The 72,089-nt window shown below is 35.9% G+C and overlaps 2 protein-coding genes across 2 annotated transcripts; one reads left to right on the top strand and one right to left on the bottom strand.

Annotated features, from left to right (window-relative positions):
• Positions 1-17,842: 17,842 nt before the first annotated feature.
• LOC131651615 (preprotein translocase subunit SECE1) lies at positions 17,843-57,389 on the top strand. The gene is made up of 2 exons (XM_058921279.1): positions 17,843-18,388; positions 18,532-57,389. Exon 1 carries the CDS (start codon positions 17,879-17,881, stop codon positions 18,365-18,367), a length of 489 nt encoding a protein of 162 aa, XP_058777262.1. The 5' UTR covers positions 17,843-17,878; the 3' UTR covers positions 18,368-18,388; positions 18,532-57,389.
• On the bottom strand, positions 19,327-21,842 carry LOC131651614 (pectate lyase-like). The gene is made up of 4 exons (XM_058921276.1): positions 21,507-21,842; positions 20,459-21,122; positions 20,086-20,328; positions 19,327-19,789 (listed from the first exon to the last, which is right to left on the bottom strand). Exons 1-4 carry the CDS (start codon positions 21,731-21,733, stop codon positions 19,565-19,567), a joined length of 1,359 nt encoding a protein of 452 aa, XP_058777259.1. The 5' UTR covers positions 21,734-21,842; the 3' UTR covers positions 19,327-19,564.
• Positions 57,390-72,089: the final 14,700 nt, after the last annotated feature.

The following is a 72,089-nucleotide window of genomic DNA, read 5'->3' as shown; positions in this document are numbered from 1 at the left end:
ATTCCCATGGTACCGCTTTCATCTTGTCCAAAGGATATGGTCCTCTGATTGGGATGATCTTGGTACGCTCTTGCGTAGGTATCATCACTGGTGGTCTAGAGCATGGGATAATCAATGGTTTCCTTGCCCCTTGTGCAGGTATCATTAAAGGTTCGTTTCTTTCCACCATTGCCACATATTCCTCCTCAGGGTGTTCCTCCAGTTGGATCAATCCTTGATCCATGAGCCTTAGCAAAGTGTCTTTGAAAGCTTCGTTATGTTCTAGGATAAACCCCTTTATAAGAAGATACCTCTTAAGTGCATCTATGGGGGAGTTCCGTTGTTGAACCAACTCTTGCTCATTGACAACTTCTATTGCATTGACAGCGCCTTCATGGTGTGGCATCGGGTTCGTCTTCACATTGGGTTTGTCAAAGGCGATTGCCCCTGATTCAATTAAATTCTAAACGATGTGGCTGAAGGCCCAACATTTCTCCAGGGTGTGTCCGGGAGAATTGGCGTGAAATTCACACCTTTCATTCGGTTTGTAATTGGGCATGAGCTTGCCTGGAGGAGGAGGAGGCAGTGGTCTAACTTCTACCAAGGATTCATTTACTAAATATTTCAGAATCTCTTTCTTGGAAGTAGGTAGTGGATCGAATCTCCTTGGTCCTCCCTGAAACCGGTTTTGTCGTGGTGGGTATGTCATAGGAGGTCTAGTTTCCTGATGGCCTACAGCATTAGTTTCTCCTTCCTTCTTTTTTGTGAAGTTGGGGGTAGGCCTCTTCGCCTGATAGGACCCAGATGGTGCCCCTTGTATCTTTCCATTCTTGATCCCATTCTCAATCCTTTCACCGATGACTACCAAGTCCGAAAATCCTGATGACATGCTTCCAACCATCTTATCATAATATGGCCCTTGTAGTGTAGCCATAAACATATCCACCAGTTCTTTTTCCAACAAGGGAGGTTGGACTCGGGAAGCTATCTCTCTCCACCTCTGAGCATACTCTTTAAATGATTCTTCCTTCTTTTGCGACAGATTTTGGAGTTGCATCCGATTGGGTGCCATGTCCAAATTGTACTTGTATTGCTTAAGGAATGTATTGGCAAGGTCAGTCCAGCTTCGGATATTAGTCTTTTCCAGTTGCATGTACCAGTCCACCGATGCTCCACTTAAACTATCTTGGAAGAAGTGTATCATTAATTTCTGATCATGAGCATAAGCAGCCATCTTTCGCACATACATGCGCAAGTGGTTCCTTGGACATGTGAGTCCCTTGTATTTTTCAAAGTTCGGAACTTTGAATTTGTGTGGAATTGTTAGATCTGGGACCAAGCTCATTTCAAAAGTGTCCACGTCAAAAGCATCATACCCGTCCACAGCCTTCAGTCTCTCTTCCAATGCCTTGATTTGTCCACTGTCCTTAGAATCCTCTCCAGAATTAGCAGAGTTCAGCTTTGGTTGCGGGACTTGATCTGTGTCATTAGTCTCCCCATATTGCAGGTCCAGATAGTCCTCATTATTGATAGGAATGTGAACTGTGCGGGATGTCCCTTCTTTCTGAATAGCAGGAATAAACCCTTCTCGGGAGGCTTCTCCCTCTTCATGGGTAGTGGTAACCTTCTTAAAGGAGCGAGCATTTGCTTTGTGAGGGTCAAATCCTCTGACATATCCTAACAACGGGTTACCATCGTTAGGTATCTCCTCATACTGACCCTGAACCTCCTTGGCCTTATCTTGCCTGTCCTTAAGATCCTTCATGAAGCTCAGCATTTGGGTCATTCCTCCTTTGAGTTCCTCCACAGTGCCTTTCAACTGGGTCATTTCCTCGCGAAGGGCGGCTTGATTTTGCTCTAGTTGTTCCATTGCTTTCTTCTTTTGAGCTCTGGTCTTGATTTGTGGTTGAGTTGCAATGATGTGACTGGAGATGAAGATAGTTTTTTTTTGCTTTAATGTTTTGAAAAATAAATATGATATGCATGCTATGAATGATATGGTTATGCAATGTTTATGTCTTATCCACACTATTATAATACACATATATATTTATATATTATTTTTATTCTTCTTTTTTTTTTTATATATACATGTACATTTTTCCCTCTTTTTTTTGCACATATGTATTATGTATATATATTTTTTTTACATATATTTTTTCTTGTACATGTATATACACATATGTTTTTTTTTAGAGAGGTAAACAAGGTTGGTGAATATTTATAGAAACGATGAGTAACGAAAAAGAAACACACTTTATTGAAAGGAAATACTAAAAAACTCCATTGTTGGTTTACAAAAAGGAAAAGGAAACTGAAATTAAAATACTCAAAATAAATTAAATTAAAAGTACTTGAAATAAAAGCAACAAGGAAATAACATAAAGCTAAGAACGCCTTTGGATGTCTTCTTGGAACTTGTCCACCATATCTCTACAAAGCTTCATGAACTCTTTGACTACTTCGGGAAGGATGATAGGAGATGATTCTGCTTTTGCCAAACTCTTTGGAATATCTTGAATTAAATCATTACACAAGAAGACTAGCTTATCATAATCATCGCGACATTTCTCATAGTCTTCAAGCATCTTAGGAACCATGCTCACGTGCTCACTTGCCGTAGAAACAATTGTGTAGAGTCTTTTCCAATAGTCTCTTTCGTTCAAGGCTGCCTCGTGTATCTCTTTTTCTCTCATGAACACTTCCCGAAGTGATACCATAGCTTGAAATGCTCTTTCGTACTCACCAGTGCGCTGTAAAAGTTCTTCTTCCGTGGTTAATCTTCTTGCGTGCTCTTGTTGTCCAGCGTTGAGGGCTTCTTGAAGATCATATTTGAGGTTCCTTATTTCATCCTCTTGATCTTTAGTCCTATCAGTTAATTCAAAGATTACAGCTTCCAGATTTTTCTCAGATTCTGCTTTGTCATGGGAAGCCTTCTCATAACGCCTTCTCCACCTTGCAATTTCCGCATTAGCTTGCTCCAACCTCTCATCATGAGCCTCTAAATTAAAATTAGCACTTAAATACCCTTCAGTTACACGCTTTCTTTTACTTCTTTGCCTATCATTTTCTTCTTTCATCGCTTGGAGTTCTTGATTTTTCTCTTTAAGGTCAAAGCGTAGTTGGCTCCTTTCATTAGTAAGTTGATGCAAATCAAGTTCTAATTTCTCTTTCTCCTCTCGGGACGCCTCTAGGGCAGCCCTGATTCCTTCTATCTCTTCGATGGATAAAGGAACAGGATCAGGAGAATCAGGCTTGTAGGCGGGATCCACAACAAAAGGAAGCAACACTTTCTTAACTCTTTCTTGAACCCATGCGGTATAAGCTGCTTTTGCAATTACATTCTTTGGCCCAAAGTCTCTCCTTTGAACATTGCTCCAAGCTTGAATTACCTTTTTCCATGTTCTTGGTTCACCTTTCCCATTGTCATGCAAAATTAATTCTTTTATACGTTGCTCGGAAGGTTCTTTATCCATGGAATGACCCAATTGACGTAGTGCTAAAGCAGGATTATAATTAATACAACCAAGAGTTCCTATCAATGGCACATTGTTGAATTCTCCGCATTTGTAAATGATCTTATCTGAATTTAATTTTCTTGCATACCATAGAATAGAGTCCGCTTTAAGAGCCCTTAATTTTTGAGACCAATCGTTCCTAGTTAATTCTTTGATAAAGCAACTAGCTTTGTAGAGATGGGAAGTCAACCAAGAATAAAGCAAATGAACGCAACAAACTAGCACTCCTCTCTTTCTTTCATACCTCATATGAATAGCATAGTAAATGTTAGCGAGGATAGTCGGAGTTGGATCTTTGTCAAAAAGCCTAAAAGAAGTGAAAGCATGAATAGCGGTAGGATCAACATAGTCAATATTCTTTGGCAATAAAACAACACCAAAAACCAAAAGAGCCAACACATGTCCACAAATGTCCCATTGTTTCCTTTGAGCAAACATTAATGCTTGATTTTCTAAATAAGATCTTTTGAACCCATGCACTTCTCCCTCAGTTTTATAATGAACTTTTAGTTCTGCAGCGGACATTCCCAAAGCCTTTTCTAGATCTGAAAAGTCAACTTCCTTACCCACACCAGTATAGAATTCCTTTTTTATCTTCGAAAAACCCAACATAGCATCCATTTCTTCTATGGTAGGTGCTAACTGAAAATCCTGGAAAGTAAAACATCTCAAAGGCGGATCATAGAATTGTACCAAGGCGGTGATAGCTTCTTCTTGCACTTTTACCCTTAGCAAATCCAAGATATTACCATAGCGAATCTCAAACCTATCCAAAGCACCAGATGGCAATTTTTCTTTGATGATCTTCAATTTCTTAATGTCTGGAGTAGAAACAGTAAAGTGCACGATTGTCTTCTTCGTACTCATCCTTCCTACACATTCACCAACAAAATACATTTTACCAAATATATATACATATATATGTGTATTATTATTTTTATTTGTGGATAAGACATGATGAAAAATGCAAATGATTAGATGATGCATGCAAACACATAACAAAAAAAAAAATAATAATAATACAAACATAAAAAATAATTAAGCAAAAAAACATGGTATTTCAAAGAACCCAGGTTCATAGGTTCGACGTAGGGGGCTCTTGGGAGCCAACCTTTATACGGGGGTTCTAAAAGGTCTCATGGGGTCGTTCGTAGCCTCCGAGACTTTTTCGTCTCTTCGGATTTTGGAACAACTCATTTTATCCATGAGGTTCGAATTTTTGGGTAGGTTCCCGGAGAGATCAGCTAAGTATCCAGTCCAGCCCTCCACAAAGTCTAGCTTCGTTTCGGACCTTTCCAAACACCTAACCCACTCCGAGTGGAGTTATCAGTGAGATTCGTAAGGCGATTCATGTCCCCTTTTGGTCTCAAAGTTAACTCCCACGCTTAAGGTTTAACCGACATAAAAATAGAGCAAATATATAATAATAAAAGCAGACATTTTTAGGCAGATAAAAAACATAAAACAAATAAACAAATAAATAATTTAATGTTTATTAAAAGATGAACCTCCCCCCAAACCCTAAATGTGGCAACTTGCCAACCCTAAAGTGCGCCACAAACCCTAAACCATAAACCACGAGCCATAAACCTAAACCCACTCAAGCCTTAGGAGCATAATAATTCACTAAAAGTGTCCCCAGCAGAGTCGCCAGCTGTAGCAACCTGCCTAAAAATTTAGCTTTAGAGTCGCCACCTATTCTGAAGGGCGAATAGGAAATCCTACGTAGATAAGAGATTAGGGGTAAGTTATTATAATCAGGTCGAGGGAAGGTGTGAGGCACCCTCAGCCCTTTCCTAAAGGCCAATGTTCAAAGATTAGGGTTGCATGGCAGGGTTTGTGAAGAAATGTGGCAAACAGAATTTTAATGACATGATTGAGATTTTGAAGAGGGGGACTCGCCTTGTTGCCAAGTGCCTACGTACCTCCTTAGGGAGGATCAGAGTCTACGTAGTTCGGGAGGGGTTGTACGCCATTTAGAGTTTGAATTTGATTTGATATGGTTTTTTAGAGGCTTTTTAGTTAGCCTATCGCAGTTTGTTTTGTCTTGTAATTTGAATGGATTTTAGAATTATTAGGGTTTGGGCGTACAACCCTGATTTGGCACAATTAACCGCAATGATCAATAGGTTTGATCACCATAGTTAAAAGATTAAGGATTTGCATTGTTACCAATTCAAATCGATTAATTCGATTATCACTAATAACAACTTATTGTATTTTATTATTTTATGAATCTTGGCGTTTTATATTGTTACCTCTCATAATCGATTAACACGACTACAAATAATAACAAATTTAATTAAATAATAGGCAAGATTAATCACCACAACCAATAAGATAGTTGCAGCCATTTAATCGAATTTTTAGTTGGATTTTATTTTAATTAAAATGGTACCTTAATTATTTTTATTGTTAACCACAGCGATTAATCGATTTAATCGGCGCAAATAACAAATTAAAAATATTTAATATAAATGTCATATTTTTATTCTACTTAAAAATAATTTTAACATAATTAATATATTAAAAAAAAAAACAAATATCTTATAAAAAAAAATTATTAAAGTTTTATTAATTTTATTAAGATTTCGATTGTATGTGGTTGTTAATAGGAACCATGGTATAGGGACTAAATTCTGGGCGTGGGATCTGAGTTAGTGGAGGATTAAAGGATGAGATCTGAGGTCGTATGGTGGCAGTATGGTGATGAGGCGCATAGGACCAGAGTTTGAAAATTCAGAAAAATATATGTGAGGGTGCAGGGATCGAACCCACACCCTTAGGCTTAACCAACGTCCCCCAACCAACCCAGCTGCGCGCTTATGCTGTTTAATATACGCGTGCAATAACATAAATAAAAAACAGATGAACAACTGAAAACGTGCGCGCGAAATTTCAAACAAGCTAATAGGATGAGGACACCTCATCATCTTCCTCGAACAGACCTTGAACCCTGGTAAAATTAGCTACGATTTTGCTATGTTTTTCTACGCAGCAAACCAAACCACGAAAATAACGAATAGGCCATACACTCACATAAATATTTCGCGACACTTGCAATCGCTTCGTCTCAGCCATGCGAATTCGATCATATATTTATTTTGACCTAATTTTATCCCTATAAGAAACCCCCAAAACGAACCCTAAAAGCTTGGATCGGCCTCTAATGGCCGATCACCCTATAGCGCGCAAAACTCAACCAAACGGTCCAGAATCAATCATAGCAATCAGGAGAAACCAAACATACAATCAAAACAACATGAACATGAGTATATGATGCCAACCGATCCAAGATATGAAACGACTTACTTTGACAAATCGGAGGGTATTCTGGGGTTGTTGATGTAGTGCACCTATCCAGACACGTTCCTAATCCCTCAACGAAGTTGTTGCAACTTTCAAATTGGAATGAAACGACCTAATTCCCGGAAACCGATCTTGAGTTTCTTGGAGAATTTTTGTGTTCTTGCAAGTGCTCTCTTCTGCAGATTTTTGACCCCTAGTCCACTGACTTATGTTGTATATTTATAGGAGAATAGAATTAGGTCAAGAAAAGAATCAAAAAGCCTTTGAGTCAAATCTTTCCATGTTTGAGAAATTGATTTGATTTCTTGATTTTTAAGTTACTAAACTTGGCTTGTTTTGTATCAATTCTTTACATTTAATTTATGCACGAAAATATGATTATATTTGGTCACAAACTCTGATTGAGAATCACCCAAAATATACTTTCTATCAAATATTTGATTTTTCATTTAATTAAATCATTAAAAATAAATTTTAAATGAAATAAAATTATGTAAAATCAAATAAAATGATATAATTTATGGCATATGTTTTGGGTAGCTTGTGGACCAAGTTTGGGTCATAGAATGTAGGCCCATTTGCAAGAATCTCAATTTTGAACCCTCCTTTTTTCACATTTGGTCCCTCAAAATCACCTGACTTTGATCAAGCATATCTCCTTCAATTTTTAAGCTATGAGGGAGATCTAATACTTTTTAGAAACCTCAAGAGGTCCTCTACAAGCCATTTTGGAACATATTTTTCATTTGAAGCTTTTATCTTGACCATATTCTCTTTGGGAAAAAACTGTTTCTGAAGGATGCCTGAAAATGACCTGTAATCTTTTGCTTTGTATCTCTTAAATGAAGCATTTCTAGCCCTGGCTTGTGAGACACAAAGTTGTAGAGAATCCAATTTCCTTCAAAATAGGCTTTGAGTAGGGAATTTTTGATGTTCCATGTGAAAGTTATGCCCAGTCAAAGTTGGATTGACTTTCTCCTAAGAAACCCTAATTTGAACCTTTTCATGTTTGTTCATCTCTGAGTTTCTATTAATGGAATCATGATCAATTCTTGATCAAATGATGGTTATGCATCCCTACACTTGATGTTTGCCCAATGATTATGGTTTGGATCATGCTTTGATTGTAGTTGACCTTTAAGTTTGCATCAGTTGACTGGATCATTTGAGTGAGCAAGGCTTTGGAGTTTGTTCTTAAACCTTGTTATGAGAGAAGTGTGGAAGGTAAATTTTGGGGTATGACACATGCATATCAATTCAAGGGTGTCACATTTGTTTAAATATAAAGAACCAAAACAAAACAACATAATGCATCTGGTCATAATCATAACACACATTGAATTATCATGTTTCATATGCACATCACAGCGGAAATAATAATACAATACCAATGGTCCAAAGTAAATAGAGCAATACAATATCTCTCAAATGAAGAATAAACATGAAATCCAACGAAACCCTCAATGTGTTACATAACCTGAGCATGATTTCCATCTATACCTAAGAAAACGATGAACAGAAAATAAAGCTCCTCGGCTATATCCTTGAAAGCAGCAGGCACCTTTACTCCTCGATACCTGAGTGATGTCGTACAAAACATCATTTCAACAAAAGGGTGAGAATTCATATCATTATGGAAATATATAATAATAATAAGCAATGTATAACAGTATACCACAACGAATTCATCACACTTCCAACAAATATGTATTAAACCATTTAGATACATATCACACGCTTTACATACACAACATGACACAAAAGATTCAAGACACACAAGAAATCCAATCACAATTATCACCAAAGTATAAATCAAACGAATTGCACATAATCACATCACAACACAATTCACATCAACACATGTGACTTCAATGCGACTCAATGCAAATGCATGTGGTACCATGTTATCCTTAACGGAATTACCGCATCTCTCATCTCCAGACAGATGACCACCAAAATAAGTATATCCTCTAGACTTCAAACTCATCTCCATGGTTTGGGATAAGTCAATAGCACCCAACAGAACTACCAAATAATGCCTTTTTCTCACCTGATAAATAAATGCATGTGCAAATATCGACCACCATATGCAATTAAGACAATCTCTCAATCTTAACATACAAACATATATCTCACCAATTCATCACATACGAACTCATCATACATTTGCACAAACACACACCATTTTCATGTTATCAAATACACATGAAAACATCTCCATAACACTCACCAAATCAACACGTCACCAAATAACAAGTGGCAAAACATAGTTCAACAATGTTATTCTCAATTAATCACAATTCACAACATACATACATGGAAATTCAAGTATCATGTTATCTTAAAGAATTGATTCAAACCCACACCAAGCGATTCTAGAAAATTATGGAAATTTCACTATAATTCATGATAAATCATAAGCATCCAAGACCCAATCCCATTTCACAAAAATACAAAATTTTACAAAACAGGGCGCGCTAAGCCAGCCCCACCATGCTAAGCGTGACTGCGATTCTACAGAAAAATTCTTGCGCGAACAATATTCTGTCCAAGATAAAATCTTCACCTAAAACTCAACCAAAACAACAATTTAATCATGGAAACAAGGTATTCTAGCATATACACAACATATAAGATCATTTAGTATCATAAAAACAAGATTTAATGATATTGATTTCATTACCTCATGTTCAAACCCTAACATTCAAAATTCATGAAAAAGATGAACAAACTTAGTTTCATGTTACTACCCATGCATTAATCATTATACAAATACATAATAATGAAGAAAACTCATCCTTACCTTAAGATTTTACCTTCTAGGTTTCTCTTCCTCTTCTTTTCTTTTCCCCTTTTTCTCTTTTCTTCTCCTTTCTTACAATCTTTCTCTTTCTATCTAGTTTTGTGAAAACCCCTTACTAATTCTCATTTCATTAATGAGCTTAATACCTAACACCTCCCCTATTTCTCATTCTAACCACCATAGGTCCTAATCAATATTTCTCATTTTCACACTTCTAACTCAAAAAATAATTATCACAAATATACCATAAAACACATATTTAATTAATTATTATACCACATAATAATTAATAAAATAAATAAAAAAGTAAAATAAAAAATAAAATAAAAAATACTAAAAACGAGATGTTACACTTGAATTCGATAAAATGTTCTTTCGGGGTTCAAGCGGGAAAATTCTTGGGCTTTATGCTAACTCAGAGGGGGATAGAGGCAAACCCGGGAAAGTTCCAGACCATCATCGACATGAGGAGTCCCACCATAGTTAAGGAGGTCCAATAGCTGACAGGAAGATTAGTCGCCCTATCCCGGTTCATGTTCTATTCGGGAGATAAGTCAATCCACTTTTTCTAGGCGTCGAAGAAAAGCCTCCCAGATGGCCTTAATTTGGTTGCTATTATTTTTGGAGTAATAAAAGCCTCCCATATGGCAATAGTCTCAGCATACTGATCATTCGAAGATGCTGACAATTTATCTTGCGGCCTACATGGAGTTGGTTCGCCAAGGTTAGGAACTTCTTCGCCACTTGAAGGGATCTTGAACAAAAGATGCACTTTGACAGCCATAATGCTATGAAAGCAATATGCTATTTATCATAAACATATTCAGTCAAAGTGTTATGATGATAAAAAATATAATGGGTAGAAACTGCCCTAGAGACTTCAAAGTTGATAGTGTCTTTGTTCAGGTCGTTGAGATCAAAAGCTTCTCCAGTTGGGCGAAGTCTAGCGATGGTAGCAATGTCCAAGAGAGTTGGGGTTAACATTCCACATGGTAAATGAAAGGTCTTATGGGTGCTATCCCAAAAGTACAGCGAAGCTACTAACATATTTTGACATTATGTTGTTCCTAGTTTCAACAGTAAAATAGCATCATAGAAGCCCATTTCTTTCCAGAAAGGAGCTTTCTTCTTCCCAATTTTTGTTGGAGCTTTTCTTTCACCAAATAAGGTTCAGAAACGAACTCCTGATTTTCCACCATCATTGGCTTTGCAATATGAGCTACAGGCGCCATGGAATCTTCTTGTTGTTTTCTAACCTTAGAGATCTTTGATTTGGAAGGTGCCGTTGATGAGATGTTGGAAGATTAGAAAAGAAAGTCTGTTGGGATAAGTTTTAGGGGTAAGAAAATCGCAAGAAGATTTTGAGTATTCAAGAGTTAGGAAAAGTAATAAGAAGATGAAGAAGCTATTTATAAGCGAGGGAAATGACGTTCCCGTTTTTTCTTTTTGAAACTAAGAGGAAAATTAGTGGGGCACGTGTATGCCTCTCAGATGTGGATAAGGCGGTTTCCTATTCGGTTGCCACCATTCCACCTAGAAAATAGTGTTAATGATGAGAGCTGCAGAGTTGCACGTCTCGATGAGACGTTTTACAAAAGATAGTTATAATGATCACGACGTCACAATAGTGATGAAGCAGTCGCGTCGAAGACTATAAAAAACCACATGATCAAAAAAGCCATTTTTGGGGGGAAATTTATTAGCTCTAAATTCGACGCTCACCAGAAGGAGGATGGTTGGGAGATAAAGGGTTAAATTCTATGGAATCATGTTCATTTCAAAGGATATTGAAGGTTCGCTTCGACGGGAAAATTAATCATGCTGATGGACTAAGTATGTTATCCAGGACTTAGAAATATTTCAAGGCATTTGGACTTGGAATTCGACGAAGCGAAATCTAAATAGGTCATTGGCGGGATATTTGGCTTTATTTGTCCTTTGAAAGGATGTGTAACACCCGTAATTTAGCTAATTATTTAATTAAGTTATTTTGAAGTATTTGTCGTGAGTTGTTGTGTTTGAATTGTCGAGCCGGGTATTTAATTGAGTAGTCAGTTGATTACTAATGGTATTAATTAGTATTATTACTATTAGAAATAATAATAATATAATTATTAGTATTTTGTGAGATTACTTGTGTAAAGCTGCTAATTAGAAGATGTGTATATGACTATTTTATATGGGCTGAGCTAGTGTAGTGATATTAGCAGTACGAAGGTGTTGTAATGATAGGCCCATTTGGAATGTAAAACAAATAGAATTAGAAGTATAGAAGTTAGGTTTTAGCATAAAGAAAAAAAAGAAGCGGAACAAGGTTTTGGAGAGGGACACATAGAACTCAGGAAGAGGCATTTCGGGGAAATTCGATCAGAGAAAAGATTGTAGAGCAACCTTCAATCCAAGGTAAGGGGTGGGGTTCTAGCTCCATAACAGGGAATATGATCGATAATATGTGGGGTTTGGCTTGTTAAAATTATCAATGTGTTTTGGTGTTGTCTGTTGTGTGCTTTTGAAATTGATAAGAAATTGTTCTCTTAATAAAGGGTTGTGTTGATTCATGTTTCTGTAATAGTAAGTGTTGTTAATGTTATTGATGCTCATGTAATTATTGATTGTTATGTTACTGTTTTGTTGATGAAATTGTGTATCGATCGAATTCTGAGAATTAGTGGAAGAGAAAAGTAATGGTTGAAGGAGGAAAATAACTGTGGCGGGGCCTGTAATACCCAAATTCTACCCGATAAATTATTCGGTAATTATAACAAAAAATCATAGTTATTCAAAAACTTTATGAACAATTGAGAAGTCACATTTCGTCATTTAAATCCTATACGACATTCACGCCTTCACATAGATACATAGCACATAAACATAAACGGACAATTAAAATTAATCCTAAAAAATAATGTTATCAAAATAATTATTTTATCTCGCAGCGGAATTCACAAAACTTCACAATGATTTATTTTAATCATAGCATCTTCACAAAACACTTTGAGTCACAAACCAAAGTAAAACATCACTAAAAATCCATCAAACATAACAATTAATAAAATAATCGTTTATCCCCCTGAGTGCTACATATCAGAGCGACCACCGACTCGACTCACATCGTCTAAATCTTCATCAAAGCTATCACATGCACGTTACCAGTAAAAAGGCGAAACAAAAGAAAGAGGTGAGATATCAAACCATATAAACATGGTGATGATAAATAGTATAGTTAGGTTAAAGTCATAATAATCATCACTTTGCGGTATAATCATTACCGTCTAATTTACTTCACTGTTTTAAATTAAAACAACACACGTCACAATATCTCACATAATTCATATTCAGATTTCACACATCACAACACACAAACTCATAATCACACAAATGAAATGCGACTCTAACAAATGCACATGCATGTGGTACCTAGGGCTTTAGCCCCCATCGCCAATTACCAATAAATAGAGGCATCAAAACAGGCATAAGCCTTCGTCGCTGTTTGCCAATCCAGGCCGTCGCAAAAAAATGCAATCATGAGACTCAATGAATGCATCATCAAAACATAAATCACAACACATCGTCGTGAGGCACACACCTATATCACAAATGTTACCGATCATTAGGGTAACTCAACATCGCTTTATTTCCTACATTTCGCAGTAATCATAAAATCATAACACCACATCGTCACTGGCCATGGGCCTACAACTTAATATCACCATGTCCCAACGGCACGTCAACAACAATGCATACACAACAAGTCAACAATTATAGTCGACAATCAACAACAAATTGTCACAATTAACACAACAGCGATTCACATGAATTCAACAATTCAATACGTTATAACAATCACAAAAGAAAACATGTCGCATCACAAAACACCGATTATCGGATTATTACCAGACGCGCCTAATTTATTCTACTCGGTAAAATTAGTTCCTGTTTGCTATATGTTCATTTTTTGTCCCTGACATGCTACTAAGGTGTTACTCTAATACTTCAAGAAAATTATTCTGCTACTGCTAAGGGAATTTGTTCTGCTAAACTATTAATACTACTATGCTAAACACTACAAGTCGATTATTCACTGTCAATTAATTCTCGGCTAAATTTGCACTACTATTGGAGGTGTCTTTACTACATATTGATTTCTGAGATTAATTATAATAATCCTTCAATTACTCACTCCTAAGCCATATTAAAGTATCATGAACCTATTATATTATTATTATTATTATTATTATTATTATTATGCTAAACAATAATTAAAAAAAAAGCTACTGATCCTCATTTTTGTCCTTTTTGTCCTATGTGGGGCGTCCACCCCACATCATGGGTCCCTCACCCCAATTACAATTTCCACTGGGACGAACGTCCCTTAAATGTTCTTCTTTTTTTTTATTTTATTTTCATTAACCTAAGGGGCGTCCGCCTCATGTAAGGTGGCCCCCATCCCACAATTTTCTTCTTCATTTCAGACTAAGTTCCCTTTCGGTATCAGTATTCGATCAACACAACAATTTCCAACTCCAGAAAATTTATCATTACGTCATCATAAACTCATTCACATCACATAAAATCATTCATCGATTATAATTCACAGATAGTGCAATTCAAACATCACTGGACAACAATTTCTATAAACAATTTGCAGAGAATTCACACAGCAACATCACAGACCCAAATAATCATACCAACATATAGAGATAATATTAATCCCCTAAACCCCACATACGGTCCATCATATCCCCGTTTATAGAGCAAGAACTCCACCCTTACCTTATATTCGGAGTCCGCTCTACAATTTCCAGTCGAATTCCAAGCTTCCGGCTTCGCAAAATCCTTCCAGTTTCCTTTTCATGGCATAGCTCTCGTATCTCTTTTTCCTCTTCAATTTATCTCTTCTTTCTGCCCCTTTGTTATCTTTTTCCAAAGTTATGTTACTGAATTTTCCAAAACCTAAGTGATGATGCCTCACTAATTTCGATTGGGCCAACAAAGTATTCACGTACTGCATAACTCTCACAAGCCCATTTAATTTATTTATTAAACTCCCTGTTTACTCAATACCTCGTATTTTCCGGTCTAATTTTAATTACTCGGAAAATTTCAAAAACTTCAAATATTATTCCAATAATATTTTTAATACGGAAAATATAAAAATTTTTGATTAAATATCGATCCGCTATCCCGAACTAATACGGACTAAATCGTTCCAAAACGCGAAAATTTCAATAAATAACACAAATGACTAAATTAAGCAAATAATCATTTTTCCGGGTGTTACAGAGCCACATAGAGTGAGGGGAGGGCACCCCTAAAGATGAAGGGTGGGGGCGGGTGCCATGCTTAAGGGATGGGGGCCAGAAACTTTTCATCTTAATATTTCTTTTAGTGGGAGGTATTGTAGCATATTAGTACTTCTTTTCTTTTAATGAATGGTACTATAGAATTTAATTAGTATAATTTCCAATGAAAATTAGTATTAAATTAGTATTGGCATAATAGGTAAATTAGCATAAACATGCCACATGAAATTGACAAAGTATAAGAAGTTGGATTAACAGAGTTTTAAGTATAGCCAAGGCGTTGTATGATTGCCAATTAGGAGATTAATTTGAAGTGTCATTATAAGTGTTAATAATAGTGTAGGTGCCAAAATTAATAGAGATAAAAAATTGAATACAATAGTAAGTAGCAGAAAGTAGCTGAGAATACCAGTAGTGAGTTTGGTAGCAAAAAAGATGTTGCCAGTTAGTATAATTTTAGAAGGGACTGTTTCGGGGATATTCCATTGCGCCGCTATTTTCTTTGTGATATATCGTTGATGTTATGATGCTATTATTTTGTTAATAATGTGAAGTGCGGGAATTATTGTGACGATGAATTACCATCTATTTGTTGATAATAACTGTGATATAGGCGTATGTGATGTTGCATTCATCGAGTCACATACATTTGCATATTTTGTGAAGGTCTGGATTGACAAACTGTGATGAAGGCTTATGCCTTGTTGGAGGCCTCTATTAATTGGCAATTGACCATGGGGGTTAAAGCCCTAGGTACCACCTGCATGTGCACTGTTAGTGTCTCATTCTATATTGCATGTGTATGAATTTATGTGACGTGCTGTGACTTGAATCATGAATTGAATTGTTTGTTAAATATAATGATGTGAAGTGACTTGAGATGATAATACCGCGATGCGGTAATTTTATATGATCTAATTCCAATATATTATTTATCATAATCTCAATTATATTGTAGATATCTCACCCTTTTCTTGTTGGTCGTTGCCTTTATACTGGTAACATGCAGGTGATCCACAGTGAGCAAAGATTTCGTTGTTGTGAGTTTGAGTCGGTGTCGTCGCTCTGATACGTAGCACTCGGGGGGATGAACGCATATTTTATTGATTGTGATTTTATTCCGTTGTTGGATTTTTGAAGTTGTTTCTAATAAGTACTTTATTACTTTAAAGTTGTTTAATTTGGATTAGATGCTATACTTGTTTGAAGTTAAAAGTTATGAATTCCGCTGCGTATTAATTGGAAGTATTTTATTTGAGGACTATGATTAAAGTCTTATGGTGGTTTATCCTAAATTGTGTTATGTATCAACTTGTTTAACTTGAGCGTGTTTTGTTGTTTTCGAAGAAAATGTGACATCCAATTCTCATGTTTTAATTATTATACTCTGATTATTTGATTAATTACCGAGGGTAGAATGGGGGTGTTACAAGACGCGTGGAAGCTTGCAAAGAACGAAGCGCATGCAGACAAAAAATGTGTCATCTTCAGAGTAGAAGACCATGGTAGTGGAAATAGTATATACATGGATCTTAGTCAATAGATTTCTCGTGTGTTCAACATTGTACAAATCCTCAAAATTTACTCAAAGTATCTAGTGTATTGAGAAAAAGTCTTCTCTAAAAATTTACATTTGAAACACCACTTATTTCAATTATAAACAATTTTTCACACTCATCATCTTTTGACAGTTTTTTTCCTTTATCCTCTATGTCGAAACATTAACTTTCTTGTCCAAATTTACATTCCTTATAATGTAGTTTCCTTGTCCTTTAATTTCTCTTGTCCTTTATTTTCAAACATAAAGCTTTACAACCATTTATTTTCCTTTCTTTAAGATTAGACGCACATTTAGGCCTATAAACCCTAAATTCATAGAACTTGGCCAAAAATGTCTTTAGGATCAATCTAGTAGATCCTGCGAGTAACCGAAGTTTCTAAATTTGGAGGACTAGCGCTTGTTTACCAAAATCAAGGATAAACACGGGGGAGACATTTAATGCACCTCTTCCCAATGAAAACAACGTCTCATCAAGACTTTTCTATTTTCTTCTGCCAGAGGTCGAACCGAAGACAAACCCAAAAAAACCTTTGTTCTAAGATGTGAGAACAAGGGCTTGAGAGGCAACTATTCTGGGCCGCACACAATACCCACAAATAAAGGTCAATAACGAGTGTTGAAGAAGAAGACACGTAATAGGTAGACCTTCGCCCCTATTGATAATACATGATCACACTTTTCATCACATATCCCCCTGTTGGATCTAATCTAACAAGAACCCACACACGATGTTGAATCACACGCAAACAGTTTTAACAACCCATACTATATAAAGATCACTTAGCGGCATTTCAAGTATTCAATCCATTCTCATTCTAAATCTAGTTTTCACTCAATCACTGACTTGAACGTTGGAGTGTTAACCATGCAAGTCCACCATTTTTTCAGCGCACTGGAGGTTCAACCCACCATATTGAAAGACTGATTCTTTGCATCTGAGCTCTATTCCATCACTCCATCATTTATATCTAGTTTCACACTGGAACACACTTGAAAGTGTATTCGTAATTTAAATATATTTGAAAATATATTTGTAACTTAAATAGATTTAAATATTAATGTGACATCACATCATATGATTTTTTTTTGTTATTAATATTATTAAAAATCACAAGAATAATTTTAATGTATACTTATATTTTTAAAATAAAATAATATACATTTAATGTTACAAACTTATATAATATATACACATCACAAATAGAAAATTATTTTTTTAAAATAAAATAAATTAGAGTTTAATTTTATGCTTTACTATTTTTTTATTTTGAATTTTTTAACCCGACCAATGCTCGCATTTTGTGACAAAAAAAAAATGTTCACATTAATTAATTCAACAACTTTATAAGCGAATAAAAGAAGCGCCAGCGTTTTGTGTTATCCGAAAACTATTTGACAGTTAAAGATGGTGTTACCAGCGAAGACTAGTTTCGCACTCACATACTCCCCACATTTTCCATCATCTTCTTCTCTTCTCCCTCCACAAATCTTCAACTTCAAACTCAAACTCAAACCCTCACCTTCTCTCACTCTCACGCGCCGCCTAATACCACCCACAATCGCATGCGCCGTCGAGGAAAAAAACCAACCTAGCTCCATACCCGAACCCGATTCAGAATCCGAACCTGGATCTAATCAGTCCGAATTAGCATCGGAATTGAAGAAAGCGATGCAAGAGAGGAAGGAGAAGGAAGGTGACAATTTCTGGAACGGAGTGGTGAAAGAGATCGGTGAAATTGAGTGGCCGGAGTTTGGGAAGGTTTTGGGAACTACCGGTGTTGTTCTTAGTGTTATCTTTGGTTCTAGCGTGGTTTTGCTCACTGTTAATGCTGTTTTAGCTGAGCTTTCTGATAAGGTTTTTGCAGGCAAAGGGATTCAGGATTTCTTCAGCTGAATTGCTCCTCACTTTTTGACTGTAAATTTTTAATTTATTGAGAATTTTATGTATTTGTTGTCTTTTCTATAAATTATTGATTTTTTTTTCTTTCATTATCTCAATTGTTCTAAATTTCTTTTGGAGTTATATTATGAAAAATTTATATTGAGGTAAAGTTGCAGGCAAATGCGGCTGTAATTGAGATTGTGAAATCAGTAGAAAGGATAGAATTCAGGTTAGTTGCTACTATATTAGATATTTGGTTTTAGTTGGAAAATATAGATGTTTGAACTATCGTCAGTCCTTTCGCAATTGTTTTGCTCCGTGGTATGAATTCGGATAGACAATACCTATCTAAAAAGTATTCAGTACGTAAGAGGGTATACATAGTCGATACGATAATTAGGTTTGTGGTATGTTCAAATATATAATTAAAATAGTTTAACTATTTTGAAATTGGAAGAGTAGTTGAATTTATACACGTTAGTCCCACGTTAGAATAGAGCGAGAAATAACAGGATTGTCAAACATATGATATTTTCATGATTATTCCTGTATGTCAATTCTAAAGGTTGTAAAGCTATTTTCATAGCAGTTACTTTCAAAAGAAGCTCTTATTAGTTTCCTCATGTCAATAACATGGTCAATAATATGATTGAATAGCAGAAACAAGGCTTTTCTTTTGTGTTTAAAATGCTGTAGTTCCTATGCCTAATTGTTATCCAGTATGTAGGGGAGTGGCATAAAGTCTAGCATTCATTCTACTGTCTTAGTGACCCCCTTGCAAGCTCAAAATTATCTCTGTAAACAATTTAAAAATATCCATGCACATGGACAATGGATTACCTACATGTTAATTTTGTGAAACGTTTTCTATGCCAGATTATTTTTCATTTAATTTCCATTTAGAATACTTCTTCCTGCTTTTCGAAGAATTTCCATATATTGTTTTTTAAAGAATATATGCACTGTGGAGAGAAACAATTTTGTAATGATCTTTATTTATTTTCAAAAAATGTGTACATTCTAGAATGAGACAGTTTTGAAATGAATTGAATATATATTCCATGAATTTTTTTCCGTACATGTAAAACTGAGGAAAAACAGACAAGAAAAAGTTATTTCATGTTTCAAATGACACATCTTGCTTGTTCTCCTTTGCCAAAGCCATTTGTGCTTCAATGATGATTGATTTCAGGAAGGGGATTTTGAAGACTAACAAGGCTTCCCCACTATGCATTTTAGTCTGCCAGAATTACGAGTAAGCATTCCCACAAAAGTTCCAGGCCTAGCTTTGATCATGTCCTCTGTTGAGAATGGTCTGTTAGTTAGCTCAGGTCCAGCTTGTCTGAAAAATGCTCCGTTCATGTAGACATCGTTGATTGATCTCCACTGCCAGTTTTTCCACTCTTCTTCTGGTGAGTACTCCCTCTTTGTTATCTTTAACACCAAAGTAAAAAATAATGTCAGACTTGGTTTTCATTCTAGTTTCAAGAATTTCATTTTTATTTCGTTGTTTTGTTCAATCATGTCATTTGAAAATACAATCGAGGAGCAAAATAGTATTTTATAGGAAATTCTTTTAGATTGCTTTTAAAGTAAGGATGAAATTAGTAGCTATTACATGATATGTCAATATTAAAAGTCTAACAAATAAACGTGTTTACCAAGACATGACTATGACTTGTAAGGCATATATTTGTATGCTTAAGCATGGCTCATAAGTAGATGCATACCTCTTTAGCATGACCGTTGTTAGAGGCTATGAATCGGTTACCCTCACTTATAATGGTAGGATGTTTACTACCACCAATAGCATACATTTCCCAGTGAGTATAATCATTGTTAAGCACATGGATAAAACCATATCTACACCTTGGCATCCTTTGGATTAATCTCTTACCAAAGTGGTTGAATGCAAGTGTAATCTGCATTTTCTGATCACCGTCATATCCATCACTTGCACCAAACAACATAACCTACACCACATATACACAAATAAACAAAAAAAAAACCCATAATCAGGTAAAAATTTTCATTTCAAATCGAATAATAAAAAATCTTTATAAGAAAAAACTTATAAAAGAACACTACCAAATTACTAATTACCTCGTTGTGATCTGTGAAATGGCTATTGGAGATGGTAATAGCGGTGGATCCCATGATGACATCAATGAGTCCATCTCTACAGTTTCTCATAGAAACATGGTCAATCCAAACATTACTGGAGCCAAAAATTGAAATTCCATCACCATCACTCATAGTCCTTAGACCAAAGTGGTTCTCGGCATCTCTAACAAGTCCCCCAGTTCCAATCTGAATGTCAAAAACTTTGATCCCGTGGATGATCACATTATTGATGAATTGGATAGTAATACCAGCACCATTAGTAATGACAACATCAACTCCTCGTCCATCAATGGTCTTATCACTTGTCATTATGAGTTCCTGGCTGAGCCTAATTTTCATGCTACGGGCAAATATGATCCACAAAGGTCCATTTCTCGTAACTGCATACCTAAGGGTACCTGGATGTGGATAAACCATGTCATTATCTGAGGGGTCAGTTACCACATATATAGGGCCAGCTTTTCCACCAGTTGTCTTCCTTCCAAAACCTTGCACACAATCTGCAAGCTTCTTGCGGTTATTTGCCCAGTTAGGATCACACCTCCAACAACTGTCAATGGGGTTTGTAGCCATACATGGACCGCCATTGGCTAGTTTTTTTCCCATAAGATTCCTTCTTCCTTTATTGCCGTCATTTATCATTCTGTTGATCAAATCCATGAATATTAAAATATGACATATCACACTTATAATTAATTCATTGAGAAAAACAGAGAAACATGTAATATATAATAGTCATTGAATAGAACCATATTTAAGGGTTTGATTTGTTTGAGATAATGTTTCCTGTTTCCATTTTATTTTATTTTATTTTATATAAAATTGCAAAATTGTCTTCTTGCTTTCACTATGCTTCGTGGTTTCAAAGTTTATGCAAGTATATAAAGAAACCAAGGAGGCTATTTTGCAATTAGAACAAATTTTTTGAAATAAAAATGAAAAATAATTTCTGAAACAAAACATGGCTTAAAATTTCTTCCATGAAATAAAACATATTGGTAAATATGGTTATTGGCACAAGTCTCACTCTCTAACACTAGAAGTCATGTTTCCGGATACTGCATAAGGGTCAGGAGTATAAGCTTTGTCGTTTTTCTTTTGAGCACTTGCTGCTTTTGCCCGCCAATATGTATCATTAATCGATGGAAATACATTATCCCAATATCCGTCTTGCTCTTTGACACTAGCATGCACTAATGTCGGTATGATTACCACAAAAATAGTCAGAAGGAAGAGGTGGTATAATTTTGCCATAATGGTTCTCCGCTAAATGGGAAGAACCCTCTTCCTTCCTCAAAAAAAGGTAATCAAACCGTTTCAATTGAAGAACCCTCTTTCTTTCTTAAAAAAAAAAGGTAATCAAACAGTTTCAGTATTGACAGTTATTATTTATATACATATCATGACAGAAATAGATATATTTAGAAGCCAAATTAAGATGACTCTTTTTTTAAGAATAACAATTAATTTCTGTCGATGAGTATATTTAGTGATGAAAACTTGCAGGGTTACTAGCTTTCTATATATAGAATACACTATTAATTTCTTTGTCATAATAGCCATCTAGGAAAAAAAAAAAGGATATTGGTAATTTTCCCACCACCAAAATAGTAGTGAATCTTACTATACACATTCTACTCTCATTTTTATTGCTTGATCCTCCTTGACAAGTGGAAGACCATTCTCATATAAACCATTCAGTTTAATTTATCCCATACAGAGTAGAAACAACATGGAATTAGCAACCTAATTAGAGTTTATTTTATGAATATTTTTGCAATACCATTGCATAATAGGGTGGTGGATGATTAACCATATCATGAGAACAAACCAAATATTTTTTTTTTGGTTTTGATTTATAACCAAACCATTTATATAAAACCATATTACCATTGTCAAATGGTTTTAAAGTAGTTCATATCCTGTTTAAAACTATATTTTTTTTATAAACTAATTTTCATGCATTTATATATTTATAACTTGTATCAGTTTTAAGATGATTAGTTTAAATTTCTTGAGCAAGACACTCTTACATCTTGTCTTACATCTTCAGTTATTCAACATTATTTACCATCTAGAGTAGAATCAAGCCCAAAAAAGATGTTCTTATAGGAAGAAAAAAAGTATAAAATAGAAAAAAAATCAAAAGAATATTATATTGAATAATAAAAGTTCAATATATTTTTCAAAGGATTATTGAAAAATATGGAACCAAAAGTCATCTTACCGAATAACCAAAATCAATATTCTACGCAAAAAAAAAAAAAAAAAAACTTTGGTACTCATGAATTTTAGTTGGGTACCGGTACCTTTAGTGTAAATTGATTTAAATTTTATTTTTTAAAAAATAAAATAAAACAACAAGGTGATGTGGCATTGAATATTAATATTTGATTGGACAAAGGTATTGGTACCCAACTAAATTCAAGGATACCGGAGTGTTCATCAAAATAAAAACCAAAACAAAAGTTAAGATGATAAAAAGAGAGATATAAGGTATGCAATTCAGTTTTCTTTTTAAAAATGATTTTAGCATTATATATTTTTTGATTAAGTTTTTTTTAATAATTTATGAAAAAAAGCTTTAAATAAAAAATTGTTTTAAATTAATTTTTTTTAAGATGCTAGATATTTTAAATATTTCATCTTTTTACTATAATTTTTTTTAATATCATAATTTTAAAAAATTATTTAAATTTGAATTTATTATGAATAACTTTTTATAAAATTATTTTTGAAAAATATTTTTTTGAAAAATTATGTGATTTTTTATAATGTTTTAATTTTTAATAACATATATTTATATTACTGATGTTAAAATTAACTTTTTAATTTATAAAAATAAGTGTTTAATTCTTTATAAAAATATTTTTTTTGAAAATATAATTTTTTTTCTAAAGCAATGGTCTATAATTCAAAAGCACAGACGATAATAAAATTTTATTAAGGGGCATGAAATAGCAATATAAATATAAACTTATTAAAATATTAAATATTAAAAAGATAAGCAAAGTCAAAAATTCAAAATTAGAGAAACTCTACCCCACTCCTAAGGTCTCTTATCCACCATGCGCGTTGCTAAAAATGTCTTTCTACTTTCGTAGATGTATCTCTAGAATACTTTTTTGGGTTAAGTATATTTTTGGTCCCTATAAAATTATAAAAATTTGTTTTTAGTCCCTATTAAAAAATGACATGTTTTAGTCCCTACAAAATTATTATGCACGTAGTTTTAGTCCCTACTGTTGAACCGATATGTATTCTTGAATGATTATTTTACAGACATGTTTAGAACATTATAAAAAGTTTCTCGAAAAAAAAGAAACTCAAAATTTAATTTCTAAGTCAAGATTTGCATGAATTTTGTCATTATATTTTAAAATTAAAAAAATTCATATTTAATTATTTTTATTTTAAAAAATTCTATAATTCTGTAAAGAAACATTTTGTAGTACTTTAAACATGTCTGAAAAATATTATTGAAAAATTTAAAAATTTAAGAGTAATTAAACAATTTTCAAAATTTTAAAAAATAGCAGGGACTAAAACTGAATGCATAAAATTTTTGTAGGGACTAAAATATGTCATTTTATTTTAATAGGGACTAAAAATAAAATTTGAGATATTTACAGGGATCAAAAACATACTTAACCCTACTTTTTTTTATTCAAAGTTATATTGTTCAATAGGGTGCATCTACGGAAGCATTTTATGTTAATCTCAAGCCAGACTCTTCTCCTCCTTCATTCTGAACATTTTTAACCTTCAAACTCCAACTTCTCAACCTTAAAAATCAAATTTTCACCAAACTTAATTATTTTCTCTCGAGTTCGGCAGTAAACATCAACATCAATGATCAATCAATTCTGACTCGTTCAAAACTCAATTTAATCGGTAAGTTTTAGAGTTTTTGAGAGAATTTTTGAGTATTTTCCGTAATAGAGTTAGATTCAATTTTAGGTATAAAATCATTAGACAGTGTTAGAAACATAGTTTAGAGACAATGTATGTATTGTTTGTTGTGTCATGTAATATAGTGAACTGACTTTATTTGAAATATGCAGATAGCAAGAGTCGCCACCGACTTTTATTTTATCCAAATTAATCAGAAAGGCTAAAAGAACAGGAAAAACCTTTTTTAAAAGAAACTGAGTACGGGGGGTAATTTATGCAAAGGGAAGGTGTAAGACACCCTTTGCATTAATGGTTATCCATGGGCTCTTAATTGCTTTGCTCTTTGAAGAAAAAGTGTAGAAATAAAATAAGACTTTAGCTTGTAAATAAGCGTAGCTTTTTGAAAGTATTTTTGAGAAAAGGGTAGAAAAAGATTTTAGCCAGAGCAAGGCAATTAGGAGCAATTACCTTAATATGTGTAGAAAAGATCTTTTAGCCTTTCAGGGCTATCCCTGCCATAGGAGGGCAAGGAAGTCCTTTGATTTGGAGGTTGAAGGGTCGTCGCATTATCGTTCGCCATAAGACTGTCTCATGCCATAGAGAGGCAGGTAGTCTAAGGGAAGGATTATAATAGCCTTTCGCTTAGGCAACCAGAGGATACCTCAACCCTTCGTAGGCAACTCCCGAGGGACGAGATCATAATTAATGTATCATAGGCAGCATCATTAGGGACTTATGATCTTTGCATTAGTCGATGCAACATGGCTGAGGTATCCTCGTATTCGAGGGACAAGGCTATTCTGTAAAAAACACAAGGCAACAAGGCAACAGGCAACGAGAGAGGTTACCAAAAAAGAGTGTGTGGGTGCAACAATCATGTGATTAATTCAAAAATTTTATCTTATAATTAGTGATGCTAATTCAGTTCAAGGCTTGCACTCCCTAGGATTACTAACCACGCAATAATATGGGGAAGGGGAAAAAGAAACCAGCGGATCAATAGTGCAATAGGTTTGACATAAATAATAATCAAAACAAAAAAAAACAAAGGAGGTTAGATTTTAGGGTTACTGACTATTGAGCTTTGACGGCTAGCAAACCCTGAAAATTGGAAAAGGGAGAAATAAATAGAAAGTAGTGAGTGCATTATCAATTCAAATGACAATTAGGGCTAAACCTAATTTGATAAAAGAGGGCAAAATAAATACTTAAACATAAAATAAGACTTAGCTTTTGATTTGATCTGATATGGTTCGTAGTCGGAGGTAGCCTCGAGGTTAACCCTGAAAAATGGGCAAAAATAGGCAAAATACGTGAGTGCAAAAGAGTCCATTGACTTTCGAGGTTTTAGCCCTAATAACAATTTTATAATGCAAATAAATATTTAAATGGTAAAAATAAAAGGGATAAAGTCGGGACTTAGCTTCGTAAGAGGCGTGGCACGTTGTCGGAAGATGTTTAATAATAATCCTGAAAAGAAAAGCACAAAGAAATATTTTTTAGTGTATGGCAAATTCTTGTAAATATTAAATCGAGTGCAAATTGACTAAAAATCGAATTTAATTAATTATTGGTTTTTCAACCTAATTAATTAAATCGAAGGAAAACAAATTTCGATTAAATATAAATTACTTATGATTTTATGAAATTATATGAATTTAAGAAACCAATTAAAAAAAAATTAAATAAACAAAATAAAAGTTATATTATAAATAAAAATAAAAGTTTTATTATATATATATATATATATATATATATATATATATATATATATATATATAAATAAATAAAATCCGGTTTATATAAAATAAAAAATTTAAAAAAACTTAACTTGGGATCTGGTGTGGTAAGCTGATGAGAGACCACAATGTGCCTGCGCGTTCTGTGCTCTTTGATCCACGTTTAGGAGAGATCTCGTGGCTGGATCGTGAGGGTGTATGATGAACTCTTGTAGACCACGCACACTGGATCTACAAATAAGCCTTAATGCAGAAAATAAGCAAATTAATTGCATGGGGCCGGAATCGATCCATCCCCCCATGCTTGAGAATCTAAGACGCGCTCCACTAAGGCACTTCCCATTCGCTGTCAAACAAACAACCAACAAAGGATATGAATGATAAAATTAGCATTTAAATTGAATTTTGCGCGCCCAACATTCATCTTCTTCGCTGGGATTCTAAAAGAAAAGGCAACACTTTTGCCTACTCCTCCCTTGCGTTGCTATAGCCCTGGTCATTTAAAAATCATGAAATACGCAACATAAATTTGTTATAATACCATAAAACAACTGGAAATTACCCTACGAACACGAATGTACTCTTAATTTCGTCCAATTTTCCTTGTATTCGGAGTCCCCAATTCAAAGCTCAAGAGCCCTAAATATGGTGAAACCTTGTACCTGCACTCAAACTTCAATTAACCCATTCCTAAAGCTTCGCAACGTCATTATTAACACATACATACAATCAATTTATGCCAATTATGCAAGAATTTTTGAAATCGATGTAGAAGAAAATTCAACCAAACCGTGCATACTATATCGTGATTCTGAGCGTATTGTTTAATGACGACGATATGGTTGAAGGATAGAAAAACACTTAGAAAGGGGGGGTTTGAATAAGTGTGTCTTTAAAACTTGACAGATAAAAATAAATTGCACAGTTATTTTTATCCTGGTTCGTTGTTAACTAAACTACTCCAGTCCACCCCCGCAGAGATGATTTACCTCAACTGAGGATTTAATCCACTAATCGCACGGATTACAATGGTTTTCCACTTAGTCAGCAACTAAGTCTTCCAGAGTCTTCTGATCACACACTGATCACTCCAGGAACAACTGCTTAGACACACTCTAAGACTTTTCTAGAGTATACAGATCCACACGATCACTCTAGTTACAATCTGCTTAGATCACTTCTAAGACTTCCTAGAGTATTCTGATCCACACGATCACTCTAGTTCCTTACAACTTAATGTAATCAATTCTAAGAGTTACAAATGCTTCTTAAAAGCTATAATCACAAACTGTGATATTTCTCTTAATCGTTTAAGCTTAATCTCACTAAAATATTACAAAAGCAATGTAGTGAGCTTTGATGAAGATGAAGATTCTGAGCTTTGATTTGAACAGCGTTTCAGCAAGTTAATATGAGTTGTTTTGGAGTAGAATCGTTAACCTTGCTTCTCATCAGAACTTCATATTTATAGGCGTTGGAGAAGATGACCGTTGAACGCATTTAATGCTTTGCGTGTTCCGTACAGCATCGCATTTAATGTTTATACGCTTTTGTCAACTACCTCGAGCCTTGTTCACGCTGTGTCTACTGACGTAGCCTTTAGTAGCTTTTAACGTTCCTTTTGTCAGTCAGCGTAGCTTGCCACTTGTACTTTCTTCTGATTCTGATGTTTGTGAATACAACGTTTGAATATCATCAGAGTCAAACAGCTTGGTGCACAGCATCTTCTGATCTTCTGACCTTGAAGTGCTTCTGAGCGTGATACCATCAGAACTTCAGTGCTTCTGATCTCTTGTTCTTCTGATGCTTCCATAGACCCATGTTCTGATTCTGCTTCGACCATCTTCTGATGTCTTGCCAGACCATGTTCTGATGTTGCATGCTGAACCCTTGAGACAAAGCTTCTGAGCGCTGAATTATGCGTACTCTTTATATATTTCCTGAAAAGGAAATTGCATTGGATTAGAGTACCATATTATCTTAAGCAAAATTCATATTATTGTTATCATCAAAACTAAGATAATTGATCAGAACAAATCTTGTTCTAACAATCTCCCCCTTTTTGATGATGACAAAAACATATATAAATGATATGAATTTGCGATCAGAAAGAACAGACGGCAAAAGACAAATTACACAGCTATAGCATAAGCATATGAATAGGTCTCCCCCTGAGATTAACAATCTCCCCCTGAGATAAATAATCTCCCCCTGAAATAAATACTCGAAGAACTTTAATAAAAGACTTCCCTGATTATTTCGGTAGAGACGATCATATAAGCTTTTGTCTTCAGAGAATTCATAGCTTCTGACTTCTGCTTCCATTGGACAGCTTCAGAACTAGAATTTCTTTAGATCCCTAGAACACTCACAGCTTCTGATTCCTGCTTCCATCTAGGACAGCTTCAGAACTTGAATTTCTTTGATCTTCTGAACATTCACAGCTTCTGACTTCTGCTTCCATCTAGGACAGCTTCAGAACTTGAATTTCTTTGATCTTCTGAACATTCACAGCTTCTGATTTCTGCTTCCATTTAGGACAGCTTCAGAACTTGAGTTTTCTGGATCTTTGGAACATTCACAGCTTCTGATTTCTGCTTCCCTCGGATAGCTTCAGAGCTTTGAATTTCTACCAACATCACTTCATGCTAGATTTGTATCAGAACATTGTTGAATGTACCAGAGCATCATCAGAGCATCTCTACATCCTGAAATGTTACAGAACAAAAAACTAAACGACAAAAGTCAGCATGAACGAGTCAGAACATAAAATGTATATTAGAACACATTATATGTATCAGAGCCATATAGGCTAAAATAATGTATTAGAGCAAATAGAATTTTGTTAGATCAACTAAACAAATATGGATCAAATTCTATTATCCTTGCTTCTGATTCCTGAAGCTTGATAGCACTCAGCTTGCTTCAGTCTCCATGAGTTTATTCTTTTTACAGAATAACACTTCTTATGGTTTTGCTTCTTGTGTTTGCTTTGAAGATTCTACTTCACTTCATTATACCTGCAAAACACTTAAACAATATAGAACTAGCAAGTTCTTGTTAGTAAATGTGTGGGAGCTTTACCCAGCAACTGATAGATTAATCAAATCATTTATCATTTATCTTCTCCCCCTTTTTGTCATAACATCAAAAAGAATATATCAAAAGATTCAGATGTAAAACGACAAATAAAAACACTGGAATGTAAAAACAAAGAAACTTTTCATTGATAATGAAAGATATTACAAAAAGTTCTTATGTTTAACAAGCAGATGCAACAAGGAAAGAAAACTCCTAAGACCAAAAAACCCAAGACCCTAGCTAAGACAGAATCTGCGCCAGCATGCCATGAAGAAGTGAAGCGCATCATTGACTGCTTCTTGGGCTTCCAGGCGAGGGGTCAGGGAGACTTGGTTCTGATGCAGATCTTCCACAATCTTTATCAGAGACCACATTCTCAGCAGGTGAGGATGAGGAGACTTCTTTGGAATGGGATGAGGGAGAGGAAAGGTTAGATGAGGAGGAAGTTGAGTCTAGAAGGAAACAAGATGAGGAAGAAGATGGAGATGATGGAGGGCTTTCACCAGGAGGTTGAAACACTCGTCTAGAATAGTTTCCAGATATCATTGCTTCGAATGAATTCACCTTGAGAGGGTCATAGGTGATCTTTATCTTTTTGGGTTTGGAAGGAGATGTTTCAACAGCTTTTCTCTTTTTGTGTTGATCATTTTCATGGTTTCCTGGGTTTGATGAAGGGTTCATGATGAATTTTCAGATAATGAACAGCTAGGGTTTATGATAAATGCAAAAAGATAGAGAAGGAAAACAAGGACAGAGTGTAGAAAATATGGGATGAAAGGAGAAGCGTTTGAAGAGTATTTAAAGGAAAATAAAATGAAACAAATGATGGATAGCATTTAATGTTACGTGACGGAGGAGAGATAATAATGACAAAAGACGTGACTAGCACAATTACCTATGGTCGGCGTCCCTTCAACTGCACGCGCGCTTATCCATGAATAGTAACGACAGGTTTACCATCCCGAGACAAAACGTTACAGCTGTTTTGCTTTAAAAGAGGTTCTGAATCAACTTAGACAATGAAACGTTAGTAATAACCGAATCATAATTTCTAAAAGATTTCAATCAGAACTTCTGATTTAAAAAGAAATCCACATTCATTTCAGAAGATACTCATACATGAGAACTTCTCATCTTCTCATTCTGGGCATAAATCCATACTGATGTTCTTCAGAATGAACTTAAACCTATCTTCAGCCAGGGGTTTTGTAAAGATATCAGCCCATTGATGGTCTGTATCTACAAAGTTTAAAGATATAACACCCTTCTGAACATAGTCCCTTATGAAATGATGTTTAATCTCAATATGTTTAGCTTTTGAATGAAGAATAGGATTCTTAGATAAACATATAGCAGAAGTATTATCACAGAATATAGGAATGTTACTCTCAAATATCTGATAATCTTCTAGCTGACTCTTCATCCAGAGCATCTGTGTACTGCAACCAGCAGCAGCGACATATTCTGCTTCTGTTGTTGATAGAGCTATAGTTGCTTGCTTCTTGCTATACCAAGAGATCAAATGACTTCCAAGAAATTGGCAACTTCCTGAAGTACTCTTTCTTTCAATTCTGTCTCCAGCATAGTCAGCATCACAGAATCCTACTAAGTTGTATTCTTTAGATTTTCTGTAAACTAAGCCAACATTAGTAGTACCTTTCAGATACCTTAGAATTCTCTTAACAGCAGTTAAATGAGATTCTCTAGGATCTGATTGGAATCTAGCACACAAACAAACACTGAACAGAATGTCAGGTCTAGAAGCAGTCAAATATAGAAGAGATCCAATCATACCTCTGTATAACTTCTGATCTACCTTCTTACTTACCTCATCCTTACCTAGGATGCACGTTGGATGCATAGGAGTTTTGGCTTCTTTGCAGTCTAGAAGATTAAACTTCTTCAGAAGTTCCTTCACATACTTGGTTTGGTGAACATACGTTCCTTCTGATGTTTGATTTATTTGTATTCCAAGGAAATACTTGAGTTCTCCCATCATGCTCATTTCAAACTCAGCCTGCATAGACTCAGCAAACTCCTTTCCAAGTGTAGCATTAGATGTTCCAAAAATAATATCATCTACATATATTTGACAAATTAAAATATCCTTTTTAAAGGTTTTACAAAAGAGAGTAGTATCCACTTTTCCTCTAGTGAAACCATTATCCAGAAGGAAAGAACTTAAGCGTTCATACCAAGCTCTAGGAGCCTGTTTCAATCCATACAATGATTTCTTTAGTTTAAAAACATGATTCGGAGACATAGAGTCTTCAAAACCAGGAGGTTGATGGACATAAACTTCTTCATCTATATAACCATTTAAGAAGGCACTCTTAACATCCATCTGATAGAGAGTAATGTTATGTTGAGTGGCAAATGAAATTAATAGACGAATAGATTCTAACCTGGCCACTGGTGCAAAGGTTTCTGTATAGTCAATCCCTTCTTGCTGACTATAACCCTGAGCCACCAGTCTGGCTTTGTTTCTTACCACTTCACCCTTCTCACTGAGCTTGTTTCTGAAGACCCACTTAGTACCGATTATATTGAATCCATCTGGTCTAGGAACAAGATCCCAAACATCATTCCTTGTAAACTGATTCAGTTCTTCTTGCATAGCAATTATCCAGTCTGGATCTTCTAGAGCATGATCAACAGAAGTTGGCTCGATCAAAGATACAAGACCTAATTGACAGTCTGCATTGTTCTTAAGGAATGCTCTTGTTCTGATAGGATCATCCTTCTTTCCAAGAATGACATCTTCTGAATGATCAGAGATGAGTCTGGATGATCTTCTGACAGGTGGTTCCTCAGAAATGCTTAGATTCTCCAGAGAAGCTGATACTTGATCTTCCGATTCTTTGCTTCTGAGAAGCTCTGCTTCTGATGCGTTGCTTCTTGGCTCAACAACTTCTGATATGTCAATATCACAATCTGCAAAATTATCAACCTGCTTTGGTTTTTCAGAACCAAGCTTATCATCAAACCTGATATTGATTGATTCTTCTACAATCAATGTTTCAGTATTGTATACTCTGTAGCCTTTTGAGCGTTCAGAATATCCAAGAAGAAAACATTTTTGTGCTTTGGAATCAAACTTGCCAAGATGATCTTTAGTGTTCAGAATAAAGCATACACATCCAAAAGGATGGAAATAAGAGATGTTAGGCTTTCTATTCTTCCACAATTCATAAGGAGTCTTATTTAGAATAGGTCTGATAGAGATTCTATTCTGAATATAACATGCAGTGTTTATTGCTTCTGCCCAGAAATGCTTAGCCATATTGGTTTCATTGATCATGTTTCTGGCCATTTCTTGCAGAGTCCTATTCTTTCGTTCTACAACTCCATTTTGCTGTGGAGTTCTAGGACAAGAGAAATCATGGGCAATACCATTTTCTTTGAAGAATTCTTCAAAGAATCTGTTCTCAAATTCACCACCATGATCACTTCTCACCTTTATGATTTTACACTCTTTTTCAGATTGAATCTGAATGCAGAAATCAAAGAACACTGAATGAGACTCATCCTTGTGTTTCAAGAATTTTACCCATGTCCAGCGGCTATAATCATCTACGATGACTAATCCATATTTCTTCCCTCTGACAGATGCTGTTTTGACTGGGCCAAACAGATCAATGTGCAAGAGTTCTAATGGCCTTGAGGTAGAAACAACATTCTTGGACTTGAATGCAGGTTTGGAGAACTTGCCCTTCTGACATGCTTCACAGAGAGCATCTGATTTGAATTTCAGATTAGGGAGTCCTCTGACAAGATTCAGTTTGTTAATCTGAGAAATCTTTCTCAAACTAGCATGACCTAATCTTCTGTGCCAGACCCACTGCTCTTCAGAAACAGACATAAGACAAGTCACCTTCTGACTCATAAGATCTTGCAGATCTGTCTTATAAATGTTGTTCTTCCTCTTGCCTGTAAATAGGATTGAGCCATCCTTCTGATTTACAGCTTTGCAAGACTCTTGATTAAAGATTATATCATAACCATTGTCACTCAATTGACTGATAGATAAGAGGTTATGTGTTAATCCTTCTACAAGAAGTACATTAGAAATGGAAGGAGAGTTACCGGACTTTATAGTTCCAGAGCCAATTATCTTGCCCTTCTGATTTCCTCCAAACTTGACTTCTCCTCCAGACTTAAGCACCAGGTCTTGGAACATAGACCTTCTTCCTGTCATGTGTCGTGAGCATCCAGAGTCCAGGTACCATGACATGTTGTGCTTTGTCCTTTTTGCAGTCAAGGATATCTGCAATAGGAATAATCTTATCCTTAGGTACCCACATCTTTTTGGGTCCTTTCTTGTTAGATTTTCTCAAGTTCTGATTGAACTTGGGTTTAACATTGTAAGCAATAGGAGGAACAGCATGATAATTCTTAATGTGAGTTTCATGATATTTCCTAGGTTGTGTCACATGCTTCTTAGTGTGTGTTATGTGAAAACTTTGAGCATGTGAAGTGTGCCTAATATCATGGGAGTGGCCATACTTGAACTGATCATACAATGGCTTGTATGTGAATTTCATTTCATCAACAGGTTCAAGTTTGTATGGGGTTTCACCCTCAAAACCAATGCCAACTCTTTTGTTTCCAGACACAGCATATATCATAGAAGCTAGCTGACTTCTGCCAATACTTCTAGATAAGAACTTCCTGAAACTTAAATCATATTCTTTCAGAATATGGTTTAGACTGGGAGTGGATTTTTCTGAATCAGAAGGAGATCCAACATTATTGGATAATTTTAAAAGTTTTTCTTTTAATTCAGAATTCTCCAACTCAAGCTTCTTTGTTTCAGATTCAAATAGCTTTTTCAGCTTTTTTTATTTGAGACTGATTTGAGACTTGAGTTCCAGAAGTTCAGTTAGACCGGAAACTAACTCATCTCTAGTAAGTTCAGAAAATACCTCTTCAGAATCTGATTCTGATGTAGATTCTGATCCGTCATCTTCTGACGCCATCAGCGCACAGTTGGCCTGCTCATCTTCAGAGTCTGAATCATCTTCTGACTCATCCCAGGTTGCCATAAGACTTTTCTTCTTATGAAACTTCTTCTTGGGATTCTCCTTCTGAAGATTTGGACATTCATTCTTGAAGTGTCCAGGCTCATTGCATTCATAGCACATGACCTTCTTCTTGTCAAATCTCCTGTCATCAGAAGATTCTCCACGTTCAAATTTCTTTGAACTTCTGAAGCCTCTGAACTTCCTTTTCTTGGTCTTCCAGAGTTGATTTAGCCTTCTGGAGATCAAGGACAGTTCATCTTCTTCTTCAGATTCTGATTCTTCAGGATCTTCTTCTCTAGCCTGAAAAGCGTTAGTGCATTTCTTGATATTTGATTTTAATGCAATAGACTTACCTTTCTTTTGAGGCTCATTTGCGTCCAGCTCTATTTCATGACTTCTCAAGGCACTGATAAGCTCTTCCAGAGAAACTTCATTCAGATTCTTTGCAATCTTGAATGCAGTCACCATAGGACCCCATCTTCTGGGTAAGCTTCTGATAATCTTCTTTACGTGATCAGCCTTGGTGTATCCCTTGTCAAGAACTCTCAATCCAGCAGTAAGAGTTTGAAATCTTGAAAACATCTTTTCAATGTCTTCATCATCCTCCATCTTGAAGGCTTCATACTTCTGGATTAAAGCTAGAGCTTTAGTCTCCTTGACTTGAGCATTTCCTTCATGAGTCATTTTCAAGGACTCATATATGTCATAGGCCGTTTCCCTGTTAGATATCTTCTCATACTCAGCATGAGAGATAGCATTCAGCAAAACAGTTCTGCATTTATGATGATTCCTGAAGAGCTTCTTCTGATCATCATTCATTTCTTGCCTTGTCAGCTTTACGCCTCTGGCATTTACTGGATGTTTGTAACCATCCATCAGAAGATCCCATAGATCACCATCTAGACCAAGAAAGTAACTTTCCAGTTTATCTTTCCAGTATTCAAAGTTTTCACCATCAAATACCGGCGGTCTAGTATAACCATTGTTACCGTTGTATTGCTCAGCAGAGCCAGATGTAGATGCAGGTGTAGGTGTAGACTTTTCACTTTCATCAACCATCTTTTACTGAAGCGTTTTTCTCTTCCTGAATCTTTTCTAAACACGGTTAAGTGCTTGCACCTTAGAACCGGCGCTCTGATACCAATTGAAGGATAGAAAAACACTTAGAAAGGGGGGGTTTGAATAAGTGTGTCTTTAAAACTTGACAGATAAAAATAAATTGCACAGTTATTTTTATCCTGGTTCGTTGTTAACTAAACTACTCCAGTCCACCCCCGCAGAGATGATTTACCTCAACTGAGGATTTAATCCACTAATCGCACGGATTACAATGGTTTTCCACTTAGTCAGCAACTAAGTCTTCCAGAGTCTTCTGATCACACACTGATCACTCCAGGAACAACTGCTTAGACACACTCTAAGACTTTTCTAGAGTATACAGATCCACACGATCACTCTAGTTACAATCTGCTTAGATCACTTCTAAGACTTCCTAGAGTATTCTGATCCACACGATCACTCTAGTTCCTTACAACTTAATGTAATCAATTCTAAGAGTTACAAATGCTTCTTAAAAGCTATAATCACAAACTGTGATATTTCTCTTAATCGTTTAAGCTTAATCTCACTAAAATATTACAAAAGCAATGTAGTGAGCTTTGATGAAGATGAAGATTCTGAGCTTTGATTTGAACAGCGTTTCAGCAAGTTAATATGAGTTGTTTTGGAGTAGAATCGTTAACCTTGCTTCTCATCAGAACTTCATATTTATAGGCGTTGGAGAAGATGACCGTTGAACGCATTTAATGCTTTGCGTGTTCCGTACAGCATTGCATTTAATGTTTATACGCTTTTGTCAACTACCTCGAGCCTTGTTCACGCTGTGTCTACTGACGTAGCCTTTAGTAGCTTTTAACGTTCCTTTTGTCAGTCAGCGTAGCTTGCCACTTGTACTTTCTTCTGATTCTGATGTTTGTGAATACAACGTTTGAATATCATCAGAGTCAAACAGCTTGGTGCACAGCATCTTCTGATCTTCTGACCTTGAAGTGCTTCTGAGCGTGATACCATCAGAACTTCAGTGCTTCTGATCTCTTGTTCTTCTGATGCTTCCATAGACCCATGTTCTGATTCTGCTTCGACCATCTTCTGATGTCTTGCCAGACCATGTTCTGATGTTGCATGCTGAACCCTTGAGACAAAGCTTCTGAGCGCTGAATTATGCGTACTCTTTATATATTTCCTGAAAAGGAAATTGCATTGGATTAGAGTACCATATTATCTTAAGCAAAATTCATATTATTGTTATCATCAAAACTAAGATAATTGATCAGAACAAATCTTGTTCTAACAATGGTTAGCTTCAGGAGCGTTCCAGGAATGTGTGTGAGTCTTTAGAATGTCTTGAATCTCCCTCCAATCCTCAAACCGAGTCTCAAATTTTCTTGAGTTTCTTGAGCTTTTTCAGTGTTCTTTTGCTTCCAATCCTTATCAAAATCTCGTCCCCATGCTTTTGATCACTGGTATATATATAATAGACCAATTAGGGCACCTAAACTTGATTGAATCCATGTGAATCAAAGATTTGGATTTTGATTGAAACATGATTTTTAAACTTTCTAATTTTGCCAAATTTCAATCTTTTTTCCCCAATCACGCTTAGCACGAATTTGTTATGAAATAATGCATATCTTGGTGATTGATTATGGTTGAAAAATAAATCAAATCAAATCTTCTCTATTTTCCTTCCAAATATTTGATTAAATTGACTTTTTAATGAATAAAAATTCATATAAAATCAAATAATCAACAATAATTCGTGGCCATTAGATATGGAGTCTTAGGTGAAGGATAGAAAAACACTTAGAAAGGGGGGGTTTGAATAAGTGTGACTTTAAAAACTTGACAGATAAAAATAAATTGCACAGTTATTTTTATCCTGGTTCGTTGTTAACTAAACTACTCCAGTCCACCCCCGCAGAGATGATTTACCTCAACTGAGGATTTAATCCACTAATCGCACGGATTACAATGGTTTTCCACTTAGTCAGCAACTAAGTCTTCCAGAGTCTTCTGATCACACACTGATCACTCCAGGAACAACTGCTTAGATACCCTCTAAGACTTTTCTAGAGTATACAGATCCACACGATCACTCTAGTTACAACCTGCTTAGATAACCTCTAAGACTTCCTAGAGTATTCTGATCCACACGATCACTCTAGTTACTTACAACTTAATGTAATCAATTCTAAGAGTATTACAAATGCTTCTTAAAAAGCTATAATCACAAACTGTGATATTTCTCTTAATGTTTAAGCTTAATCTCACTAATATATTACAACAGCAATGTAGTGAGCTTTGATGAAGATGAAGATTCTGAGCTTTGAGTAGAACAGAGATTCAGCAAGTTAATAGGCGTTGTTTTTGTTCAAAATCGTTAAGAATTAGTAACCTTGCTTCTCATCAGAACTTCATATTTATAGGCGTTGGAGAAGATGACCGTTGAACGCATTTAATGCTTTGCGTGTTCCGTACAGCATCGCATTTAATGTTATACGCTTTTGTCAACTACCTCGAGCCTTGTTCACGCTGTGTCTACTGACGTAGCCTTTAGTAGCTTTTAACGTTCCTTTTGTCAGTCAGCGTAGCTTGCCACTTGTACTTCCTTCTGATCTGATGTTTGTGAATACAACGTTTGAATATCATCAGAGTCAAACAGCTTGGTGCAAAGCATCTTCTGATCTTCTGACCTTGAAGTGCTTCTGAGCGTGATACCATCAGAACTTCAGTGCTTCTGTTCTCTTGTTCTTCTGATGCTTCCATAGACCCATGTTCTGATTCTGCTTCGACCATCTTCTGATGTCTTGCCAGACCATGTTCTGATGTTGCATGCTGAACCCTTTGAGACAAAGCTTCTGAGCGCTGAATTATGCGTACTCTTTATATATTTCCTGAAAAGGAAATTGCATTGGATTAGAGTACCATATTATCTTAAGCAAAATTCATATTATTGTTATCATCAAAACTAAGATAATTGATCAGAACAAATCTTGTTCTAACAATCTCCCCTTTTTGATGATGACAAAAACATATATAAATGATATGAATTTGCGATCAGAAAGAACAGATGGCAAAAGACAAATTACACAGCTATAGCATAAGCATATGAATATGTCTCCCCCTGAGATTAACAATCTCCCCCTGAGATAAATAATCTCCCCCTGAAATAAATACTCGAAGAACTTTAATAAAAGACTTCCCTGATTATTTCGGTAGAGACGATCATATAAGCTTCTGTCTTCAGAGAATTCATAGCTTCTGACTTCTGCTTCCATTGGACAGCTTCAGAACTAGAATTTCTTTAGATCCCTAGAACACTCACAGCTTCTGATTCCTGCTTCCATCTAGGACAGCTTCAGAACTTGAATTTCTTTGATCTTCTGAACATTCACAGCTTCTGACTTCTGCTTCCATCTAGGACAGCTTCAGAACTTGAATTTCTTTGATCTTCTGAACATTCACAGCTTCTGATTTCTGCTTCCATTTAGGACAGCTTCAGAACTTGAGTTTTCTGGATCTTTGGAACATTCACAGCTTCTGATTGCTTCCCTCGGATAGCTTCAGAGCTTTGAATTTCTACCAACACCACTTCATGCTAGATTTGTATCAGAACATTGTTGAATGTACCAGAGCATCATCAGAGCATCTCTACATCCTGAAATGTTACAAAACAAAAACTAAACGACAAAAGTCAGCATGAACGAGTCAGAACATAAAATGTATATTTGAACACATTCTATGTATCAGAGCCATATAGGCTGAAATAATGTATCAGAGCAAATAGAATTTTGTCAGATCAAATAAACAAATATGGATCAAATTCTATTATCAGTGCTTCTGATTTCTGAAGCTTGATAGCACTCAGCTTGCTTCAGTTTCCATGAGTTTATTCTTTTCACAGAATAACACTTCTTCTGGTTTTGCTTCTTGTGTTTGCTTTGAAGATTCTCTTCACTTCATTATACCTGCAAAACACTTAAACCATATAGAACTTGCAGTTCTTGTTAGTAAATGTGTGGGAGCTTTACCCAGCAACTGATAGATTAATCAAATCATTTATCATTTATCTTCTCCCCCTTTTTGTCATAACATCAAAAAGAATATTTCAAAAGATTCAGATGAATAAAACGACAAATAAAATCACTGGAATGTAAAAACAAAGAAACTTTTCATTGATAATCAAAAGATATTACAAAAGGTTCTTATGTTTAACAAGATGAGAAACATTCCTAGCAAATACATAAAAAGTCATCCCAAGAGGAAATGACTACAAAAATTAAAAACAGCACCCTAGCAAGACACACTCTGTGTCAACCCATCAAGAATCCCTGTGGACTCTTGTCTTCCAGACTAGAACCTCCACTGTAGGAGAGATCCAAGTGACCAAAGAGGAAGAGAGGGACAGTTCACAGACAGAGAGCTAATGTTGCAAACGGGGCTTTCCCTTAACATAGAAGTTAAGAATATCATTCTTAACCTCTTCCCATAACTCAAGAAAGTCTTCTATCTTTGGGTGAAAGTTGATAACAACATCAAAGAAGAGGTCTGACTTGAGAGGTATTAGGAGAGCCATCCCGAGATATGCAGAGATCTGTCGCCTTTGAGTCATAGATCTTCAACAGGCTTAGGATGAACGCTAGGTTTGAGCTAGGATATTTAAAAGAAAGAAAAAACTTGTTTGAGCAAGAGACGAAAACGGAAGAGAGAGAGAAAAAAAAAACTTGATGAGGAATGCAAAGAGATAGAGAAAGAGAACACAGATAGAGTGTAAAAGAGAAAATATAGGAGGGAAAAGAAACGTTTGAAGAATATAAAAAGAAAATAAAATGAAACAAATGATGGATAGCATTTAATGTTACGTGACGTGAGGAGAGATAATAATGACAAAAGACGTGACTAGCACAGTTACCTATGGTCGGCGTCCCTTCAACTGCACGCGCGCTTATCCATGAATAGTAACGACAGGTTTACCATCCCAAGATAAAACGTTACAGCTGTTTTGCTTTAACAGTGGTTCTGAATCAACTTAGACAATGAAACGTTAGTAATAACCGAATCATAATTTCTAAACGAATTCAATCAGAACTTCTGATTTAAAAAAAAATCACATTCATTTCAGAAGATACTCATACGTAAGAACTTCTCATCTTCTCATTCTGGGCATAAATCCATACTGATGTTCTTCAGAATGAACTTAAACCTATCTTCAGCCAGGGGTTTTGTGAAGATATCAGCCCATTGATGGTCTGTATCCACAAAGTTTAAAGAAATAATACCCTTCTGAACATAGTCCCTTATGAAATGATGTTTAATCTCAATATGTTTAGCCTTTGAATGAAGAATAGGATTCTTAGATAAACATATAGCAGAAGTATTATCACAGAATATAGGAATGTTACTCTCATATATCTGATAATCTTCTAACTGACTCTTCATCCAGAGCATTTGTGTACTGCAACCAGCAGCAGCGACATATTCTGCTTCTGTTGTTGATAGAGCAATAGTTGCTTGCTTCTTGCTATACCAGGAGATCAAATGACTTCCAAGAAATTGGCAACTTCCTGAAGTACTCTTTCTTTCAATTCTGTCTCCAGCATAGTCAGCATCGCAGAATCCTACTAAGTTGTATTCTTTAGATTTTCTGTAAACTAAGCCAACATTAGTAGTACCTTTCAGATACCTTAGAATTCTCTTAACAACAGTTAAATGAGATTCTCTAGGATCTGATTGGAATCTAGCACACAAACAAACACTGAACAGAATGTCAGGTCTAGAAGCAGTCAAATATAGAAGAGATCCAATCATACCTCTGTATAACTTCTGATCTACCTTCTTACTTACCTCATCCTTACCTAGGATGCATGTTGGATGCATAGGAGTTTTGGCTTCTTTGCAGTCTAGAAGATTAAACTTCTTCAGAAGTTCCTTCACATACTTGGTTTGGTGAACATACGTTCCTTCTGATGTTTGATTTATTTGTATTCCAAGGAAATACTTGAGTTCTCCCATCATGCTCATTTCAAACTCAGCCTGCATAGACTCAGCAAACTCCTTTCCAAGTGTAGCATTAGATGTTCCAAAAATAATATCATCTACATATATTTGACAAATTAAAATATCCCTTTTAAAGGTTTTACAAAAGAGAGTAGTGTCCACTTTTCCTCTAGTGAAGCCATTATCCAGAAGAAAAGAACTTAAGCGTTCATACCAAGCTCTGGGAGCTTGTTTCAATCCATACAATGATTTCTTTAGTTTAAAAACATGATTAGGAGACATAGAGTCTTCAAAACCAGGAGGTTGATGGACATAAACTTCTTCATCTATATAACCATTTAAGAAGGCACTCTTAACATCCATCTGATAGAGAGTAATGTTATGTTGAGTGGCAAATGAAATTAATAGACGAATAGATTCTAACCTGGCCACTGGTGCAAAGGTTTCTGTATAGTCAATCCCTTCTTGCTGACTATAACCCTGAGCCACCAGTCTGGCTTTGTTTCTTACCACTTCACCTTTCTCACTTAGCTTGTTTCTGAAGACCCATTTTGTACCGATTATATTGAATCCATCTGGTCTAGGAACAAGATCCCAAACATCATTCCTTGTAAACTGATTCAGTTCTTCTTGCATAGCAATTATCCAGTCTGGATCTTCTAGAGCATGATCAACAGAAGTTGGCTCGATCAAAGATACAAGACCTAATTGACAGTCTGCATTGTTCTTAAGGAATGCTCTTGTTCTGATTGGATCATCCTTCTTTCCAAGAATGACATCTTCTGAATGATCAGAGATGAGTCTGGATGATCTTCTTACAGGTGGTTCTTCAGAAATGCTTAGATCCTCCAGGGAAGCTGATACTTGATCTTCAGATTCTTTGCTTCTGAGAAGCTCTGCTTCTGATGCGTTGCTTCTTGGCTCAACTGCTTCTGATATATCAATATCACAATCTGCAAAATTATCAAACTGCTTTGGTTTTTCAGAACCAAGCTTATCATCAAACCTGATATTGATTGATTCTTCTACAATCAATGTTTCAGTATTGTATACTCTGTAGCCTTTTGAGCGTTCAGAATATCCAAGAAGGAAACATTTTTGTGCTTTGGAATCAAACTTACCAAGATGATCTTTAGTGTTCAGAATAAAGCAAACACATCCAAAAGGATGGAAATAAGAAATGTTGGGCTTTTTATTCTTCCACAATTCATAAGGAGTCTTATTTAGAATAGGTCTGATAGAGATTCTATTCTGAATATAGCATGCAGTGTTTATTGCTTCTGCCCAGAAATGCTTAGCCATATTGGTTTCATTGATCATGGTTCTGGCCATTTCTTGCAGAGTCCTATTCTTTCGTTCTACAACTCCATTTTGCTGTGGAGTTCTAGGACAAGAGAAATCATGGGCAATACCATTTTCTTTGAAGAATTCTTCAAAGAATCTGTTCTCAAATTCACCACCATGATCACTTCTGACCTTTATGATTTTACACTCTTTTTCAGATTGAATCTGAATGCAGAAATCAAAGAACACTGAATGAGACTCATCCTTGTGTTTCAAGAATTTTACCCACGTCCAGCGGCTATAATCATCTACGATGACTAATCCATATTTCTTCCCTCTGACAGATGCTGTTTTGACTGGGCCAAACAGATCAATGTGCAAGAGTTCTAATGGCCTTGAGGTAGAAACAACATTCTTGGACTTGAATGCAGGTTTGGAGAACTTGCCCTTCTGACATGCTTCACAAAGAGAATCTGATTTAAATTTCAGATTAGGGAGTCCTCTGACAAGATCCAGTTTGTTAATCTGAGAAATTTTTCTCAAACTAGCATGACCTAATCTTCTGTGCCAGACCCACTGCTCTTCAGAAACAGACATAAGACAAGTCACCTTCTGACTCATAAGATCTTGCAGATCTGTCTTATAAATGTTGTTCTTCCTCTTGCCTGTAAATAGGATTGAGCCATCCTTCTGATTTACAGCCTTGCAAGACTCTTGATTAAAGATTATATCATAACCATTGTCACTTAATTGACTGATAGATAAGAGGTTATATGTTAATCCTTCTACAAGAAGTACATTAGAGATGGAGGGAGAGTTACCAGACTTTATAGTTCCAGAGCCAATTATCTTGCCCTTCTGATCTCCTCCAAACTTGACTTCTCCTCCAGACTTAAGCACCAGGTCTTGGAACATAGACCTTTTTCCTGTCATGTGTCGTGAGCATCCAGAGTCCAGGTACCATGACATGTTGTGCTTTGTCCTTTTTGCAGTCAAGGATATCTGCAATAGGAATAATCTTATCCTTAGGTACCCACATCTTTTTGGGTCCTTTCTTGTTAGATTTTCTCAAGTTCTGATTGAACTTGGGTTTAACATTGTAAGCAATATGAGGAACAGCATGATAATTCTTAATGTGAGTTTCATGATATTTCTTAGGTTGTGTCACATGCTTTTTGGTGTGTGTTATGTGAAAACTTTGAGCATGTGAAGTGTGCCTAATATCATGGGAGTGGCCGTACTTGAACTGATCATACAATGGCTTGTATGTGAATTTCATTTCATCAACAGGTTCAAGTTTGTATGGGGTTTCACCCTCAAAACCAATGCCTACTCTTTTGTTTCCAGACACAGCATATATCATAGAAGCTAGCTGACTTCTGCCAATACTTCTAGATAAGAACTTCCTGAAACTTAAATCATATTCTTTCAGAATATGGTTTAGACTGGGAGTGGATTTTTCTGAATCAGAAGGAGATCCAACATCATTGGATAATTTTAAAAGTTTTTCTTTTAATTCACAATTTTCCAACTCAAGCTTCTTTGTTTCAAGTTCAAATAGCTTTTTCAGCTTTTTGTATTTGAGACTAATCTGAGACTTGAGTTCCAGAAGTTCAGTTAGACCGGAAACTAACTCATCTCTAGTAAGTTCAGAAAATACCTCTTCAGAATCTGATTCTGATGTAGATTCTGATCCGTCATCTTCTGTCGCCATCAGCGCACAGTTAGCCTGCTCATCTTCAGAGTCTGAATCATCTTCTGACTCATCCCAGGTTGCCATAAGACCTTTCTTCTTATGAAACTTCTTCTTGGGATTTTCCTTCTGAAGTTTTGGACATTCATTCTTGAAGTGTCCAGGCTCATTGCATTCATAGCACATGACCTTCTTCTTGTCAAATCTTCTGTCATCAGAAGATTCTCCACGTTCAAATTTCTTTGAACTTCTGAAGCCTCTGAACTTCCTTTGCTTGGTCTTCCAGAGTTGATTTAGCCTTCTGGAGATCAAGGACAGTTCATCTTCTTCTTCAGATTCTGATTCTTCAGGATCTTCTTCTCTAGCCTGAAAAGTGTTAGTGCATTTCTTGATATTGGATTTTAATGCAATAGACTTACCTTTCTTTTGAGGCTCATTTGCGTCCATCTCTATTTCATGACTTCTCAAGGCACTGATAAGCTCTTCCAGAGAAACTTCATTCAGATTCTTTGCAATCTTGAATGCAGTCACCATAGGACCCCATCTTCTGGGTAAGCTTCTGATGATCTTCTCTTACTCTCAATCCAGCAGTAAGAGTTTGAAATCTTGAAAACATCTTTTCAATGTCTTCATCATCCTCCATCTTGAAGGCTTCATACTTCTGAATTAAAGCGAGAGCTTTAGTCTCCTTGACTTGAGCATTTCCTTCATGAGTCATTTTCAAGGACTCATATATGTCATAGGCCGTTTCCCTGTTAGATATCTTCTCATACTCAGCATGAGAGATAGCATTCAGCAAAACAGTTCTGCATTTATGATGATTCCTGAAAAGCTTTTTCTGATCATCATTCATTTCTTGCCTTGTCAGCTTTACGCCACTGGCATTTACTGGATGTTTGTAACCATCCATCAGAAGATCCCATAGATCACCATCTAGACCAAGAAAGTAACTTTCCAGTTTATCTTTCTAGTATTCAAAGTTTTCACCATCAAATACCGGCGGTCTAGTATAACCATTGTTACCGTTGTGTTGCTCAGCAGAGCCAGATGTAGATGCAGGTGTAGACTTTGGAGTTTCATCAGCCATCTTTTACTGAAGCGTTTTTCTCTTCCTGAATCTTTTCTAAACACGGTTAAGTGCTTGCACCTTAGAACCGGCGCTCTGATGCCAATTGAAGGATAGAAAAACACTTAGAAAGGGGGGGTTTGAATAAGTGTGACTTTAAAAACTTGACAGATAAAAATAAATTGCACAGTTATTTTTATCCTGGTTCGTTGTTAACTAAACTACTCCAGTCCACCCCCGCAAAGATGATTTACCTCAACTGAGGATTTAATCCACTAATCGCACGGATTACAATGGTTTTCCACTTAGTCAGCAACTAAGTCTTCCAGAGTCTTCTGATCACACACTGATCACTCCAGGAACAACTGCTTAGATACCCTCTAAGACTTTTCTAGAGTATACAGATCCACACGATCACTCTAGTTACAACCTGCTTAGATAACCTCTAAGACTTCCTAGAGTATTCTGATCCACACGATCACTCTAGTTACTTACAACTTAATGTAATCAATTCTAAGAGTATTACAAATGCTTCTTAAAAAGCTATAATCACAAACTATGATATTTCTCTTAATGTTTAAGCTTAATCTCACTAATATATTACAACAGCAATGTAGTGAGCTTTGATGAAGATGAAGATTCTGAGCTTTGAGTAGAACAGAGATTCAGCAAGTTAATAGGCGTTGTTTTTGTTCAAAATCGTTAAGAATTAGTAACCTTGCTTCTCATCAGAACTTCATATTTATAGGCGTTGGAGAAGATGACCGTTGAACGCATTTAATGCTTTGCGTGTTCCGTACAGCATCGCATTTAATGTTATACGCTTTTGTCAACTACCTCGAGCCTTGTTCACGCTGTGTCTACTGACGTAGCCTTTAGTAGCTTTTAACGTTCCTTTTGTCAGTCAGCGTAGCTTGCCACTTGTACTTCCTTCTGATCTGATGTTTGTGAATACAACGTTTGAATATCCTCAGAGTCAAACAGCTTGGTGCAAAGCATCTTCTGATCTTCTAACCTTGAAGTGCTTCTGAGCGTGATACCATCAGAACTTCAGTGCTTCTGTTCTCTTGTTCTTCTGATGCTTCCATAGACCCATGTTCTGATTCTGCTTCGACCATCTTCTGATGTCTTGCCAGACCATGTTCTGATGTTGCATGCTGAACCCTTTGAGACAAAGCTTCTGAGCGCTGAATTATGCGTACTCTTTATATATTTCCTGAAAAGGAAATTGCATTGGATTAGAGTACCATATTATCTTAAGCAAAATTCATATTATTGTTATCATCAAAACTAAGATAATTGATCAGAACAAATCTTGTTCTAACATTAGGTAGCTTGAGGATCAAGTTTGGGCCATAAGAAGTTGGGCCTCTTTGCAAAGAAATCCATTTTGAGGCCTTTTATTTCACATTTTTCCTCTTAAAATCGACCAACTTTGACAAGGCACATCTCCCTCAATTTTTAAGATATGGAGGAGTTCTAGGACTTTTTGGAAACCTCAAGATGTCCTCTACAAGCCACTTTAGAAGATTTTTTCCATTTGAAGAATATATCTTGATGACATGGCTCCTGACAAAAAACTGCCTTTGGTTGACTTTCGAAAAGGACCCATAATCTTTTGATCCATATCTCTCAAATGAAGCATTTTTAGACTTGGCTTGTGAGACACAAAATTGTAGAGAATCCAATTTCATTCAAAATGAGCTTTGGATGGAAAATTTCTGATGTTCCATGTAGGAGTTATGGCTGGTCAAAGTTCAGTTGACTTTCTCCTATGAAAACCCTAATTTAGAAACTTTTGGAATTGTTGATTTCTGATCTTTCCTTGATGAACCATGATCAATCCTTGATCAAATGGTGAATGGTACTTCAAAATGAGGATGTTGACAAAAAATCAGGAGTCTTGACTATACTTTGACCACAGTTGACTTTTAGGTCAAACTAGTCGACCGTTGACTTTCTGAGCAATTGAGTGATCAATCCTTTGAATTGAGGCCTGAATTTTGTCATGGAAGTAGTTTAGAATGTCATAGACCATATGAGATGCCTTGGAGCTTTTGATAGATTGATTTTCTTCAGAATAATGAAAACCCTAGTTTCTTGAAACTTTGTTTAGGAGGGATGTCTTTGAGTTTTGAACTTCGATAGGAGTTTGATTTAAGAGAAATAAGATGGGAAAATTTTGGGGTATGACAGCTTCCCCTGTTCAATTTTCTTAAACCTGAAGATGTAGAGTGGTTTGTGTGCCAGTCGGTATCTGAAGGTAGAAGAGGATTGAACACTAGAATACCCAAGAATTTGCCTTAGCTGAAGTAGGGACTTTTGTCAGAGATGGGCTTAAAGATGCCATCCAGACCTTGAGAGAAAGTTTATTGGAGATGGGCTTAAAGATGCCACCCAGGTGTTTGGAAAAGATGTATGATTGAGATGGGCTTAAAAATGCCATCCAGCTTGATAAACTTGAGAGTCAGAATACGTCGTACGTTAGACCGTATCTGAAGGATAGACTTCTTTAGAACGAGTCGTACGTTAGAATGGGTCTAGTTTGCATCAGCAGATGTCTGGAAAACTGTGCGTTAGGCTGAAGGATGTGTCGTACGTCAGATCAGATCCAATTTGCATCCGTAGATGTCTGGAAAATCGTGCGTTAGGTTGAAGGATGAGTCGTGCGTTAGACTAAATCCAATTTGCATCCGTAGATGTCTGGAAAACCGTGCGTTAGGTTAAAGGATGAGTCGTGCGTTAGACTAAATCCAAATTGCATCCGTAGATGTCTGGAAAACCGTGCGTTAGATTGAAGGATGAGTCGTGCGTTAGACTAAATCCATATTGCATCTGTAGATGTCTGGAAAACCGTGCGTTAGGTCAAAGGATAAGTCGTGCGTTAGACTACCCAATTTGCATCCGTAGATGTGTGGAAAACCGTGCGTTAGGTTGAAGGAGCTTAGTATGTTGAGAAGTGTTTGTTGGAGATTGATCGTGTCAGCACCGTTCGTAGTAACTAAATTAGACTTGGGAAGGATGATCGTGTCTACACCGTTCGTGATGACAGAATTAGATCTTCGAATGTTGATCGTGTCAGTACCGTTCGTAATACTTGAATTAGATATTGGAAAGATGATCGTGTCTATACCGTTCGTGATGATAGAATTAGATCCTTAAAGGTTGATCGTGTCAGTACCGTTCGTAATACCTGAATTAGATCTTGGAAAGATGATCATGTCCACACCGTTCGTGATGATAAAATTAGATCCTTAAAGGTTGATCGTGTCAGTACCGTTCGTAGCAACTGAATTAGATCCTGGAAAGATGATCGTGTCTACACCGTTCGTGATGATAGAATTAGATCTCTTGTCGTGTCAGCACCGTTCGTAGTAACTGAATTAGACTGAGGAGGTAATTGATCGTGTCCACACTGTTCGTGATGATAGAATTAGATCTCTTGTCGTGTCAGCACCGTTCGTAGTAACTGAATTAGACTGAGGAGGTAATTGATCGTGTCCACACCGTTCGCGATGATGGAATTAGATCTCTGAGAGTTGACCGTGTCAGTACCGTTCGTAGTAACTGAATTAGATCTTTGAGAATGATCGTGTCATCACCGTTCGTGGTGAATGAATTAGATCTTCGAGCGTTGACCGTGTCAGTACCGTTCGTAGTAGGTGAATTAGATCCTGGAAAATTTGGAGATTTCGTTCATTTGTCTGTACCTGTATTCTGCAATAGGTGTAGCAATTTATATAATGTCATGATGTATGTGTTATGTAATGAGTTCTTCGAAATAAATGAGAAACTTTGTATGTTATGCATGAGTTTATCATGAGACACTATGTGCGAATGTATGCGATATATGATCTTGATTCGTATCATGTGAAGTATCCTGGTCGGGACCTCGATGTCTTTATTTTGTTTTGAAGATATGCAGTTGGGGATTTATGACTTCTTCTTAGGGATGAATAGTAATCTGATGTACCCTGACCGGGGATAAAAGATATTAGTAAACCATGTTGGAGAAGAGTAAAGTGTTGGAGAACCGACAATGTTTGAAGATGTAAACTCTGTTGGGGAGATATGTCTTTGTTGGACGAGTATGTTTGAAGGTATCTTCTTAATGATTACTCTGTGGGGATATGATCCCGTGTAACCGGCTTTGTGGGAAGGCATGAATGCTTTGAGTATTGCCCCAAGTGATTTATAACTCTTGCCATTCCTGGACTTATATTGATTAGGACACCCTACTGAGTATTGGTCAAGATGTCAAACTGGACTTGCATAGATTTGCCTCTGTTAGTAGGAACTTTGAAAAGATTCACCTCGCGAGGACTTTATGAGATGTGCATTATGGGCGACATGCCCCTAGTAATCATAGGCTCAAGACAATGTCCTATGTTGGTTGAGAAGTAACTTCAAATCTGCTTGGATGCATGCCTCTGATTGTTTTGGCATCCTTGAGATATTCTTGAAATCTTGACTTGATTGCCCGAGATTGATCGGGAAATAGTTTGAAATCCACTTGGGATGTATGCCTTTGACTTTTTGGCATCTGAGAGATTCTTCGAATCTTGACTTGATTTCCCCAGATTGATTGGGCAAAGCGTGCCATGCCCCTTGTAGACGTAGGAGACATTGCTTCTTGGAGTAATCTTGTCTGTAGGGATAACTTTCAGTCATTAGTTGTACCCTGTGCAAGTTCTTTCTGATGCTAACATTTGAAATTATGTAGCAGAATATGTTTAATAATGAATTCATGAGATGCAATGCATACGTCTGTCTTGAGTCTTTTTTGGAAAAACATTAAAACAGAAGATGTAAAAGCGTGATATTTATAAAAACATGATTTTTGTAAAAACGTGATGTTTGTAAAACGAAATATCAACTCAGCATTTTTGGTAAACCTTAAGGACTCAGGATACCCTTTTGGTGACAGTATGCTCTCGAACTAACCATACTTCAGTTAGGACTTTCAAGGGTTGTAACGTGGCTTGGTTCACGGTTTAAGAAACAAAGGATAATGGCTCAAAAATTTATTTATACCCATCCCCTTCTTCGTGATGTTCTTCGATCCTATGCTCAGTTAACTTTGCGTTTCAGTTTTAGCAACGCTTGAAGTTGTAACATTGACATTTGATGATGGTCGAAGTATCAGAGATTTAATTTGGACAGGCAGTCATCCTTTGTTGTAATACCTTCTTTTCGTCGAGGATTTGTAGTGACCTCTTTTGAAATGTTTTCTTTTGTCGATGGTTTTTTAGCAACCTCCTTTTTGACTTTGTTATCCCTAACTTTTGTCTGAACTGTTTATTTTAAGATTACAGTCAGCGGGATGTTTCAATTTTCGATAAGTCTCCTTCATAGGTTTTGACTTAATAGCTTTTTTTCTTCCCTTTTTTATGGATATTGACTGCCTGTCTTAATGGTTACAAGAATCCATCACTATTTGTATAACCAACGGCTAGCATAACTGAGTTAACTAAGTAACTACCCTGCCCCAGGTTATGATCAAGGGTTTTAATTAGTACAAGAAAGAAACTTCTACTTCTTAGGCTCAAAGGGGTTGACAAGGGATTAACATCCTTATATCTCCATTGTTTAGGAATTGAAACAATGCCTGTACATCGTCAGCATAGTCCGTTCAAAAGCATACTGTATGAAGTTGCGGTATCATTTTCGTCATCCTCTCTCAAAAGGCTTACAGCTTAGCAGGAGTTGAATAAACACAAAACATATGCAAAGTAAATACACAATTTAAAATGAGTGATAGCGAAATAATTTATTCAAGACAAACATATGCAATGTACTGATGATGATTATTAAAACAGATAATGTCTATCATGAGTCAAATGTTTAAACAAACAGGAAAGAAATTGCAAATGAAAGTAAAACTAATGATCTGAAAGTTCATCCTTCTAGACATTTAATCGATCTTGTCGTGATTAGGCATAGGAGCAGTGATCACTACAGGAGTTTTTGGATGGTTGAATTCAATTTCACCAGCATCGATCATGTCTTGAATCTTGTTCTTCAATGTCCAGCAGCTATTTGTATCATGACTAGGACTATCAGAGTGATATGCACACCTCACATTAGGATTATAGCTACGGACAGAAGTACTAGGATTCTTAGGGGGATCCTTTAAAGTGATCAACTTTGACTTCAACAGTTGTTGTAATGCTTGAGCCAGTGACATATTGATCTTTGTGAACTGACGCCTAGGTGCATCTGGCTTGTGTCTTTGTTGTGGAACTGGTGTAGAGATCAGAATTTTCCCCACAGATTGGTTGTGTTTCTTGCGACCTTTCCGATTGTACACAGCATTAGCCATATGAGGTTCCTTACGTGAGTTGAAGTCAATGATCTTGTCATCAATTAAATCTTGGATCTTATGCTTCAAAGGTCCACAATCCTCTGTATTGTGACCATGACTATTCGAATGATAGGCACATCTCGCATGATACTTGTACCCAGGAGTAGGGTTTGTAGGAATTGAATATGGAGGTAATAGAGTTATCAAGTTCTGATCGAGTAGTTGTTGGAGAACTTGAGACAACGACATACGTAATGGAGTAAATGACCGCTTAGGCTTGGATCTCTGATTATTTTGACCCCTTTGATGCTTATGTTGATTCTTCTCCTTCTCGATCAGAAGTGCCTTCAATTCTTCTTGCCCCTTGGCCAGGTTAAGGATCAAAGCTTGGAATTCAGCATTCTGAGCTTGGAGATTTTTGACAGATTGTTCAAGATCCATGATGCTGAAATAAACAGCGAGGGAGGATGAGAGACCTATTGTAAGAAACCTGTTATGCGATGTTATGGATGCAAATGCAATATTTTCAAGGATCTTTAGGAATTTAGTTAGCAACATTAGAAAATGATTTGGTCGCGTCTTTGTTTGAAGAATTCTGAATTTTGTCTTTGAACGTCCTTCTTCGAGAATCAAGCTCACCATATCGAGTGGGTCATCGCCTTTGATTCGAGATACCTCTGAATTTGAAATTATATGGCTAGAGGAAAATAAATCCTCTTGCCCCTTGTTAGGTGCTAAACCTTTGAATCGGAAGGTATGTGGCTAGAGGAAAATAAATCCTCTTGCCCCTCGATTAGGAAATCAGTCCTTGATAGTAGTCCCTGAGATTGTGCGCCCTAAATCCCTAGGATCCTTGAAAGGGTTAGTTAAATCATGTTATGCTTATGATGTCATGATGTCATGATGTTATGTGAATGCAGTTCATTAGACATAGCGTGAGATAGTAAGGGCAAACAAGTCCTTTTAACAAAACCTGCGAGGAAACAAAGGTTAGTAGCAAACACAAACAAGTCACACAAGTCACACACTTTCCTTAGGCTCGGCTTGCATGGAGTTTAGATCATGTGAGATACCCTTCCCCAAAGGTGTTTCTAAGGATAAGGATGATATCAACAACGGGTTCTATGAGTTATCCAGAATTGTCAGCCCTTCTAAAGCACCCTCGGACATGATACATTCGCATCATGCAATGATACTTTGAGAAAGGACCTATCTGAATTGTAGCATCGGGTAGCGACTAGTTCTCAACATTTGCCAAGAGTAGTCCCCCCACTACGTTCCTAAAGGCCAAGATGGGTTAAAGGTGACTAAAGGTCCTTGAGCTCCGGCGCACCCACAGACACATACATAGACCTCCCTCATTTGAGAAAGGTGTGCATATGACTATGGATTCCTAACTCAAGTGTGAACTTCATATTGACTCATCTCCCACATATGCGAAAGAGGTCGCCATGACTATGCCACTCCTAATCTTAAGTGTTCTTGAATCCAGGAATAGGATTCGTCCTTCATTTAATTCCCAAAGCGCCCCCTGAAAAATAAAACATACAAAGCAAACAATAGAAAACATTTAAAGTGTTCCTAAACTTTTAAGGTAACCCCTCTTTTATAAGAAAATTCTCCCCAACAGAGTCGTCAGTTCTGTAATACCGTGAACTGACTTTATTTGAAATGTACGGTAAGCAAGAGTCGCCACCGACTTTTATTTTATCCAAATATCAGAAAGGCTAAAAGAACAGGAAAAACCTTTTTAAAGAAAAACAGGGTTCAGGGGGTAATTTATGCAAAGGGAAGGTGTAAGTCACCCTTTGCATCCATGGTTATCCATGGGCTCTTAATTCCTTTGCTCTTTTGAAAATAAATGTAGAAGAAGAGAATACGAGCTTTAGCTCGTAAATGAGCGTAGCCATATTGAAGGTTTATGAAAAAAGTGTAGAAAAAGATTTTAGCCAGAGCAAGGCAATTAGGAGCAATTACCTTAATATTTGTAGAAAATTTCTTTTAGCCTTTCAGGGTGAAAGGGTCTATCCATACCATAAGAGGGCAGGAAGTCTTTCGTTTGGATGTTAACGGGTCATCGAATCTTCGTTCACCATAAGACTTTCCCATGCCATAGAGGGGCAGGTAGTTTAAGGGAAAGATCAGAATAGCCTTCTTTGTTAGGCAACCGGAGGATACCTCAGCACTTCGTAGGCAACTTCGAGGGACGAGATCATAATTAGTGTATCGAAGGCAGCATCAGTAGGGACTTATGATCTTTGCATTAGTCGAGGCAACATGGCTGAGGTAACCTCGTATTCGAGGGACATGGCTATTCTGCAAAACAAACACAAGGCAACAAGGCAACAGGCAACAGGAGGGGTTACCAAAAAAGTGTGCGTGGGTGCAACAATCATGTGATTAATTCAGAAATTTAATCTTATAATTAGTGATGCTAATTCAGTTTAAGGCTTGCACTCCATAAGATTACTAACCATACAATAATATAATAGGCAGATTAAGTGCCTTTAAGGCCAAGCAATACAGCCTCAGAGCAATTACAACTAATAATATGGGGAAGGGAAGAAGAAACCAGTGGATCTGACTCAAGTAATAATTAAAGCAGAATTAATAAACAAGGTTAAGATTTAGGGTTACCGACTATTGAGCTTTGGCGGTTGGCTAACCCTAAAAAATTGGGAAAAGAGAAAAGAAAATAAAAGGGGTGAGTGTATGGACAATTCATTTGCCTAATAACGTTAACCTTAATTTAATAAAAAATGGCAAAAAGAAATTAAATAAATATGAAAAAGACTTAGCTTTGATCTGATATGGTTGGTAGTCGGAGGTAGCCTCGAGGTTAACCCTGAAAAATGGGCAAAAATAAATAAAAGATGTGAGTGTAAAAGAGTCCATTGACTTTCGAGGTTTTAGCCCTGATAGCAATTTTATAATGCAAATAAGGAATAAATAATAAAATAAAAGAAAATAGAGTCGGGACTTAGCTTCGTAATAGGCGTGGCGCGTAGTCGGATGAAATCTTGTTGCTAACCCTGAAATTGTACCAAGAAAATTCTTCAGTGTATGACTGATCGAATGATGAACCCTGCTTTAGCTCAAAAGGCGAACAAAATATAAAATGATATTAAACAAATCCTCAAAGGTTCGTGGAACCGAAGGTTCGATTGAATAGATAAACCAAAATAACATCTAACAATTTTAGGGTTAAGCCGGATATTTCAATGATTTAAATATATAAACAAATAAAATTTAAAATTAAAGAAATTATATTGAAAAATCGATTTTTGATTAAAATAAATAAATAGTGCAAAATTTTTAAGAAGAAAAAGTAATTTTACCAAATAAGTGAAAATAAATAAGAAAAAAGAAAAAGGGAATAACCAAAATATTAAAAAGAAATAGAGAAAAGGAAACTTAGCTGCTGTGATTGGGTGTGGCCGGCGGTTGGAGGTCCATGATATGCCTTCAACTCTGGATGCGTTGGATCTCCCAGTGACAAAATCTGATGGCGGGAACGTGGGGTTCATGGTAGTCATTCGTGAGACAGCCGTATTGAGTCGTGAAAGGAAAACCTTGTAAAAATAATAATGGCACCGAGAGGGTTCGAACCCATGACATCCCGGTTGCCACGGAAAAGCATTTCCATCTGTACCATCTGTGCCGTTTGTAAAACCAACACAATCATAATATGATAAATGAAAAAGAAACGACCTGATGGAAATACGCGCGCAGGCTGGGGGAATTTCAAAATGAGCCAATGGGGCTTCACCAGATCATCGTCTTCTTCATTCTTTGTATGCCCAGATTTAGCTACGACGTAGCTTCCATTTTGCTGTGATTCTTTCTCTAGCCAAAACCTGTCACATTAGAACTCACGCTACAAGCACAATCAATCATGAATAAGAACCCAGATCGATAGAAAATAACAATACGAATTCAATGAACCTATTGATTGGGCATGAAATCGCTTCTATACAGAACCCCCATGTGTGAAGCAGTCGAACCCTAGCAATGGCCTTGTAGAATTCCTGCACTTAAACTTCAATCGAATAACACCGGAAGTTTGTAAACATGATTCTTAACACGAATATGCATTCAAATATAATTTATGATGAGTATAAGAGCATAATCGAATTAAAAAAAGGAAGGTATAAACGGGACTTATGGTAGCGCTATGCAGGGTGCTTTAGGCTTCAACAATGGTTGCAGTAGCTTCAGAGTATTCCCAGGAGTACGTTTTGATCTTCAATTTGGCCTAAGAACGCCTGCAAATTCCAAACCGATTCGAATTCTTCTTGATTTTTTCAAGTCTTTTAGGGTTCTTTCAGGCTGCAAAAACGTGAACCCTTGCATCTGGCCTTGCTCACTACTTATATTAGTGTAAAATAGGTCAACAAATTTGAGATGAATCTCTTTAAATCTTTACTTGAGGTTTTTGAGAAATTTGATTTGTAAAACCTTCTAAAATAGGCCAATTTCAATCCAATCTCTTTCAATTCTATTTTGCACGAAAATATATAGATTATGAGGTGTAATTGTGATTGGATTTGATTCAAAACCAATTTCCTTGCAAATCTTTTGATTTTCCTTAATTTTATTGATTTTTAAATGAATAAAAATTCTTATAAAATTAATAAAATCAAAAAAATTCGTGGCCAATGGTTTATGGGCTCCTAATACCATAAGGAAGGAGATTGGATCTTAAAAACATGGGCCCATTTGCAAAGAATCTTATTTTAAGGCCTTTTGCTTCACATTCCTTCTTCCAAAATTAGCCAACTTTGACAAGGCATCTCTCCCTCAATTTTTGAGGTATGGAAAAGTTCTAGGACTTTTTAGAAACCTTAAGGGGTCCTCTAACCAATGGTTTTGGTACCATGTCAAAATAAGTTTCCATGCTCCTTGTGTGTTCTTTTGAAAAAATGACTTCTGGTTGACTTTTGAAAAGGACCTATAATATCTTGGTCCATATCTCTCAAATGAAGCATTTTTAGACCTGATATGTGAGAGACAAATTTGTAGAGAATTCAATTTCCTTCAAAACAAGCTTTGGATGGAAAATTTCTGATGTTCCATGTAGGAGTTATGGCTGGTCAAAGTTCAGTTGACTTTTCCCTTTGAAAACCCTAATTTAGAAACTTTTGGAATTGTTGATTTCTGATCTTTCCTTGATGAACCATGATCAATTCTTGATCAAATGGTGAATGATACTTCAATATGAGGATGTTGACAAAAAATCAGGAGTTTTGACTGTACTTTGACCACAGTTGACTTTTTAGGTCAACCCAGTCGACTGTTGACTTTCTAAGCAATTGAGTGATCAATCTTTTGAATCAGAGCTTGAAAATTGGCATGAAGGTCCTTTGAGGCATATGAGAGGTTATGAGGTCCACTTGAATTGTCAGAACTTGATTTTTCTTGAAGAGAAGCAAAAACCCTAGTTGTGGGCTGTTTGTTTAGGAGAGTGTATATTGTGCTTACTTCTGGTATAGCCTTGAGCATGTGAATCAGAGTATATTGAAATATCATGGGCAAATTTTGGGGTATGACATGTCAAACGGACGATCAAGGGATCAAAAATTGGTTTTGCAATGTTTTGAATAATACAGAGGCCTTTGTTGCATCTTGGAAGTTGCAGAATGTTCTGTAGGTGCATCTACAGAACAAGTAAATGTTAGGGTAGTTCTGTAGATTCAGCTCCAGAATAAATCCAGATGTTATGAGTGTTGGATGCTTCTTGAGTTGTATCTATGAAAGCAAGTTTTTTTTTTGTTTTTCCTTTTTCCTTTTGTTTTTATAATTTAATTGTAATTCCACTTTATTTGTAATATGGAGACATTATGGCCGACCGACCAGACCACATTATATCTAGGAGGATTGCACAACATGCATCCGTGCAACATGCACAAATGTAGATATTCGCACAAGTGACAGATGGCACCTCCATTCTAGCAGATGTACCTGACACCTCAGTTCCAGCAGAGGTGATAAATGGGGCCATGAAGCAGACTCACCCAGAGCATAGTCGACCAACGCATTACCATGTGTTGTATGATGAAAATAGATACAGTGCAGATCAGCTACAAAGTATTACTAATAATTTATGCTACACGTAAATTATATCAGTTTAGATTTAAGTTATATCATTATCATTTGTTTTTCTAGTCTTAAATTATGTCATTACGTGTAGCATAAGTTATTAGTAAAACTTTGTAGTTGATTTGCACTGAATCTATTTTCATCATACAACACATGTGTTGGCTGAGATTTTTGGCCAAGACCAAAATCCAGCCAAAAGAGGATAGAAGTTGAAGAGGTTCTTTGGGTTGAACCACACCTGGTCGACTGGGAGACAAAAGTACCAAAAAAGTTTGTTAAGCCCAAAAGCACCAAGGGCCCAAGAAGCAGGCAAAGGCCCACAAGTTCAACAAATCGGTCATATCATGCGAAGTGGGAAGTTTTGGAGGGAAATAGCATATGAATGGAGAACTTGGGGCCTTATGAAGGGAAGTTAGAAGAAGCAAACGTGGAGTCCTTAGTGGGTCGAGAAACCTCCACAAAGTGGTTAATTTTATGCACTATATATAAAAAAAATTGTACATAGTTTAAGAGGTTCACAATTTTATAGACGCCTACATGCTAAACACTCAGAGTACCCAAACGACGAGCGAAATGAGTCAAGCAAGGGCTATGTATGTTTGAACCACTTACTTTTCCTGCAAATTTTAATATCATGTCTTTTACATTCAAACTTTGTTATTTTCCTTACACGTTTTTGTTTAAACATTAATTGATCGTTAACCATTGATTCTAATTTTAATTTCGTAAAGGTTTGACGCCGTGTCGAACACTTTGTTTCACAAAGAACACACTTAAAATCTCACAAAAACTCTTTGAAAATATAAGCGTTGTTCTGAGATTCACTAGTCGATCTCAAAAGTAACCTTTAAAAAAGACCAACGAAGTTTACCAATTTCCAAGGTAACCAACATGGTAATGCGTTGGTCGACTACGCTCCGGGTGATTCTACTCCGTGGCTCCATCTATCACCTTTGCTGGAACTCAGGTTTCAGGTATATTTGCTGGTATAGAGGAGCCATCTGTCACCTGTGCGACTATCTTCTGCATTAGTGCATGTCACATAGATGCATGTTGAGGTAATAGGAGTACCACCAACTTTGTGTCATCCCTTCTAGCTATCTTGGATATTATTTTGATGTCTGTATTTTTATTAGATTGATGTACTTTATTTTGATTATTTTTGACATTGTTTGGAAGATTTATACAATGTATTCTTTTTGTGTACTATATATACCATTGCCTTTACATTACACTACTTTGATGTACTATATTTTGATGTTAAAAAAAATGAAGTTTTGGAGTGAAATGCAGTTGTTTTAAAATATAAAAGAATGTTCCGTAGGTACTGAAGGTGAAGACAACACTAGAAAGGGGGGGGGGTTGAATAGGGTTTTCACTCTTTGAAAGTTTCTCGCTTCTTCACATTACTATGCTAATCAATACTTTATAAAGACAATGCGAAAGCTAGAGCAATAAAGCAAGAGAGTAAAGAACACACGATATATCCTAGTTCACTTGAGAAACCCTCAAGCTAATCTAGTCCACCCTTCCGAGGTGATTTTGCATTAAACAAGGTCTTAATCCACAATAACCAAACCGATTACAATTGCACGGGCCAACTGCCGGTGACTAAAAACTTACACATGTAACCTCTGTGACTAACAACATGCACAAGCCACTGCTTGTGACGAACCAACAATGAAATGCTTAGTGATCTGAGTTAACAGATATAACATTCATTGACCCCTTTAGACTCCTGACCTTCACTCGATCTTCTAAGAAGATTTCCCACAATGACCGCAGTCACTGTCTTCTCGAGCTTCTGACCATCACTCGGTCTCTGAAGGTATAATAAAACAACAATTTGAAGAGTGTTTGTTTACAATTAATTTCTTCTACACAAACTTAAGTATACTCAAATAACTACATCATAAGATCCTAATACACACTAAGAATATTATATTGTATTATAGCTTGATGTGTGGTCTTCTGTTCTTCAAGTAGCTTCTTACAGACAACAGCCTAAAGCTCTTGAACTTATAACGTCTTCTTCTTTTTCTTCATAAACTTTTGATAGCTTATTTGAACTTGATGAACATCAGAAGGAAGAACGTCTTAATCTTTGATCTTCTGAAACATATCGGACAACATCCCATGTTCTTTTTTCTTCCAAAATCATTTTGTAACTAACAACATGATGCAAAAGCCATAGGGAGGCAGTTGTTCTTGTTGTTGTTATAGGTTGATGGTTTGGTTGTGTTCCTAGTGAAAACAACACTAACACCAGCACCAACAACATTTCAACTCAAATGTTCTACTTCTTATATAGCCAAAGAAAATAAAGCCGTTAAAGAATAGCCGTTGGGAAACAGATGGCTATTGATGAAGAGTTGTTACACAATGATATTGAGAAGTACAACCACGTATGTCCTTTTTCCATAAAGCACGCTGAAGGAGAGATATGGGAATAAAGCATTTATGTACTTTGTACTTTATCATTGCTAACGGTAACATTTGTCTTCTCAACTTTAGAGGCTTTTGATGATACGTTATTAACGCATGAGTAGAGAAGTGAAACCATCTTTTGATCAGGTCTCCAGTCTTTAGAATTTGTCCACTTCTGAAACTTTGTCTTTCAAACTGCAGCCTTTATCTTGAGAACTCATTCTTCAAAACTTCAAATCTTCAGAGTCTTCAGAGCTGCGTCTTCAAAGTCTTTTGCACTTGGTCTTCGGAATTCCTTTGTCTTCAGGAGTCGAATCTTCAGAACTTCAATCTTTAAAACCTTCAGTCTTTAGAATCTTCATCACTTGTTCCTTCAGAACTTTTACTCTTCAGAACTTCAATCTTCAGAATTTTCAGTCTTTAGAATCTTCGACACTTGGTTCTTTAGAGGATCACTCGTTTAGAATCTCTGCTGGCTTCTGAATCAGATTCACTTCTCATAAGAGAATCCATAGTATCATTGCAACAACAATATCAGATTTCCTAACATATTTTCGATTATGACCAGATACAGAAGCATACTTGCTTCTCTGAAATGTTTGCGACTAGTGTTACACATAGTAATTTCACATATAATCTTCAGCTTACATCTTGTAGTGTTTGTTTGATCTGATAATTCTGATAAACATAATCTTGCATAGAAACAAACATCATAGTACAAATAGTTCTTTCACAAATACTCCATTGTTATCGTCAAAACACAGAAACGTATTACAGAACAAATATTTTTCTATCAATCTCCCCCCTTTTTGATGATGACAAAACTATGTATTTTGATAGAATATTTGAAATAGGGTAATCACAAGATGTAACATGTTTAGAGTTTCTAACAACAACTCCCCCTGAATGCGTTAACCCACAAAACTAAATTTATGCTTGTTCAGAGGCTTTCACTGATCCCAAGACTCATAAAATTAGAAGTTTTGAGTTTTTCGGAACACAGATGATCTAACAGATTATAAGCCTTTAGCATCTGGACTTGTTCATTAGAACTAAAGTCTTCAGATCTTCAGACCACATAACTTCAGAACCTTTAGTTATTGGTCTGCTACAGTTCATCAGAACTTATGTAGCACAAAAGCATATCTTGGTAACTTCTGATCTTCTTGACCACGTCTTTTATCAGAAGAAAACCTTGTCTTCAAATCAGAAGACTCCCCATGAGTTTCAGACTCGGTGAAGAAAAAACGCCATTTCTTTTTGGTCCATCTGAAGTATTAGATTTTTTCTTGTTAAATCATCTTCAATTCTTCTTATCTGCATCTTCATACATCTTCTGAACATAATCAGGACAACTTTAACTTTTAGAGGTTTGCAACTTCTGAACAGTGTCGGGTTTATCTGATTCTGTGAAGCTTGAGATATATCTGTGAAGCTTGAGATATATGACATGTCTCTGAATGCCTAGTGAACTTGTTTAGAGTTCCTCGTATAAATATCAAACAAGAAAATATCAGAGGTAAAGGCATACATAAACTATTTTGCATTGTTTTATCAGACTCGAATTATCATAAACAATATCAAAATCATTATTTTTCCCCGTTTTTTGACATCATAAAAAATTTTGAAAACATGATAGTGATTAAGCAAAATAAAATCCTTAACAAATTTTTCATTAAAGGTTAAAGGAATACACAAATTAAAAACATATACCTAGACTTAATAAGACAGATCTTAGCTATAACACATATTTTCTTTAATACAATAGCTAATATTTTAATAATCAAAATATTCAACTTCATCTACTCCATCACATCTTGTTTTAGCCATTGGATGTTTTGGTTCAATGCTTCTCACTATTGCTCAGATTCTTCTTCGGAGCATTATCTCAGATAATATCCTTCCATAAGGAATGTAGGAATGAACCTGTCTTCTTGAGACTTCAATGGAGTGCTAGGTGATTGAAAATAGTTTTAGGGAGGTTTATCCTGAAGTGATAAGTTAGAAGATAGATAAATATTCTATCATCGTGAGATAGAATGTTTCTTGTTGATGCTCTGGGACGAAGATTGGTTAGAGAGAATCTAAACCATGTTTGTACAGATGGAAGCAGATTTTCAGGATTGTTCGGTTCATATGGGATTGAACTGTCATGAAGAATTTTAAAGGACTCCACCGTGCTCAATCTTGATTGATAGTCTTCAATGGTGGCTCCAGATGAAACACACTTTGTAATTTCTTCAATAGATGGAATGGTGATTGCAATGGGAAGTCTATAAATTTTAGACCAGATAGTATTTCCATCATCACTTATCTTGGAAAACTTCCAGAATTCCTTTACTAGGGTAGTAAAGATGGGTCCGTTCAATAAGGCTTAATAGGCAGACCAATTCTGGAGATGCATACTTCTCACAATATCCAGTCCAGAATCTTTGAGTTTGGAGATATTGAGTTGTTTCTCTGAAATCACTTCAAGGGTTTCCTTATTTCAACAAAAGGTTTTGATGGACATGGTTAAGTACATGGAAAAGGATAAAAGAGAAAGATGATGGAAGAGAAGAAGTTACAACTTTTTATAGAGATGTGAGAGAAGTTAATAGATCATGCTTTTAATGACGGTTGTTATTTCCTAGGTAAATTAGGAGCAGTTTGAAGAATCTAGGCATCATACGAGTACGGGAAAGGAAAGATACATTAATCCTATTGATGAAAGAATATCAATCATCTTACTAAGTGACTAATGTAGCTGACACACGTTATCAGAATGAATTCTCTCCTAGGTCCTAATGAAGCATGTGCAATAGAGAAAAAGTAGTTTGTTTTTATATTGATTAAAATAAATGTTATTTAATATGAGAAATTTAACACAAGGATTATCAACTAGAAAACAAACTCTTCGTTAATTAAAGCAAACAACGTACATACACAAATACAACAGTAGTACATAAATAAAACATACATAAAGGACACATACGGATAATTAGACAAGACAAATTATGTTCTTATTTCCCCTAAAAATATCACACTTAGTTTTCAACAAGCAAAACTCAAGAAAGCTATCAGGACCATCTTCTGCTATCGCTTCTTTAATCATGTCCATTATTCTCTCCTGAAAGAATATCCCAGAAAGAACTCTTCCATAAGGAATGTAGAACTTGATGATGGATTGTGAAGAGAAGAAAGCTTTTCAGCCATAGTGGTTCTGGCTTTAACAGATTCTATAGTGACACCAACATCTTAGCACCCAGTAGCAAGAACAATTTAGAATGGGAATCCAAAAATATAAGAGTAGATGGAAGCATCCTCATAAACAAGGTGTGAAAACTTCCAAAATTACTTAATAAGATTTACATAGATGGGTTTCTCCAGTATACTGAGATACTTTAACTATTCTTGGGTGAGTATCACATTTGAGATGCTATAGTCTATGCTACTCTCAAGAACCATATTCTCGAGCTGCTTCTCAATGATAATTTCAAGCAGATTTTCATATGAAGGCATAAGGAAAGGAGAGAGAAGGGATTTTGAAGAATTTTTATGAAGAAGAATAGATAAGTATGAGGAACTGTTTCACACATATATGATAAGCAAGATCATTTTGACAAAGTAAAATATTTGAACATCCCATGTTCTTTTTTATTCCAAGATCATTTTGTAACTAACAACATGATGCAAAATCAATAGGGAGGCAGTTGTTCTTGTTTTTGTTATAGGTTGATGGTTTGGCTGTGTTCCTAGTGATGGCAACACTAATAACATTTCAAATCAAATGTTCTTCTTCTTATATAGCTAAAGAAAATAGAGCCATTGAAGAATAGCCGTTAGGAAACAACTGGCTATTGATGAAGAGTTGTTACATAATGATATTGAGAAGTACAACCACGCCTGTCCTTTTTCCATAAAGCACGCTGAAGGAGAGATAGTGGAATAAAGTGTTTATGTACTTTGTACTTTATCATCGCTAACGGTAACATTTGTCTTCTCAACTTCAGAGGCTTCTGATGATAGTTTATTGAAGCATGAGTAGAGGAGTGAAACCATCTTCTGATCAGGTCTTCATTCTTTAGAATTTTTCCACTTCAGAACCTTTGTCTTTGAAACTGCAATCTTTATCTTGAGAACTCATTCTTCAAAACTTCAAATCTTCAGAGTCTTCAAATTTGCGTCTTCAGAGTCTTTAGCACTTGGTCTTAGGAATTCATTTGTCTTCAGAAGTCGAATCTTCAAAACTTCAATATTTAGAACCTTTTAGCCATCATAATCTTCAACATTTGTTCCTTCATAAATTTTACTCTTCAGAACTTCAATCTTCAGAATCTTCAGTATTCAGAATCTTCTACACTTGGTTCTTCAGAAGATCTCTCGTTCAGAATCTTCGCTAGCTTCTGAATTAGATTCACTTCTCAAAAGTGAATCCATAGGATCATTGCAACAACAATATCCGATGTCCTAAGATATTTCCAATTATGACTAGATACAAAAGCATACTTGCTTCTCTGAAATGTTTGCGACTAGTGTTACACATAGTAACTTCGCATATAATCTTCAGCGCACATCTTGTAGTGTTTGTTTGATCTTATAATTCTGATAAACATAATCTTGCACAGAAACAAACATCATAGTACAAATATTTCTTTCATAAATACTCCATTGTTATCATCAAAACACAAAAATATATTGCAGAACCGAATCTTGTTCTATCAGGTACATCTACGGAACATTCTATTTTTTCAGACGTTCTGTATATATATCTACGGAACTGTTCCTTAACTGAATTATGTTGAATATTGCCAATGTTTCACTATGTTTTAATGGTTCCTTAGATGTACCTCCAAAAACTATTTTTTTAATAAAAAGGTGCTTCCGGATGTGCATCTACAGCAGCAGTGGGCATTATAAAAAACCCGCTAAGTGATAAAGAGAATTAAGGGGTGTAATGAGATATTGTCCAAAATTATATGAAAGATACGACCTAAAAATGTAAGTTCTTTTTCACCGTAAGCTTCAACGCAACATAATAAAAATATTAGAAACAAATGTTAAAAAACTAAATATACATAATCATTTTAAAGAATCTAAAAAAAATAAAAATTTATAATAATTATCTTGGGCAAAAAGAAAAGTTGATTCAAAGCTAAAATAAGGACAAAATAAAGTTTCAATAAAAATAAAATTAGAATTCATTTATGGTGTGTTTGGATTGGCGGTGGACAGAAATGATTCTAGAAGAATTGAGTTTGGTAGAATTGATTTTATCAAAATTGAGTTTGGCAGAATTAATTTATGTTTAGATACATTTATGTAAAAGTGAGTTGAACAATAAATTTCAGTGTGAAAATCATCAGGAATCAACTTTGGAGGCAGAAACTACAAATTCTAGCTTCAAGTAGAATCAATTATGGAGACAAAACCAGTTCTACTTTTGGCTAACCAAACATCTTAGGGTGTGTTTGAATTGGCGGTGAACAGAATTGATTCTACCAGAATTGAGTTTGGTATAATTGATTTTAATAGAAATGAGTTTAGCAGCATTGATTTATGTTTGGATTCATTTATGTAAAAGTGAGTTGAACAATAAGTTTCAGTGTAAAAATTACCCAAAATCAATTCTGAATGCAGAAGCTACAAATTCTAGCTTCAAGTAGAATCAATTCTACTTTTAATAAAACAAACAACTAAAGATCACCCAGAATCAATTCTACACCTCTACAATTGATTTTGAGTCTTCCAAAAGCCAATCCAAACATGTACTTAAAATTACCCATAATCAACTCTACATCTCTAGAATTGCTTTTGACCCTTCTAAAAGCTTAACCAAACATGCACTTCATTTTAATGGTTTTTTTTTGGTTTTAAATGACATTGAACTGAACCACTTTTGCTCAAAAACAGTTTGGACTTTTCCAAAAATGCACCAGATATTTTGAAGTGATTTTAGTAAATAGTTTAATTCACATCCTACGCATATGAATCTAATTATATTCATACTAAACTTATCTATCTATTTCTGTGTGTGGATAGGTACAAAGCTTATCTATCTATTTTATTTGTGAGCTAAAAGACAGCAGATTAAAAATGATTTTCAAACATTCTTTTTCTATGCATATAATTTAGAAAATGTTATTGAAAATATGTAATTTTAAATAATTTTTACCGTTCAATTAAAAAGAATTGAACCTAAATTGTAAGGAAGACCTAAGTTTGCCAAAAAATTTACATAGGAATTCCCTTCGCTATAAATATGAGAGATGAAATGTGTTTATGTGCAAAATGAGCCAGACATGTATTCTACTTATTTCAAATTTTCCAAAACTACAAAGCTGGCTTATGAAAAGCTTGAACCACAATGCTTAAATCTGTTTAATCCAAACCTTATTCCATCCTTTTTCATAACTATTTCCATTGCCTTAAGGATTGCGGAAAATTCGACTAGATAAGAGGAAGAACAAACTACTTGGTCTGCAAAATCCATAATAAAACTACCATGCCTATCTTGAAAGATAACTCCACAACCATCTTGAAGAAGATTATGAGTATAGGCTCCATCACAATTGCATTTGATCCAATCTAAAGGTGGATGATGCCATAATACTTCTGTAATTTTTGGAGCTCTAAGAGGGTTTATGGAAATGTTGAAAGCCTTAAGGATTTGAAAGTCATCTAATGAAGATGAAGCATTGAATGTAAAGTTATTTCTTGTTAAAATCAATTGGGATTGAATCTAGTGAATTGTACGCATGTAGCTTGGAGAAATGCTCCTGAATCTGTCCCAATTTCTAGTTTCCCACAAGTTACATATGATGTATATGATTGCAACTTTTAAGATTGATGAACATTGTTTGGATCTGTTTATGGTGCTGGAAGTCCACCAATCTTTAAGAGATGAGGGTGGGTTAACAATTCTAGCAATTTTATAGAACCCCATTCAGACTTTCTTGGGATATGGGCAATCAAAGAAATGTTATTGGGAAGTCTCCTCAGCTTTCCTGCAAAGGATGCATCTTGTTACAATGTAACAACTTCTTTACTTCAATTGATCATTAGTGGGGATCTTATCCGTCATGATTCACCAAGCCATCATGGGTTTTAAAGGTGGTATATCAACACTCCAAATAATCTTGTCCCCATGGAGAGAAATAAAAGGAGCATTGAATTGATAAGCTTGCCTCAAGTCTAGGATGCCCGACTGTGCTAGAGGCCATATAATAGTATCTTCTAAGTTTAGGTTATCAAACATTTTTTATTGGAGAAAAGGGAAGAGGTTGTGAAAATTATTAGGAAAGACCCATGATCCTTTTGAAATAAACTCTGACACTTTGGAAAGAGTAGAAATTTCTTGATTGTGAAGGTAATGAAGACTTGTTTCTTGCTTCATGGGAGGACCACACCATGAATCTTGCCAAAAGTTGATGTAGTTTCCTCTACCAAGAGATCAATTGATGCTTGAGGATATGGTGTGCCATTAATTTTTGATGCTGGATCAAAGAGAAAAGAATATGTGATATTTGATCCTTCCATTAGATTTGAGAACCTTGCCTTTGAGGATGATGGACCAAGGTTCCTTAGTAATCCAGAAACTCCATTCAAGTTTCAGGTTTGACTGCATTAAGATTCATGAGGTATCTTAGACCAAACCCACCATGAGATTATGGTATACACATTTTCTTTCAAGCTACCATTACTAGCTTCCTTCTATTGATTTCCCCAGTCAAAACAAAATTCCTTTAACTTTTCTTAATGTCCTTTAGCAAAGTTGCGGACCAATTGTAACATGTGATGGTATGAATGTGCATGCTCTAGATGATTGATTTAACAAGCAGAATCCTACCAGCCAGAGATAAATAGGAGCCTTTCCATGCATTTATCTTTGAGATAATTTTGTCAGCAATAAGTTTTTGGTATATGGCTTTGACTTTACCCTTGAAGATTGGCACACTAATGTAGGTGAAAGGCAGGGTTTCTCTAGAAAAACTAGTCATGCTTGTTGGAACCTAATAGTGGGAATGGAACTTGAGTAGACATAAGACGAGTTGTTGAACTTCTGAACAGAAGTAAGATATTATCTTTTAAAAAGCTCCATAAAGTTTTGAATGTTGGATATGCTACCCTTGCAAAAAAATTAAAATACCATTTGTATACATTACATGAGATGGGATGTCAGTGCCTTTTGTACTTTTGACCAGCCTCAAAGAACCCAAATCCACCATTTTGGCTAGGATTCTAGTTACTACCTCTTGAGTAAGGCAAAAAAGAAGAGGAGATAGTGGATAACATTGTCTCACTCTTCTGGTGTAGTTCAAAAAAACCACGATGTTCCCCATTGATTGAAACCTATATGAATGTTGAAATGAGGATGCTATGGATCTAATTATGAAATGTTTTGTTGAAACCAAAGCTTTTTAGCACATGTAAGAGAAAATCCCAGTTAATGGTGTCAAATGCCTTGCAATGTCAACCTTAAGAGCTAAGTTCCCACCAAAAGCCTTGTTATCCAACTAATTGATGGCCTTAGAGGCAAGGTAAATGCAGTCTTTAATGCATTTGCATTGTATGAGCCTTTTTGTTCGAAGGAGACCAGAGTAGGCATGAAAGTAGCAAGTATATCTATAAGGATCTTGGTGATGATTTTTAACTTAAAATTATCCAGGACAATATGTTTGAAGTTTTCCATTGTGTTGGCATATATGGTTTTAGGAAGCACGTTTAAAGTGTTTGAATTGTATTTTGGAAGAATCCAATCTATTTTGAAAAAAATCCAATATTGCATTCGCATTGTCATGCATGTTGGATAATATGTCAGTATGTGTGATAGAGAACTCCTCCAAACTCATCAGGGCCAGGAGCAATTCCTTTGTGAAGGTGTAAAACAACCATCTTTACTTCTTTTGCAGAAGGGATTTTGGTGATGAAATTGTTCATGTTTGAATCCACAATGGAGGGAATACATTCATCTAAGATTGAATGATCCTGAGGTAAACATGCAAAACAAAAGATGTTCGTGAAAAAAGGCTATGAGACTTACTAACTCCTTAGGGTCAGTGATTGTAGTATCATTATCCCTAAAACACTTTATTGTATTATTTGAATTCTTGATTTTAGCAATGTTGTGAAAGAAATTAGTGTTCCTATCTCCCTCACGATTAGGGGTGTGCATGGTTCATAAACCAAACCAAATTGAACTAAATATATAATTCAGCATGGTTCTTAAAACCACTTTAATGAAATCAGTTTATTTTTTAAAAACTGGTTTATATTTGGCTTGGTTTGGTTTGTCATACCCTAATTTTTGACCCCCCTGAGATGACATATCTTCAGGATTTTCATCAAGTCAAAGCAAGTACCCAGAGCAGCCTGACATTCAATCGAGGGTGTTCAAAGACAAGAAAACTCAGGCAAAGGATCAATCAATAGAGGGATTAGTCTCTAATACAATCATAAGACTCAAAAGCCTCATTATTACACCTATGATTGATTAGACATCCAGTCATCTGAGTACAGGTTTACTCAGGTCACCAGACTAGGGTTTTGAGCCTATCAAGGACTAAAATCAGGGATCACTTTTGGGAAACCCTAAAAAGCCCCAGGGAACCATTCAAAGACATCAATCATCTTCAAATAACTCATATGACAAGATCCACTGGACATTACATCTCAGTTCAAAGCCTACAGTCATCATTGTCCTCTGGTCGACAATTAGGGTTTTTGACCTAATTCACCAAGATAGTTGACTTTTGATCAGGGCATGGATCCAAAACTCAAGACATGATTCAAGAGTCTCTACTACCTCAATATAATCCATTTACATCATTCATTTGAGGAAAAGATCTTGTTTCTACACAAAAGCCCAAAAATTCACTTTGTCAGGAAAAAGTCAACTGTGAAGGATCATCATTGACTTTTAAGGTTTTTGGTCAAAAAATGACTTTCAAAGATCAATATCATCAATATATGGATGTCAAAGTCATTTGACCAAAGAAATTCAAATAAATTCATCAAGGAGCAAAAAGTCGGGAATTAGGGTTTTTGAGGGCATAGTGAGAACTCAAAATTTCACCTACACAACTCAAAAAACTTCCAACATGAAAGTTGTAGATCTTGCAAAATAAAACAACATCTTACAAAGGAACTTTTTTCAAAAGATCAACCATTTATGAAGTTTTGGAAATTTTGAAGTTTAGGTCATAAACACTTAGAAATTTTTCTAAGTGTTTTAACCTAGTTTTCATCCAACTTTGGGCTCATTTTTCACAAATTTCCCAAATGATTCTGAAGAAGACATAAACTAATGATTTGAAGTAGATGTTTAGGGCTTTCCAAATTGTGTTCAACCTTCTCCAAATTCAATTTGAGCTAGGAGTTATGCTTGTTCAAAGTTGGCCTCATGAAGTAAAATTATAGGTCATGTGCAAATTGGAACTTTGCAATTTTGTGCATTTTGCTTCATGAATGGATGCTACACGACCCATAACACATCTGAAACAATACCATGCATTCATTTTCACCATGACATGAAGATTGAAGAAGATTCCCAAAAGCAAGAACATGTGATTATGTAATCATTACTTTTGAGAATTTATGATAAGCAATGATTCACCAATTGGAATCTTCTCCTAAGCCAATAGAAACTTGCTACATATCAGAAATGTTCCCTAAGATCCTGCAAGATCAATGGATAGGGGAAGCTAGCCCGAAAATGCATCATTGCATTTTGGAGATTCTTTGAATTTCTTCATGGCTAAGAAACCAAACTCACTACACTAAGCAAGCTCACCACAGCCAATTGATCTGCATCCATTTGCCTATAAATACAGATGCATTCTTCATTCAAAAACACACCAAAGCAACCATATTACTTGCTTTCTCTTTCTCTTCTCTTGTTCATTGTTTTTCAAAGTTCTTTGGCAAGAAGAATCGATTTCTTCAAACCAGAGCTTATCTTTGGGAAGTGAGCATTCTAACATCTCAAGGGAGGTCATTTGAGGTGATCCAAGCACCTGGATCACTTCTGTAAGTGGAGGAACACCATTGTTGCTCTCACTTTGGAGCATCTGCAGTTGGAGGTCCATGGAGTGATTCAGAAGGTTTCAAGCCAAGCCAATCATCCAGACACACTCCTCAGGTCATAGTGGAGCTAACCAGATGGCTGCAGCTCATCTGTAACTCCAAATTCAACAACCCCCATGTTCACTTGAAGCTGAAATCGAGGGAGGTCCATAGAGCAATTCAGGAGGATTCAAGCTCCAATAAGCATTCAGTTAGCATCATTGAGTCTCAGGGAAGCTATTGAGATCATTCATTCAAGCCCAGGTGCTCTCAATCATCCTCACGACCTTCAGTTTCAGAGGTAAGTTTCTGAACCTCACCTCTTTATTTTAAGCACTCTTTGTGATAAAGCTCGATTCTATCTTGTTCAGCATCATCAGAGGATTGAAAACCCTCTATCATCATCCATTTATCTTTCAGTATAGTCATTTAATTTAATTTTGAAATTTTAGGGTTCTTCACGATTTCTGGTAAATTAATTAGATGTAGTTAATGATAGTTCATGTTAGTTACATATTTAGAATCGTGAGTGAATTTAGAGCAAGTTTCATGTTTACATCATTACAAATGGTTGAGAAACGAGTGAGTTCAGAAATTCAAAATCATGGAGCTTGAGGTTGAAGACGAAGATGGTGGTGGCGCGCAAATTTGAATCCTCAGGGGAGAGTTTATTTTATTTTGAATGGTATGCGTGTTATTAACGACTGAACAACTTGCCCTAGTGGCCACACATGCGCTCTTAGTCTCATCATGCCACAAGTCTGGGGTTCGAATCCCCCTCGCCCCAGACTTTTTGTTTCTTTTATTTTTTCATGGTTTTACTACTTGTTTGAAAATATAATGAATTGAATGCAAGTTAATAACACTGAGCGCGCGCTGGCTCAGTGGTTTGGTTTTGGG

Source organism: Vicia villosa, linkage group LG2, assembly GCF_029867415.1.
Source record: "Vicia villosa cultivar HV-30 ecotype Madison, WI linkage group LG2, Vvil1.0, whole genome shotgun sequence".
Lineage (NCBI taxonomy): Eukaryota > Viridiplantae > Streptophyta > Magnoliopsida > Fabales > Fabaceae > Vicia > Vicia villosa.
The sequence above is the reverse complement of the archived record's forward strand: the minus strand, read 5'-3'. Positions and strand labels throughout refer to the sequence as shown.

Coding starts and splice junctions, on each gene's coding strand:
- LOC131651615 (XM_058921279.1), top strand. CDS start 17,879: ATGGTGTTACCAGCGAAGACTAGTTTCGCACTCACATACTCCCCACAT.
- LOC131651614 (XM_058921276.1), bottom strand. CDS start 21,733: ATGGCAAAATTATACCACCTCTTCCTTCTGACTATTTTTGTGGTAATC. Junction 21,123..21,506: donor ATGACTTCTAGTGTTAGAGA/GTGAGACTTGTG, acceptor TTTGATCAACAG/AATGATAAATGACGGCAATA. Junction 19,790..20,085: donor ACAACGGTCATGCTAAAGAG/GTATGCATCTAC, acceptor TTGGTGTTAAAG/ATAACAAAGAGGGAGTACTC.